This window comes from Salminus brasiliensis, chromosome 13 (genome assembly GCF_030463535.1).
Source record: "Salminus brasiliensis chromosome 13, fSalBra1.hap2, whole genome shotgun sequence".
Taxonomy (NCBI): Eukaryota; Metazoa; Chordata; class Actinopteri; order Characiformes; family Bryconidae; genus Salminus; species Salminus brasiliensis.
This window is the reverse complement of record NC_132890.1, coordinates 7,119,891-7,191,979: the sequence shown is the minus strand read 5'-3', so window position 1 is coordinate 7,191,979 and position 72,089 is coordinate 7,119,891. Positions and strand designations below refer to the sequence as shown.

The window sequence follows — 72,089 nt, the reverse complement described above, 5'->3', positions numbered from 1 at the left end:
ATTTAACTGTTTTTTAATCGCACGGTTTCTAATCAGGCAGCTAATCGCACTCGCTGAATCTGTGAAAGCTTCGGTTTGTGTGAAAATCAAACAGCTCTGAGCTTCAGCTCTGTAATTCGATTTGAGCTGTTTCTGAAACGATATTCTTGAAACTATTTAGCTATTTAACTATTTAACGTGACGAACCACACTGACAGATCTGAACCTCTGACTGACACACTTGCACAGCCCCTGTGTTTCCATGACGTAACGATCTGCGACCCGTTTTAACTATAATATTGTATATTGAACTGTTTCTGGAACAGTTTATTTACCAAAAAAAATAGATCATTTGAAGATATAGCTTAGGTCACAATATGGTATGATGATTTTCTATAGGCCCTGTACTCTACACATGGAGGAAAGGAGGCTTTCTAGCTTTCTACTCTTAATTCCTTTATTCCTCAAACCTCCTCCTGGAGTTGCTGAGATGCTGCTGATAAAGTGGAGCTCCTACTGAGAAAGGGATGAATGTTCAGTTTTCCTATTGCTTCATTTTTGAAGGATCTGTAAATTGCACATTGGGTTTTAATGTGTAATTAGACTGTGTAATTGGCACAATTGGAAGCACTTCATGTTGAGAAAATGCACTTTAGACGTCATTATGCTGGATATGGGGGAAATTGATAGAGGAGCGAATCGACAGCGTCGATTTTAAATACTCTTCTCCTCAACTCTTTTACAATGTGGTGTATTAAACACATCTCTAATTGGCTGTACAGATGAAGTGAAGTGAACGAGAGATGAAATTTGACAATTTAACGAAGCATCACTCTAATCTAGTCTTCATGTTGAGTCTTGGGACTTTATGGGATTGGAAATGGTTCGTAACGAGGCCTTCACTACAGCTAACCATGGCTCTCTCCCACGTCTGGAGTCCTTTAGTGGTATTGCAAGTACTTTTAAATGCTCCTTATGGATTCTTACATTCTCTCTCTCTCTCTCTCTCTTTCTCTCTTTCTCTCTTTCTCTGCCTCTATCTCTCCATGATCAGCATAAAGATGGTGCTCCTGTGGACTGCTGGCGACATCTTCAAGACCACGTACTTCGTGATCAACGAGAGCCCCATGCAGTTCTGGTTGTGCGGTGCCATCCAGATTTTGATCGACGTCTTCATTCTGCTGCAGGTGGGCTACTACGGCCAGGACTCCAGAGTCAAACTAGGATGACCCCTTTTGGGCAGTTGCCAAGAACCTCGCTCCAAAAACAAGGGCTCCTTTGCTATGTGTATGCATGCTTTTAACGATCTTAGGAGGTGGACTTTTATGGAACTTTTGTGTATTTTAATAGAAGTAGGTCAGTTTGAGCTGCGGTTACTGATGACGGACAGCACTGTGCAAAAGACAGAGGGCTTAACGTGAGTGTCTAACCAGGTGCTGTTACATGAATCATTTTCCTTCATACTTTTAGCCATTTAGCCATTTCACTCACTGCATTTTTAAGATGATGTATGTTCTCAAAGCCACAAACAGGGTGTCTCATTTATTCATTACACCCATTTGCCCTGTGCTTTGATAAATGACACTTTCATATTCTGATTTTAAAAATATCTCGGCACTTGGCAAGCCGTGAGAATAGCCCAGAGCGTTTTCAGTGCAATTGGAGCTGGCAGGAGGCTCCAGAGAGGAGACTGTGCCAAATTCATCTGCCACAGACTGCCTGCAATGACCAGTTTATCCACACTTTGGAGAGTTCCAGGGCCAAAACCCTCCCATTCGCTCCCCATCTTGAGAGTATTTATGATACTGCACCTGTCGAGGTGAAACAGTGATAAAGCAGGCGTTAAACAGCAGTCATATTAGTCTTTTAGACGGGAGTCTTTGAAGGGCCTATAGTTGTGAGGGGAGGGGGGTTAAAATGTAAATCGAATCTGAATTGTACAGTCATACACAGTACAACTACACCAATCAGCCATAACATTAGTACCAATGACTGGTGAAGTGAAAAACATTGACTGTCTTCATCTGCAGAGGCTCCTGTCAAGGGGTGGGATCTACATATTAGCCAGCAAGTGAACAGTCCGCTGTTGAAGGTGATGTCTTAAAAGTAGTACAAATGGGCAAGTATTAAACTGTAATGGCTAGACGACTGGAGCAGAGCTTCACCAAAAAGGGCTTGTGGGGTGTTCATGGTATGAAGCGGACAGTCCCTAACAAAGGTAATTTAAAGGTAAAGGTGCACGTATTTGTCACTGTACAGTGTCCTCTGCATTTATCCCATCTGTGGTAGTGAACACACACTCACACACACCCAGAGCGGTGGGCCAACTCCAGCGCCTGGGGAGCAGAGAGTAAAGGGCCCAACAGTGGCAGCTTGCCAAGCCCAGGAACCCACAACCCTGTTATCGATAACCCGGCGCTCTAACCGCTGAGCCACCACTGCGCTAATTTAAGGAAGAATAAGCGTTAAATCAGCGAGAGGTTCATGGACACCTAAGACCCCATGGATCTGCTGCTAACGTCCTGGTGCCAGATACCACAACACATCTTCAGAGGTCTTGTGGAGTCTGTGCCTCAAAGGGGGACCTACTCAACATTAGTCAGGTGGTGCTAATGTTATGGCTGTATAAGTGAAATGCTTTAATAACTTTCTGGTCACTTGAAACAACAATGGACAGGATGTGAAGATTATGAAATATAAAGATGAAAATATAAAAATATGATTTAAAAAAGTATAAACAGAGATATAATAGGAAGAGAAATCTGGAAGTTTGGAAGTTTAAAAGTGCCATCCACTCCCCAGTCTATGCAGTCCATAGCTGTTTCCCAATTCAGGGGCTGCATCCTTCGGAGGCTGCATTTGAAGGCCGATTGCATCAAGCGGCGCAGTCAGGCTGTCCCATTTCGAAGGCTTCTTTGTACAAATGGCGATAACCGCATCCTTCTTTTCCATGGCAACAAAGGATCCAATGAGTAGATTCACAAGATTCACTGCATGCTGATGAGTTGTCAAGGTTGCTCTGTGACATTAGCGTCATTCTGTGAGGCAACGGTAAAAGCACAAACAGCGGTGCTGCGATACAAACAGAAAACCTGCCATAGAGCAGACCGTTAAGTTTCCGCATCGGCCTTCACAGCCTACGCAGCCTTTTGAGGCAACTCCTTCGTATAAGGATGTAGCCCCTGAATTGGGACACAGCTCATATATGGAAATTAAGCTGCAACAGCAGCCCATTTTGAATTCATTGTTTTTGTTATGTTACACAGCCAACACATTTACATACATCTGCCTATTCAGTCTACAGCAGTTCAGCTCCGCCCATTCTTACTGGAGTTTTGTAAGCACAATGCTGGGCGCCCAATTAGAGATTACTTACATGTAATCAAACGTAAAGGCCAGCCCTGTTTAATTGTAAAGGAAGTTGAACATGGTGATTAAGTGGAGTTGTAACCACGCCCCAAGGACCATGCCCTAAACTCCTGATCCTGGCCCTCAAGCCCCTTATATATATATATATACCCTCGCTTCTCAGTTCAACTCCATGTCGACGTAGCTTCGCACCCACCTCCACCCGATCTCCTTCCTGTCTTCCAACACTCACTATATCATTGGAGGTGCCTGGCTTCAAACTTCAGACCATAGGAAAACCGACCCGGACTCCAAGCCAAGCATATTCTCTAAGTCCGCCCTTCCGTTCCATCTCAGGGGGTGGTCCGCACTAGCAAAAGATGAATTATGAGAAAAATGTATAGTGGACAATAGTGGAACCCATTTCAAGTCTATATAGAAGGTTTTCGGTGTGAAAAATCTTTCAAATGGATTTTTGTGAGGCCATGATCTTATACAAAAGCATTGCCTTCACTAGAGAACCCTTGAAGAACCCACTTTTAAAGAAAAAAGAAGGATATGGCCCCTTTAACTTGAGAACCCAGTAAGGAGTTTGCTTCATATTAATAACCAAATCACGTCACAGCGCCCACGCAAGCCCATGTTCCAGTTCATTACCTCCAGAAATATGTCTGTGGGTACTAGCTGTATGCTGGTTGACCCTGTGGTTCAAATCCTTTAAGAGTAATAACAACATAAACACCATCTTCTTCTCAGACCACACATATTTCCTGTCCAGCTCACTGTGTGGAAGTGGGTGGATGTTCTTTATTGATCCTCAGATTGAAACTCAGCAATGTAGAGTAATCCATTACTGCTGTTGGGCTGAGGATGTTTTTTATGATCCCATTGATGTGAGCAACAGTAAGACCACCGTTTAATGGTCAGCCTGGAAAATGTTGGCGGAGGTGTTGAAAAGCCACAATGAGTCTTCCATCAGGAAAGCGTTCCACCCCATTAAGCTTCAGTACACACTGGTGCTGTGAGTGGGACGCTATTGATCATCGGCCAGAACGGACCACTCTCTGGCTGGATTCTGCCCTAGTGCCTTTCTGCTGCAGGGCCACATCCGAGGCATTAAAGGCCCTCCAGCTTCTCACTGTTCCTCATTCCTGTTTTCGCACCGCGTGCTGTCATTTTGGGAGTGCCGTAGAAGAATGCTGGCATCAGTGGTTTTCCTGACAGTGCAACTCGATTGCTGTTTAGCAGATGTGGAGGAAGGGTTTGGGTGTTAGAGACACGCCAGTGCGAATCTCCAGCTTTTTGGACCGCCAATCTGTAGAACCATGTGAAGAACTTAGGAACACCCCATGAACACTATCTGCATCTACAACCTTCTTTCTGAAAGTCTCAGAGAGCTTATTGGATTTGGCCGTGGTGATCCTCACCACTCGCTTCAACTCAATCAAGAACAAACCGAACTAAATGTCTCCTCCTGAATCCTCTCTAACCATCATCTGCAGCTGATGGGGGGGGGGGGTGTATAAACTTTTCCCTAACTAAAATGTGCATTTCTTCAGTTATATGTGTTTAGTTATATCATCTCCATCTCTAAATATTGATCAAATGTCCATCTGTTTAAATACTACATGGACAAAAGTATTGGGACACTTGCTCTAGCATTTTTTCCATTAAAACCGATCAAGGGTATTAAAAAAGAGCTTTTTTTTTTTTTTGGTGTCTTCGTTTTCCCGGGAAGGCTTTCTACTAGATTTTGGGGCATTGCTGTGAGGATTTGATTGCATTCAGTGACAGTGAATGCAGTGTTAGTGAAGTCAAGATGTTGGAGGATCACCACCCCACCTCATTCCCAACTCCTCAACTAATCCCAAACGTTTCGGATGGAGCATCAACCATCATTCCAGAGAACACAGTTCCACTGCTTAATGCTGGGGGGCTTTATACCCCTCTAGCCCACACCTGGCATTAGGCATGGTGCCAATAGGTTCATGCTTATCTGCTCCAGAGAATCCTATTCTATTCCATTGGCACTGCTAGACAAGCTGTGGGTGTGTGGATTTGCACATCTGTGTCAGCAATGGGTGTAACTTAAAGTAGCTGAATCCATTCATTAGAAGGGGTGTCCACAAACATTTGGACAAACAGTGTATGTTAAAAACGGACAAAGGTTTTCATTGGGTGTTCTCATTTTTTTCACATGTCTTTATGTGTATGTGTGGGTGTACATGTGTGTTTGCAGTGCTGGTGTTAATCTTCTTCCTCTGTTTGTTTCAGCAGTAACTAAGTGTAGAGCTTAAGGCCAGCTGTCCACTCAATATTAGCAGTGAATACCTTGTGTGATAGGCTGCTGCTCATTAAATTATGATGGATGTGGAAAATGGTGCTATTTTAAGAGGCGTCCATTGTTTTCCGATTACCTAACCTTGCGTCCATTTACCTAGTTACTTCCAAAAAGCTCTCCATTTGCCTTTCCTACACTCTTATGCAACGCCCATATCCTTACATAACTGTAAATCACAGCGAAAGGGTTCGCAAAGCTTTTCTAACCAAAGAGGTTCCCTCCACCCAACATGTAATGTCCCATGAACACAAACGCCAGTTAATGTGCCTGCTGTAATTAGGAGTAGTTAGTTTTGCATGACTGATGAATGACTTGGCATAGCTTTACAGTATGACATGGTGTATTGTAGAAGTGTTGCTGATGACAATGGTAACGGCCTATCATGTGTTTAATGGCCATTTAATGCTGCCTTAATAGTCCACAGTCTATCAGTCTTCTGACTGTGGTTATATACAAAAGCTCAGAGACGGCGTATGCCTCAAAAAGCGCTCCAGACGTCATGAAGGCGTCTACTGCTAAGCATGCAGTTGTTTTGGTGAAGCCTGGAGTTAGGATTATGCTCAGTGAAATGTTACTAGAAGCCATTGAATGAAGCTTTAAATGAATAAATAGATTTTTTATTTCAGGTCTTTTAAGGAAGAATGTATAAGAGAAATGAAATCCACATGTCTGTGTGTGTTTGTGTGTGCTACGTATGTGGACCTCTGTGATCTGTATATAACTTTAATAAACTGAAACATCTTACCGAACCTATATGTCTGTGTGTCTTCCATATTTAAGCAAAGCTACTGTTGATAATGCATAATAACTTGTGTTGATAGTGGTTAATAAATCATGAGACATATATGGACAAAAGTATTGGGACGTCTGCTCATTTATTGTTTCTTTGAGGATGTTGGATGATCACCACCCCACCTTATCCCAAAAGTATTGGATGGACCATCAACACAATTCCACTGCTCAACCGGTTTTAATGCTGTGGTAAAGCCCTCTAGGAAAAGCTTGGCATTAGGCAGCATGGTGCCAATAGGTTCATTGTAATCTGCTCCAGAGAGTCCTATTCTATTGGCAGTACTTCTTTACAGGGACTAGACAAGCTGTGTGTGTGTGTGTGTGTGTGTGTGCATTTTCACATCTGTGTCAGCAATGGGGGCAGCTTAAAGTAGCTGAATGCATTCATTAGAAGTGGTGTCCACAAACATTTGGACATATAGAGTGTATAAAAGTTTGATATTGCAGGAAGAGTAACAATCGCAGTAGAGCCACATTTTAACAAAAGCCATCAAAAGCTATGTACACCAATTTTTTTTTATTCAGTGTCTCAAGCACTGCGCATCACTGCATCCAATTAAACGGGACCAATTACGCTTTCTTGGACCCTGAGCATCATCTGGACTCAGACTCGCTCTCTCCTGACAACAGGGTAAAACCTTAGACAGCTAGACCTCCTGGGAGCCCTGATGAAATTTCTTTTTTAATGAAACACACAGTCAGTGTTCTCTAACTGCAGAACAGCTCACTGTGTTGTGATTTATTGTGGCAGGATAAAGCAATTTCAACGTAGTGTTAAAAAAATGAAACAGTAACTTTAAGTAGTTTAGTAAAGTTTCAGAGCCTCAGCACAGACTTGTGGGACGTGTTAGTATTGATCTTTGAGGTTTTAGGGAATTAGATGCTGTGTCAGGTTTTAAAAGATACCACGCTGCAATTTTGGGTCAAAATAAAATTAGTATTTTTTTAGTCCGCAAAATTGTGCTGTGTATAATTAATATAATTAGAGCTTTTTGTAATAGAAAATATCAACAATCCAATAAAAAAGGAACCCTTAAAACATACATATCATTTCATGATATCATGGTCATATAGTCTATTGTCATTATTCATGCTTTTTTTGTACTGGTGATATGTATACTTTCAATAAGCTCTATTTCAAGAACACGCCTACTCTTTTCTGCATTTATATATTCAACCATTTCATTCATATCCAGCTTCAGGTAATGTTCAAATCAGTACATCATCAAATTGGGGGGAAAATGCCATCTTAGAGGTCAACAGAGAGTGGCTAAACTGGTGTGAGATGACATAAGAAATAATTGTGGCACGCATCTTGAGTGCACATCATATAACTAGTGTTGATAATGGTTAATATATCATGAGACATTTATAGACAAAAATATTGAGACGTCTGCTCATTTATTGTTTTTTAAAAAAAAAATTGGTATTTAAAAAGAGTTTATCAAGCTGTTGTTGGAGTAACTGTCTCTACTGTCCAGGGAAGAAGCATTACTGGAGAATTACTGCGAGGATTTGATTGCAGGATGTTGGATGATCACCTCCCCACCTCATTCCAAAAGTAAACCTTGAGGTAGACTGATGAGGCACACAGATGGTTGGGTCAGAATTTGGCACTAACAGTATGAATACATAGACCCAACCTGCCTTGTGTCAACAGTCCAGGCTGGTGGTGGTTATTACCAATCAATCATGGCTTGAATGCCACAGACTTTTTGAGTACTAAAGCTACTTCATGTGCATCCCTTCATGACCACAGTATACTTCACAATCTTCTAATCTTCTAATAGCCTCTTCCAGCCTGGTAATGCACTGGGTCTCAACTGCCAAGGTTGTCTCAAACTGGTTTCATGAACATGACAATGAGTTTAGTGGGCAGTAGAAAAGCTTCAGGGTGTGGTATAGCAGCAGGAAAGTGCTCCAGAAAAATCAGCAGGAATTGCATGACACAGTCATACTAACACGCACCCCAACATCCCAAAGGAATGTTTCCAATACCTTTTTATTATTTATTTCCAGCAGCTATTTTTATTATTATAGAAAGTATTTCAAATATATTGGCCTTGGTCTGTTTAATTCTACACTCCTGCATTATGGGACTACATCATGTCTGTGTCAGGTTCCAGTAGTGGACGGTGGCTGCATATGAAATATTTAAAGGTGTGGGAAGGCCTGGATTATGCATGAGGCACGAGGACTGTTGGATACCTGGCCCGCGCCATTATTCGAAGGCCTGTGCATTAATGATATAATACAGTGTGTCATGATGATGACTGCTGGGATTTGGGGTTTTAACCTCGACTCCAGGGTAACCGAGAAGGAAATAGAGTAGCCCCCATGCCAAAGCAGGGTCAGCGGAAGATGGATTGCACTGTTTTCACTATTCCGTACTTCAGAACCGGGACAGAGGAATGTAGTTGAGCAAAATGAGTTCAAATTAAAAGACTTAACACATGCTCAACCGGAGACAAACCTCCTCAGTGTGACGGGGTGTACCCTGTAATAGCAGCAGATTGCAGCCCAGGAGAGTAATCGCACACACGGCAGTCCTGGCTGAGCCCTTTTTTTGTGTATTATTGAAAGAAACAGTGATAAGGCCTACACTGTTAAAAGTATACAATCCTTGAGGAACCTTTGGAGGTTCTTCAATTTGAAACTGTGGAGGAACCTCTTAAGTTGCTTTGAGGAACCTTCCTCAAAAGGGTTCCTTGAAGGTTCCTCAAAGCAGTTTAAGAGGGTTCTCCACAGTTTCTGTGTTGGGATCTGCTGTTCTATGCATTCAGGCAAGAAAAGATGTGCATTGTGTTTCATCCATGATTCATGCTTGTGGCCGACTGCTACATAGATGGCCAGACATATTAAATGTAGGAAACATGATCCTGGAAGCAGTGTGTGTTTTGCGTGTAGCACCACACAATACTGAAGGTGTTATATTTCTGCGTACATCAGCAGCTACGGGTGTGACTCCACTCGGGAAGGTGAAAAGGACACGTTGAAAGAATGCGTATGTGAGAGTAAAATGGAATGGGTGCTGGGGTTGCACAGGTAGGAACTAAAAACGTTAATGGAGTCATTAAACTGAAGATGTACCATCTTTCAAAAACATATTTGCACACCTCAGGCATAAAATCCTTTAATATTATCATTTTTATTTAGACATCAAAGCCACATTCATAATAAAACGTGATGGGGTTGTCTGTGACGGGGTGGTTTGTGACAAGAAGAGTTAATTTAATACAAAAAATAGCTGCAGTTCTTCAAATAGTCAAGTTCTTGACTTAGCAAACATGCCATGAAATGATGTTGAAATGTCATTTTGTTTCCCCCTATCTATTGTGCATAACGGGGAGGCAGGGTTGTTCGTGACGGACCCTGTCTTACATGAAAAAGCAACAAAAAAACAAAATAATGTAAAAGAATGTCAGACTGGATGACCTGGAGGATATAAACAATTAATTTATGGCATGGAAGAATTTTCATCCACTTTGCAGTCCTTGCAGAACTGCTTCAGCTCAGAGACATTTGTAGGCCTTTTAGCTTGAACTGGGCATTTGAGGCCCTGCCATAGCATTTCAATAGTGTCTAGGTCGGCACTTTGACATCTACTTGTCTAATTCCAGTTCTGAGGTACAGCAGACTTGCTTGTTTGCTTCAGATCATCGTCTTGTTGCATGGCCCAGATGTGTTACAGAAACAAGCTTTCATGTTACGGATACACAATTTTTTGCATGACAGCAATAATATGGGACATATACCTGGTCCCATGTTCTGACACTGTATTAATAACATACCTGAGTGTGTATTTATGTGTGCACTGGCATGTGCATTCATTTGTGGCTCTGCAGGACAAACTGCTGCAGTCCTCAGGAAATGACTGATCACCAGCCAGTCAGCTGTGGTTCCATGCGTATAGGACGATATAGCTCATTCACCCGGATGATAGTGTTAAATGAGTGTGGTCCACTCTCCAAGCCTTGCAACGTGTGATTACTTCCATGTCAAGTCCCAAACCTTCCCCCCTCACTCTATCTCTCTCCCTTGCTCTCCCTTTGTCTGAACCAGAGAAATGGCTCAGGCACTCTCTGGCAGTGCTGCGGTCACCGGATGATAAAGCGGCCTAGGGGTCATATTTGTTTTAGAACCTCATATTCGCTACTCTCGGCCTGCTCTGCCTAAATGACTCAATATGTTAGCGTAATGAGAGGGCCAGCACGCCAGGAGCGGTCGAAATACCCACCCTGCCACGGCTGCACACTCTGCACACTCCAATATTGGGGAGAAGCTTGTTCTTAATAACCTCACACCTTCATGTGCTGGTGTGAAGGGGAAGGGGAGTCCATGCCAGTCCTACATTATTAGTTTTGCTTCCCTCGTTCTTTTCTGATGCTTTGCTTGGCATGTAAGGTCACACTGAGTTTACACGTCAGCTGAGAACATACCACAGCTCCAGAGGCCTGTTCAGTAGGAATGTCATAATATGTATATTAATATTCATTTTTGTACAAAAGCAGATTACAAGGCATTGGTCCGTATTCATCATCAAGAATTCTTATGAGGCGGTGAATCTCAAGGTGCTGTCCTCTGTTTTCAGCGACAGTATTTTTTACAATCTCTGTTTACAACCAATCAAAATCGACATGTTATTGACCTCATGTATATTAATGAGACCAGCACTCAGCAGCTGTTTGGATGGCTAAATGTATAAAAACAAATCTCACAATCAGAGCCACAGCTCCTAAACAAAGCTGCAGACACATGGTTGGTGTGGCGCAAGAGATAAAACCACAAGCTGCTAGTGAGCTATTACACCATGTGGGAGACCAGGGTTCGATTCCCAGTCTGGGTGACTGTATGCTGTGCTACACCAATAAGAGTCCCTGGGCAAGACTCCTAACATTGGCCCACCTGTGTAATACAAGTCACCTTGTAAGTCGCTCTGGATAAGCGTCAGCTAAATGCAGCAAATGTAAATATAAGTGTGACTTGGTTAAAATCCAGTACCCAATTTCCTGGACCAGCAGGGGGTGGGGTACACAGTGGCCGATTCTCAACCTGCGTTCCGTTCTTGTCTGTGCTTGAGTTCCTGTGGTTCTTGATGAAACAGTTGCAGCCCAAATACTGCTCCATTTAGGAGTTCCCATCTAGCCCAGTACAGTCATGCATCAGGACGTGACTTGTGGGGACTTGGCATTACGCACACCACGGCTGGAGTTTGTGCTCACGAGTCGAACTTGCCAAGTCAGTACTACCAAGTGCCCCAGTCTGACCTTGGTGTACTTCTTATTGAGAATCCCCCTGTTTGCATCTAACCCCATCATCTGGAGACTGTACTTTAGCCTGGCCAACTCTCACAAATTTCAGTTCACATGGAAAATGCATGGTATTGTAGTGCAAAAACCATCTGTTTATATCCACTGTGCTTCTCCATCTGCTGCCCAACATGTTTATTAAAAAACCCAGCCTCTGGGACGTCCTGTCTCTGCGTCTTGCTCAGCACTTCCTCTGAGGCGCCGCGTGATTCCATCCCCCAAGCAATTAGCCCCCAATCCGTGTGAGGTCATTCACCGCGGAACTGCTGCGCCCGCTTCTTTCTGAGCCCCAGTTTTAATCAGGTCTGATTTTTTGCAACAATTTCTTGTGCCTTGCGATTCAAATGAATCTGTCACTAATCTGGCAGTTACACATAATGACAGGACTTTGTGTTGTGGCGCAGCCTATTAATCTAACGGTGCGGCCACTTCCAGCTCGGAGGTAATTACGGGCCACATTGCGAGGCGAGCTGCAAGTTTTACGACAACGCCTCCCCTCCTGCCCACGTTTCTCCATCCCCTTAATGCAAAGCAGCAATTTGGGTTTTCGAGCGAGCGTGATGATGAGGCGTATATCTCTCTGACTGATATGGGTCATAACTGCCATTGTCCTGTCATGCATGCCACAGGCCAGGAAAACCAGAAGAGCAGGTCGGGAGATTGCAGCGAGCCATGGGAATGCACCAGCAATGGGGCGGAACCGCAGTTCCGGCACATCTGTGGACCTATGAGAGGGGACTTGTGTTTCTCGGCGTGTTGTTTTCCATCTCTTTCTTTCTCCTCGCGTTATGGCACAGATCGAGTGTGCTTTCTGTATGTTGATTCTGCTCCTCACCCCGAAGGCCTGGGCTATCCTGAAGAATGCTCTGAAGTGGCTGGGAGATATACAGGCACTGAGTGTTCTGTTTTTCCCTGCCAAGCCCTTTCCTGTGGGACTTACTACATGCACCTGTTCACCCAGCCCCATCTAATATGAGCTAGCACAAATGTGTGAATGTCTTGCCACGGTGCTACAGCCTCCTCTCTTCACTCGCAGAAGTGCGGTAGGCCTTAAGGGCCCCGAGGACATACTGTGAGTCTCCCCAGGCTCATTATTAAGACTGTTTGCAAGGCTTCAGAAAGGATGCCACTGTCAGACTGGCCCAATCTTTTTAAAAATGTTGTAATGTTGTGGATGTCCCTACTTTGGAAAGGCCCACTGCCAAATTACATCAAGCAAGAGCAGCTGCCATGGAAAATTGGTCTAATGGTATTGCTTTTGTGAAAAAAAAGTCAGCTGTGCTTAATTTGACGTAAATGTTCACTTAGAACCGTACTGTGCTTTTGTTTAGTTCACTTATTTAAACTATGAGTACTCATACTCTTATTATCATATACTTTATATTATACTCCTCAGTTTGTTAAAAGCCACCCTGATCTGTTAAGATGGGCCTGTTAACACCTGGCATTAACATGTGTTTATTATCAGGATGGTCTCTGGATATACATTGACTGGATTCTGTTGACACTTGTCGTTAAAATGCATCCCAGGTGTAATTAGATGAGATCCAATTTTATTTTCCTGCGTAAAAACACAAGCTTGTACATAAGATCCGTTTTACTTCCTGTAAACAATGGTTTCTCATCAAAACTGTTCTACTCAGGGAGGCTAGAAACAGTTTAGAGGAATGGTGGTTTTACAAAGCAGTGGAACAATAGATGGTTCGGCTCTATCACATCAGATCTATCACATCGGCTCTATCACATCGTCTCTATCACATTGGTTCTATAACACTGGCTGTTTTACATTGGCTCTATCACATTGGCTCTATCACATCGACTCTATAACACTGGCTCTATCACATTGGCTCTATCACATCGGCTCTATCACATCGGCTCTATCACATCTGCTCTATAACACTGGCTCTATCACATTGGCTCTATCACATCTGCTCTATAACACTGGCTCTATCACATTGGCTCTGTCACATCTGCTCTATAACACTGGCTCTATCACATTGGCTCTGTCACATCTGCTCTATAACACTGGCTCTATCACATCGGCTCTATCACATCGTCTCTATCACATTGGCTCTATAACACTGGCTGTTTTACACTGGCTCTATCACATTGGCTCTATCACATCAGCTCTATAACACTGGCTCTATCACATTGGCTCTATCACATCGGCTCTATCACATTGGCTCTATCACATCAGCTCTATCACATCGGCTCTATCACATTGGCATTAAAACACTGGCTCTATCACATTGGCTCTATCACATTGGCTCTATCACATCTGCTCTATAACACTGGCTCTATCACATTGGCTCTATCACATCTGCTCTATAACACTGGCTCTATCACATTGGCTCTATCACATCGGCTCTATCACATTGGCTTTAAAACACTGGCTCTATCACATTGGCTCTATCACATCAGCTCTATCACATTGGCTTTAAAACACTGGCTCTATCACATTGGCTCTATCACATCGGATCTATTACATCTGCTCTATAACACTGGCTCTATCACATCGGCTCTATAATACTGGCTGTATCACATTGGCTCTCTAAAACTGGTTCTATCACATCAGCTCTATCACATTGGCTCTATAACACTGGTTCAATTACATTGGCTCTATCACATCGGATCTATCACATCGGCTCTATAACACTGGCTCTATCACATCGGCTCTATAACACTGGCTCTATCACATCGGCTCTATAATACTAGCTGTATCACATTGGCTCTATAACACTAGCTCTATTACATTGGCTCTATCACATCGGCTCTATAACACTGCCTCTATCCCATTGGCTCTATCACATCGGTTTCATCACATCGGCTTTCTGGATTCATATTCCAGATAGCTGAGCTCTGATCTACTCATAATAGTAGTTTTTAGTTTCTAAATCCCACAACCTGTTACATGACAGTCTTGACTCTCTATTTTTGCCCCCCTAATTTGCATAACCGACCTACAGAATAAAGCCCCCAAACCTTCCACCCTCTGCGAGTGGATACCTGCAGCGACGCTTCCTCCTGACTGTCACCGTCCTGTTTTCCCTTCTATGAAAACTGGGGGGAGTCCATGTCTTGTCACATTGCTGTGGCTTAAAATAATAAAAGCTAATGCTAGGCCAACAAAGAAGGCAGAAGGGCTTACCTGAGAAGCCTGGGGAAACAAGCAGGTGCTAGGCTAAAAGCTAAAATAGCCAACCGGCAACATACTCCTCAGCATGCGAACTGAACACCTTACCAGGAGGACACTGAAAGGACAGCAACACAATAAAAAGAATTACAGTGTATAAGGTAGGCTAGGCTGGGCTTATCTGGGTTAGGCTAAGCTATGCTCCTGAGGGCCCTAGCAGTGATGTAAACCAGGTAATCTTTTTTTTCTTACAAGCCAACCATAAAAGAAAAATCTAAATGTTTCATTCTGAGGCAAAATAACAGGGTTGTAAATAGACTTGTAAAACTGCATCTAAGCATTTTTTTACCCAAACCAGGTCACAGTACAAATGCATTCTGTGACCTTTAAAGGGCATACCTGCTGTGTCAGAACTTCCATGTATCTAAGGCAGTATTTGGTGCATAAATTAATCTTCTTACCTGCTTGTCTTGGTCAGGGCTGTGATGAGTCCAGAGCCAACCCTGAAACACAGTGTGCAAGGCAGAAAATACATCCTGGGCAGAACAATAGGTATTTGGTATTGCAGGAATTTCCCACAATACTCACAATGTATTTACAAATTTAACATACCAAGTACTCACCTAGTATTACTCACCTAGTACTAGTACTATGTAACCACTAGTACACTACAAGTACTATGTAACCTATTAAATTCTAAGCAATTACTGCATTACAGTACTGGGCACTGCTATACATACACTGAAAATCCAAATGTTTGTGGACACCCGTTCTAATAAATGCATTCAGTTGCAGTCATACTAGGTCCTGTAGAGAAGTATTGCCAATAGAATAGGACTCTCTGGAGTAGAAACAAGCATGGACCCATTAACACCATGCCTAACGCTAGGAGGCTAGAGAGATATAAAGCCCCCCAGCATTGAGCTGTGGAGCAGTGGAACCGTGTTCTCTGAATTGATGGTTGGTGCTCCATCCAATACCTTTGGAAAGAGTTGTAGAGTCCTCACTAACACCTTAGTTGCTAAGTGCATCAGTGGCCCAACATCTAGTAGAAAGCCTTCTCTGGACAGTAGAGACAGATGAAACAATGAAGAAGCAGGTGTCCCAAAACTTTTGTCCATATAGTGTAATTTGTAGCTTTCACATAAGTTACCATATACTTGCATGTATGCATGATGCAGTGTCTGTGTCCTTGCAACTTTTGCATTTCCCTACATGAAACACCACCTTAACAGTATTCACACATGACTTTGAAAATGCCATTATCTCATGATGAAGGAAAGCATTATCTTTTATCCTTTCCTGCTTTACTGTATCTTTCCTAAAACTGACACTCCTGAGTCAATCCCAGCATTATTATTCCTCACTTCCCTTCTCTTTCAAGCCAATTTCTCCTTTCACCAGCGTTCTTTCACCTCCAGCTGCGCGCCCTTGCTGTTCATTGTTCCTACGTCCTTCCCCAGAGTCAGTCCCTTTCGGTGGGGGACATACCTCTCACTCTCCTGAGGCCAGGGGGTGCGTGAAGGGCACTGCATTCCACCCCACAGCCAACTCCACTAACTTTCCCTGGGAGAGATGGAAGAACGTCCACCAGACAGTAACCCCACATTGACTAATTAACCAAGGCCAAAGCTATTATGGAGCATAGTGTGAGCCCAGCCCCCCACCCTTTTCCCTCGACACTGCTGAAGGTGACCATGAGTGTCCAACTCTGTGGCGGACATTACAGATTTATAGCTTTGTTTTTATGCATGCTCACGGCATCAACTATACTAGATGTGCACCATGCTGACATCCAAGCAGAATTGCTGAGGTTTACACAATGCACTCAAGACAATACAAGATGCCACACTGATTATCAAGTGATGGAGCGAGGTGAGGAGTGAGAAAGTTCAGGTGGCCCGAAGAATCGCCAGATTGAGATTTTGGGATTCTGCTGGGAAATAGAGAAGAGATGTATGTAGAAGATAAATCCAGCTACTGTAGGTGTGTGGACAGCAGTGAAGAATGTATGGGATGCAATTTACCTATACCATCTATACTGGTCCTCAGGAACTCCTAGATGGTCCAGATTCTTTAACCCAACTCACCAATTGCAGGGATAGAGCAAAATATGGAGAGTCTGAGTTTTACAGAGGACTGATTTAGGAACTACATATGCTACATAGACCTGGTGGGATCTACATATTAGGCAGTAAGTGCACGGTCAGTTCTTGGAGTTGATATGTTGGTTAATTGTGATGACTAGACAACTGGGTCAGAGTATCTCCAAAACATCAGGCAGGTCTTGTGGCGTGTTCCTGGTATGCAGTGGTCAGTACTGCAAAAGTGGTACAAGGAGGGATAACCGGTAAACCAGCGTCAGGGTCATGGGCACCCAAGGCTCATTGATGAGATCAATGGAGACGCCACATCACAACTTACTAGCTCGGACAATGCCACCAGCTTATGATGATTTGGGAGGAGACTAAAGAGAGGGGAGAGAACTCTGAGAACTCTGGGCTGGAGTTCAGGCGCTTTCTGCTTGTGGTAGGAAGTCATTCCCCCCTATACAGTAAGGCGAGGCAGAAATAACAGATAACAGAGTAAAAAAAGGGGGGGGGGGCAGGGTGGTATAGAGTTGTGATGGCTTGTCAATGACACATGAATGGAGTAGAGATGGTATTTATAGGATACTATATTGGGAGATATGGGTTTCAGGCCATTTACTCCTCCCGAACTTTCTGTTATTTCCATGCCTTGAGGGGTTAAAGCTGTTTTGGTGGCACAAGCTGGACCTATACAATATCAGGGTGGTGGTTTTAATGTTATGGCTAATCTGTGTTCTTGCACAATTTGAAAGGTCATGGACCTTTATCTATGATCTATACCATATAGATATCACTGTACTTCATTCTTTGTATTGAATATCACTTCCTCTCCTCTCATGTTGCCGTCACAAATAGAAACGCACTTAGATTACATGCTTATTCATCCCTTCCGTCACAGCACACAGTTTTCTCTGAGTGCAGAAATCCAGAAACTTTTCGCTACCTAAGGCGTTTTTGGACTGTGCTTCAATAATAATAAAAAAAAGTTAAGCGCCTTCACACAGAAATTGATTTTTTCGCAACTATGGGAAAAAAGACAGAGAGGAAAAACAGCTCATTAAGGCCGAGGGCAAGCCTATACCTGCGCAGGGCCTGCAGGCCTTCACGCTGGCCTTCAATCAGCGCCAGCTCACTAATTATAAACCAAGGCGTTAGACATGCTAATGGAGGGAGGAATTCAATCACAGAGCGTTTCATACTCGGCTCACCCTCCCGAAGTGAGTTTCGATGAAATCCGCTGAGCCTCAGCAATGCTGACAGACACAGCTGGGGCCCAGGCTGCAAATGTCAGCCCGCACGTCGGAGGATTTGCCTGTTTCAAGAGGGTCATATGATTTTGGGGTCAAGACCTGCTTTGGGGAGAACAGTGTCAGTCATGCACTTGTTTCAGCAGAATCGCAGACAGATGGGGGCTCTGCTCTAAGTCCCATAGTTATTTCCAGTCTTACTGTCTGTCTGTCTGCGACAAAAACTTGAAAGTGGATCCTCGCTAAATATTCAGCACGTCACTTCAACCAACAGAGGCTTGGTGCTTTTCCCAGGCAGCCGAGACGCTTTGCTGTCCTCAGAAAACCTTGACTCTCCGAAGTTAAAGTCTGTGAGCAGGGAATAACTTTCTTAATTTTATACTTTTGACCCGAGCACCAGAAAACTTCAAGGCATTTATAGCCCTTGTTTAACTTCCGCGGTTGTAAATTGCCCAGAGCTGACAACGTCTGCTTTGAGAGAGATTTGAGACGTGTTTTGAATCACTCATATTGGCTACTCCTTCGTCAGCCGTGCCTCACACGGAGACCCCGTTTCACCTTTTCCCCTTGTCCTTCTCCACTCTGTAGCTCTTTTATGATGCCTGGCAGGATGGACCTACCTGTACTTTGGCTAAGGTGTGAAACTTGCAAGATTAGGAGAAAACTTTTTTGCTTCTTTTGTGCTTTACTGATCTTGAAGCACCTTCTCATAAAACATTCACCGCCTTGTCAATGCTGAGTCCGGATGACTTTGCGCAGTGGGTGTCATTCAGAGTTGATGAAGTGCTGGTATTCTGCTCTGATATGACATTGGCCTGGAAAAGTAAAGGGGATTCATGGTTAAATCCTCTTTTTTCCCTCTTTTTATCTCTCGCTTCTCTCTTCTTCTTCTTTTTTTTTTTTTGAATAATGAATGGACCGAGTGAGGGAACTCGAGACCAGGAAAGACTGAGATCAATGAAAGTGATTCTGGGTGTGTGCTGGCCAGTTGACTTTCGGTCAGCTGCTGAAGGCGGTGTTAAGTAGAGCAGAGGAAGAGCGGCTATTGACCTGGTAATGGACCAGTACCGACATGGCGTCTTTGCGCCTATACTGGTCTCTCTTAAGTGCACTGCATTTACACAGCCAGAAATCATCTGTCCATAATGGACATATTACACATACTACTAAAATGCACGGTCAGCTGTTCTCTGGGGCCAGGATAGCTGAGTGTAACAGATAATCAATACTTTACAGGACAGAGGACGTAATGAGGAGTGGGAAGATTTCCTTGAGGGTTTTATCCACTTTTGTAATTAATATATTTTGATTTTTGTAATGTACAATCAATACGACTTCATTCTTCATGTTTTAATGTATACCTGTCCACCTTAAATGCCCACTATTAGGATACGAAGAGGCCTCTAACTGTAAAACAACAGAACTGTTCTTAATGACTTAGTTTATCATGATAGAAGTTCTGTTTCAGCAAAATCCTTAGCATGAGAGTTCAATACATGGAATGGACAAATCGCAAACCTCTACCACTTTTGTTCGTCATGCAAAAGAAAATCCATCAGGACCAATCAGAGCTTGTCTTGACTTGTTATATTTACACTCCCAAAATTTGACATACACCCAGCCCATCCCTAGTCAAAGCTGGCAAAACGTTAAAATGTGACTGCGACCTCAGGAGAATCTGGTGTTGTTGATACTAGAGAGCAGCTCATCACCTCCAGACTGCTAATTTTGGGAATACGGGTTGCTGTGTAAACCAGGCCCTGTGGCCAGAGTTTTTCCTGGGCCAGTGTCCACAGAAGGGGAGCTGATACTCAGCATGTGACGAAGCAAAAAGCCAGGGGAAGCAAACAGGGAGCCACGCTAGTCTAAAAGCTACCGCTAGCTAAAGCTAGCCTTTACCATCTCTTCTCTCCATCATCCGTTCCCTCAAAAACAAACTTTTACCTCAGCTGGACCAAACTGGAGCTTAACGGGAAAGCACCAGCTTATTATTTTTTGCTTTTAAGACTCTGGAAGGCCAAACCAAGGGAAGCAAGTGGGGGCAATGCTAAAAGCTAACCCAGCTGCAATCTCTACAGCTTTCTAACATCAAGCGGACGCCACAGAACGTAAAGAGAGGACAGCAAGACTATCCAGTAACACTTAGGAATAATCACATTGTTTTTGTTACAGTGTTGAAAGGGGTCTAAGGTAAAGGGTGGATATAGGAAGATGACAGGCCTTTTCTAATGAAGCATGAGCCAGCATACAACTCCAATAGGGGTCATTTTGATTGTCTCGGGTGTGTTTGGGTGTCTTTGGGTTCACTTAAGGCCCTTTGACCGTGACCTTTTCTTCATGAAAAGAGAGTGAACACAGAAAACACATTAAATGGGTCATGCCGTGACCGGCTCAGGCCTCGCCACGCTTAGGACAAGAGTCGAAGAAGCAGCAACTGAGAATTGTACTTCCATATTGTTTTACACCCTTCGCTTCACTGCTTCGTGTTTCCCCTGCGGGGAAAGTGAGGAATCCTCAGTGATGTTTCACTCATTCTCTTATACTTTAAAAAAGGCCCATTTTTACCATTACAGTCAGGGTCTAGAAACGAGAAAGAAGGAAGTATTCATTTGTGAGGATCAGTTGTGTTACTCTGACTGTAGGAAATGAACCACTTACTCACATTTAATGATAACACTGGTTTTGCCATCATCTACGAAAGTTCTAAAAAAGGCAATCGGACCGTTTTCCTGACCCATGAGACGGCTTTGATTAGTAGATTCTTCAGCATTTGACAAACAGCTCTATTTGTCTCTATTTTCAATATAAATTAAGGGACTAAAAGCAAGCTGAAAAAAACAGAAAGGGAAGCTATTGGAAGAAAATGAGCTGGTGAAATGAGATATCTCATTAGACCCACCCCCATCCCTTACTTCTCCCTCCGTTGCTTTCTCTGACACATCTCGAAGTATGCCTTGAGCATCATCTTTCTTTACTTGAATATTTCCGTGTCTTAATTAAAACACTTGTCCCTTCCATGGCATTTCCAGTCAGTCCAAGTAAGTGCCTGTGCATATTTCCCAGTATATTTAGAGGCAGAAGAGTCAATCTACTCCTCTCTTCTGTCTCTATGTAATTGATATCCGTCCAGTTTGCACACACATTATGACCACTTATCTCCTCACTCGCTGTCAATGGGATTTTGAAAGGAGCTCGTCTGGTGATAATGGTGTTTTTGCGGATGTGAATGCAATGTAAGCATATCAGAAATGGATGGAGAGATGCTCGGCCGCCTGCCTCTCGGGTTTCCCCCTTTGAGACCGGGCGCGTTGCTTTTAGAGTCATGCCTCATTTGTTCACTTGGCTCTGTGCTTCGTTCTGAACCGCCCTCGGATAAAAGAACAAAGCACAACAAAGGAGAAATGCTTTTTCATCTTCAATGATCTGAATTAGTATGATTATACATCCCAGCAGGTCAGAGATACAAGTGCATTTATGTCATTAATTATTATGCAATATCTGGGATCTGACGCTTACTTGAGGCAGGGTTTAATCTGCTCATAAATCTGAGCCCAGCTAAAGCTGTGCTCTATAAACTGAGACTTACAGTACTGCATCAAATCTGCATTATATCAGCAGAGCAGTAGAAGTGCGGCTTTAGGTTTCGCATAGGCATTTGCATGAGAATGGAAATCAAGTGTTTTTCTAGCCTTTTATCTGCTTCCTCAAGGTGGTTCGCATCACGCTTTCTTGCTCAAGAAAAACTCGGTGCCAACTCGTTTAAGCATGCAGGTCCAGAACGCTTAAGGCTGGAACTACAGAAGTGCTTAGTACATCCATTTTTGTCTAGATCAGAATAAGTAAACTTGGGACTAGTAATTAGCAAGCCAGGGATTAGCTTAGTGAAGTGGAATTTTTTATACACCCCCAAATTTACACAAAACCAGCCCACTAGCGAAAGATCTAGTCAAAGCTGGTGAAATGGTAAAACACGATACTAGAGAGCAGCTCATCACCTCCAAACTCTGCTAGTAATGTGAATACAGGTTACTAAGCTAACCAGGCCTCATGACCGTGGCTTTTCCTGTGCCAGTGTCCACAGAAAGGGGAGCCAGGGCAAGGCCAACATCGTTAAGGTAACTGGGGATATGCGCTAGGCTAAAAGCTAATGCTAGCCTTTTACCATCTCTTCTCTCCATCGTCCACTCCCTTCAAAACAAACCGGACTTCCTCAGATGAACCAAAACTGGAGTGGAACCCAATTACGTAGGCCAATCCCAAGGAAGTGAGTGGGGGCAAGGCTAAAAGCTAACCCGCCTACATTCTCTTCAGCTTGCTAACAGCACATCGCGCTGAGGGAACACAAAGAGAGGACAGCAGCACTATCCGGTAAGGATATCGGTCCACAGTAAACGAAAAATGTGCGTGTTTTATTCTGAGGCAAAATAACAGGGTTGTAAATAGGCATGTAAAACAAACGCATCTGAGCATTTTTCACCACAACCCCAAAAGTCATAGACTTACTCTGACAGTTTTAAGTGACGGCTTGACGATGGACACAGTATAGCAAGTGATGGTGTGTGTGTACTGGATGTGTGTTTTTAAACTTGGCTATATGGTTGACTCACCTCATTGCCCTCTGTGCTACTCAGTAAGAGCCGGGGGCAGTGCTTGGGGAGGGGGGATATGAGTGTTTCATGCGTTTCTGCTGCTATTAATTCTCTGTCCACTCCGTCCGTTTCCTTTTAGATTGCTTATTATTCCGTCTGCATCTCTTTACTCCCTATTTCATGTTGTAGGATAAGAATTAATTAATGTCCTCACAGCCAGGCTAGTAAGGGAGCTGGAGTTGTGTGTGTGTGTGTGTGTGTGTGTGTGTTTGCAGAAGCTCATGTTCTTCCATTTGTATTATATCTTTGTGTGTGTGTGGTTGTGTGTGTGTGTGTGTGTGTGATTAAAGGCAGAGGAGGGGGAGAGAGCCCCATGATGAAAGGAGAACGGGGAGGCTGGCCGACTTTGACCTGTATGTGATTAAGAGGAATACTGAAGAGCTGCTGTTCAGCTGTACCCTGGAGGGGTGTGTGCCGAAGTGTGCGTGTGTATGTGTGTGTGTGTGTGTGTGTGTGTGAGGGAACTGGCTGGGTATCTCATTGGAAGTATTTTAATCTACCGGTCTGGCTCCTGTACACACCTTAAAGAGCAGCATTAATCTGTACCCTGAATGCTGAATTAGCTCAGTCTGCACCTACCGCTGCTGCACTGAGCCAGTTAGGGCCCAGAGTAACTAAATATTTACCAAAGATAACATTAACATCAATTACACTCACTAATTCCACACTAAGATTACAGATCTTTCCTTCAAATCCTCATTAGGGATTTTGTGCTGTTTTTTAATCTGCAGTTGCCAAATAATCTACTCAGACTCAACTCAGAGTTTTGTGGGTTTAAATACTCAGTGGAACAATAAAGTGCTTAGCAAATGAGACACGTGCTACACTCCTGCCTTTATACAGTTTTTTACTGAGCTGTAATTCTAAATTTATTGCTAACTAACTAACTAATATTTCCAAACTGGCAACTTATAGGTCCTTAGTGTGCCACCAAAACAGATCTAACCATTCAAGACATGGACTCCACATGACTTCTGAAGGTGACCTGTGGTATCTGGCACCAAGCTATTAGCAGCATATCCTTTAAGTCCTGTACGTTGTGAGGTGGGGCCTCCAAGTATTGATCAGTGAGCCTTTGGTGCCCATGACCCTGCTGTACCAGTTGATCTTTCTTGGAGCACTTTTGGTAGGTACTGACCACTGCATACCAGAACAACCCCACCCCAACATCTGCCTGATGTTTTGGAGATGCTCTGACCCAGTTGTCTAGCCATCACACCTTGGTTCTTGTCAGAGTGTCTCAGATTCTTATGCTTGCTTTTTCCTGCTTTTGCAAATCATTACCTTCAAGAACTGACTGTTTAGATGCGGCCTAACATATCCCACCTGTCAGTGGTGCTAATGTTATGGCTAATGTTTGGTGTACTTTTATATTTAGAATATCATTTTTGTGATGTCTCATTGATGATCTTCTCTGACTAAAGCATTTATAATAAGTGCTTACTAGTCTAAACTTCACCCAGGAAAAAAACAGTGCATCCAACAAGTTTAAAAGCCTCATACATCTTTTATACAGCAGTAAACAACATGGTAGCACACTGATTCTGTACGCTGATCTGTTTTACTCTTCAACATTGCCTGTATTTAGGAGTTGGCAGTACAACTGCAGCTGAAAAGTGAGGCCAAATTGTCTGTATGGTCCTCTGGTGGCTCCTGCAGTGCAATGTTTAACCCCGCCCATTCCCATGTAAGTGAACAGTATGGAGGCCAAAATATCATTTTTTCAATATTGTTAGTTCTACAAGGTCTCATAACACAAATCCCCCCCCCCTTTATTTTTCTTTTTGCTTTATAGAAGTTATTTGGTGATATTTAAAGAGACATGCCAAGTGGTGGCAGCTGTGGGCCAAGTTGATTGACAGCTTTGTGGACACGCAGCCAAGCACCTCAGTACAGCCTCACAGAGCACACTGCCTAATGAGTGCCAGCGTGGACTGACAGTGATGTCTTTTAAAGTTTGATCATTTAGCTTTTCATTTTTTACCATTTTGGAGGGAAGTGAGGTGCTTATTCAGAAATTCACTCCCCCTAAACTGCACTGTCACAGACCTATAACCAGAACCAATCAGAATCTCTATTTTAGCTGGGGTGGGACAACAGAAGTCAAGCAGAACAAGTAGAACCAATCAGAATAAATAACGAGATTTTTCCCTAGCAGTGAAACCACTGTTGTGTGTTTAGCTCCAGTTTGGTTCATCTAAGGTAGTCCAGTTTTTTCCCTAGGGAATGATCAATGTAGCTGGTAAAAGGCTAGAGTTAGCTTTTAGCCTAGCGTGGATCCCTGTTCGTGACTTCACCATGTGCCAGGTTTGAGCTCCCCTTCTGCAGACACTGGCACAAGAAACCTGTGATCACAGGGCCTGGTTCATGTAGCAACCCGTATTCCCGTAACTAGCATAGTCTGGTGATGAGCTGCTCTCCAGTTTCAACAACACCATATTCTCTTGAAGTTTCGTAAGGTTTGACTATGGCCTTTGCTAGTGGGCGGGGTTTATGTCAATTTTAGGGGTGTAATTAAACAGTCAAGACTGTTATTTTTAATGTTGGCTTAATTTAGAGTTTAATTAAGCTAGTTTACTTTAGCTCACTGCTATTTCTCTGCTCTCTATGAAATGCTCAATCAATGTAAAGGCCAGATGGCATTTCACAAAATTAAAGATACACTGCTTGTATATGCTGATGACAACAGGTATTCATGCCTGTTTACCTTGTCTATACACTTGTTAAGCCTGTGGCAAAGTACAATCCATTAAGACCTTTCTAGCCTCCACAGAAGCACACTGCGAGATTCAGCCGTGAAGCTTGTGTTGTCTAAACTGTGTGCTGACGTCGTTGTGGGCTCAGGTATTCAGCGTGTTTATACCAAGAACAAGAATTGGAAACCTTCACAAATTTCACATCTGTTAAACTGGCCCTCTGGCAATGCAGGGAGAGTGCAGTTCTGCACAAATCCATTTCTCTATAATTAAAAACACTGGGCCGGCCTGTCCCTTCATCAGTCAAAACAACAGCTGCGGGTCCGACTGTAGATCTGATGTAACAGTTGGGCAGCTTTGCTATATTCAGGGGCTTCGATCATATTTGCCACAGCAGTGTGTGTGTGTGTTTGTGCGTGTTCATGCATGTGTGTGTGCACAGAATCGACAGCCGTGGTATAAACAGCACGTCTGAGAGGGAGCGAAAAGAGAGTAGAAGGAGTCAGAGTTGTATTAACTCGCTCTTGGAAGCGAACACTGCCTGGCAAGAATATTGAATTCTGCTTCAGTTGAATAATTAATAGAACAAGGCAGTGTAACACCCAGCATGTGTTTATGTATCAGAAGGAATTAGTCCTTGCCCAAAATTAAAATCGATAATTGCTGACAGCTTTTAATTATTGACAAGGTGTTTCTGCCCCTAGGTACGAGGAGCGAGGATGTCTGCTGGACTCTTGGCTGCGACGAAGGTTTGAGAACAGCCTCGTGTCGGCTGTGAGAATTATTCATTTGAGAACTGGGACTCATTATAACGGTGTTGGGGAATGTGTTAATGACTATTTGCATTAGGGTGCTTTTTAATTTCAAGGTGCATGAATGTGCATGCATAGGCCTGTATCCGTTTACAGCAGAATTAGCTTATTAATCTCTCCCAGGATCGAAACACAGCGTTCCACAGCTGCCGGCTGTGTGAGAAGAGCCGTCCGGCTGGAGCGCTCTCTCTGAACTGTCATCTCTATCACTGGGCCCTTGGCCTTTTCAAGCCTGTTCCTCACTCTGGCCACAGAGCTCTGACAGGCCAGGGTATTTTGGGGAGCTGAGTGAGGCCTGTGCTGATTGGAGCTGTCCTGTCTGGCCTGCTCTTTTCTTGGGCAGAAAGTGAGGAAGAAGTGGACAGATAGATTGTGGACAGAAGAGTTGAGCATTAGGATGGCGGGCTGATGAATAGTTGCTCACACTGAAGATCACATGGTCTGCCATGGTCTGAGAGCTTTGGCCTGCTGGAAAAGTAGACCAGCTGACAAGCCGAGAACACGCATTAAGCTCGGAAACACTGTATGTCTGTACAGTAGAAGACAAAGACAGCAATTGGAATTAACTGCAAGTTTCTATTGAGCATTTCTATTGGTCAGTTCGTTGAAATTTTGACTCACTGGGCGAACAAGGCTTGAACACTCTCTGAACAGGGCACCAGTAAACACATTCACGCCTAGGGGGCATATTAGCATAGCCAATTCACCTACAGGCAGGCTTTTGGAATGGTGAGAGTACCTGGAGCAAACCCTGGAGTCCTGGAAACTACCTGCTGTGCCACCGTGTAATTTATTCATTTATTACATTATAATAAAAAGAATATTGAGAATTCTTGATATTAGATAAAAAAGGCAGATAGAAAATCGCAACCGTAACCGTAAGTAGACAGTTTCATATCAGAATATTATGACCACCTCTGGTTTGGACACCAGTCAGTGTGAAACCATCTTCACAAGCAAAGGATGCTGTATGACTGATGCCCAAAAGGGCATGATAATAGGGTGACAGCAGACTCACTCTAAGGTGTACGAAGACTGGACGTCTCACACATTGAGTGCCAAGCAACGGCATAACCGTGGTGCCCCAAGAGCCATTGATGCTAGACAGGAACGATGGCTCCGGCAAGTGGTACAAAGCGATCGATGCACCCCTGTGGACCTCTATAATGAACACCTTCTGGCCCCTCATACAGTTCATGCCACAATGCCTTGCTAGTGTCATCCAGGCCAAGGGTGGTTATTCCCACTATTAGGTAGGTGGTCGTAATATCATGACATGACTGTGTGCAATCAGTTACTAAATTACTCATATCAACACACATTCACACTGTATACAATAAAGCAACATTCCTTCATGTTCTAATCCACTTGACCTGGTCAGGGTCATGGTGGGTCAAGAGGCTACCCTGAATTATTGGGCACAAAACAGAAATACCTCCTGGACAGGGTGGCATCAATTGCAGGTTACCACACACCTAGGAGCAACGTAACACCAGTTTCAGCCAATTCACCTACCCTGTGTTTTTTGGGAGGAAACCAGAGCACTCAGCTGTGCTGTCTGAACGGCTGATTGACACTTGCCCTTGACCTATAAGAGGGTCAGAGTGCACAGTAATGTGCAGTCATTCTCCGATGCCCATACTGAATACTGAATCCAAAGCAGTGACGAAAGCAGAGCTTCAGTGGCGTAAGCTGATCTGCGAGATGAGGCGTTCAGCTCATGGGCTCTCAAGATCTTATTCAGGTGTGTCATTACCAGGTAAGGTGAGATCAGAAAGGAGAAGAGCTGCTGATGTAAACAGCCTTAATTATTAGGAAATCAAACACTGACCTCAACGAAGCAGGCCGACACTTGGCTCATTAAACTGACTGATGCCGGCAGACCGGTCAATGTCATGTGTCCATGACCATCGTCCTTACTATTGATGTCATTAGTTATGGCTCCCAGCGGTATATGAGAAATGACAGTTAATGAACATACATGCCATAAATAGCCACAGTGTTACTCTATGGCATGTGATATTCATATTCACATGGGAGAAAAGCTGACACTGAGGATACCGTGTAGGAAGCACTTAGTTATGTTTTATTCAGTGCGCATGATGAAGGAGCTTTTATTTTTGGCCATCCGGTTACGGGGATATCTGGTCTGCCCCTCAGACACACCAACACATTGAAGCGCACACACAAGTGTGCCTTTTAAGCTCAAAAGGAGGCTTGAAGTTGATGTTGAGTTGCTACCTCAGCCTCCGCGCATTAAAGTTTAAGATAGCAGCACCACACATGCAACTTTTCCCAACCTGAAAGTTCTCTCGGCCCTGCCACCGAATCCCTAAAATCCGGGATTCCCCGGATGATACAAATAATACATGATATCTACAGCTGAATAAAAAAATATTAGGACACCCCCTGAACACCGTTTTTGTGTTTTGTTTTACAAAATTATATGGACAAAAGTATTGGGACACCTGCTCATTCATTGTTTCTTCCAAAATCAACTGTCTCTACAGTCCAGGGAAGGCTTTCTAATAGATTTTGAAGCATTGCTGTAAACATTTGACTGCATTTAGCAACAAGAGTATTAGAGTGAACGATCACCACCTTACCTCATCCCCAACTCGCCAACTCATCCCAAAAGTATTGGATAGAGCATCACCCATCATTCCAGACAACACAGTTCCACTGCTCCACAGCTCAATGCTGGGGGCTTTATACCCCTCCACCCAACACTTGGAATTAGGCATGGTGCCGACCAGCTCTTGCTTATCTGCTCCAGAGAGTCCTATTCTATTGGCAGTACTTCTCTACAGGCACTTGCAGACATCTGTGTCAGCAAGTGGTGCAACTTACAAACGTAGCTGAATGCATTCATTAGAAGAGCTGTCCACAAGTATTCAGACATATAGTGTAGTTAATTTAAGGAAGAATAAGCGTTAAATCAGTGAGAGGTTCATGGACACCTAAGACCCCATGGATCTGCTGCTAACGCCCTGGTGCCAGATACCACAACACATCTTCAGAGGTCTTGTGGAGTCCATGCCTCAAAGGGGGGCCTACTCAACATTAGTCTGGTGGTGCTAATGTTAGGCTGTATAAGTGAAATGCTTACTTTCATCAAAATTAGAAGCAGGTCAAGCACATCAGCTGCAGATGATTAGAATATAGAATAGAGATTAAACCCCTCCCAGACTCATCTGCATCTACAACCATCTTTCTGAAGGCCTCAGAGAGCTTTCTGGATCTGGCCATGGTGATCTTCACCACCTACTTTAACAATCCAGAGCAGACCAGATTAAATGTCTGAGGTTTAATATAACAGGCTCCTCCAGAATCCTCTCTAACCATTAGACTTTAATAATTAGACTTTCTATTGAGTTATTTTATTATATATCACTCCCACCAAATGTCTTGATGTTTAAATATGTTAAGAAAACAACAACATGACTGTATGTAGTGCTTTTTAAGAACCCAACAACTATGCTTACAATTCTCAGTATGCAGATCATCACAGAGAACCAAGGAAACCCAATAATACAGACAGATGGACAGTACTGGACATGGGCAAGACCTAATGGAGGAGTAGTTTGGGCTTGAAGATGATTAGATGTGAGAGAGAAAGCGATGTGTTTTAAGATTTGAATAGAATATTGAGAGAGTTGCAGATAGACTGTTGGACTGATGGACGGAAAGATCTTGAAAACGATCGCCAAAGCTTTGAGGGTTGGATGGAGGAATGGTGAATAGCTGAGCTAAAGAACACCTGAGAGTGTGAGAGGTTTTGTAGGAAAGAAGAAAATCAGACAGGTAAGGAGTGAGGTTATTAAGAGCTTTATAAGTAAGTAGAAAAATTCTCAAGAATTGTATGTGATATTTTAGGGGAAGCCAGTGGAGATCAGGGGTAAAATCCCAGGAACAGGCCCCCAGACCTTAGCTGATTGACAGATGCTGAGATATTCTTCCCCTAAAGATAATTCAGCGAACCAGGTCCACTTGTCTGGCTGCATGACGTGATTAAAAAGCTGCTGTTATGTAAATCATCCTGGATTAGGATGGCTGCCCAAATCACAATAACAATACATGACGGCACAGATCCTCCCCTAATACCCCCACGCCAATCTCACGGAATCTCTCTAACACACAATCAAAAACACTCCACAGATTACATTAAATTAAAGAGTGCCAAGGGGGGTGAATTAAAGACCAATTAGCATCTGCCCGTTAAGTGCAGCGTTTAGCATAGCGCAAGGGAGTGCCGATGTGGGCTCTGTCACCTCTCATGCACTGGCTCTATTAGTGTCATAGCATGACACTCTGGCCTTAGGCCTGTGAAGTGCTGCCTCAGTCTCCAGGCCCACTATCAGTGTAAATCCGACTAGTCCGATTAATCATCTGCTCTGAGAGCAATTACAGAGATCACAACCTACAGGCTGATGACTGTAGGCATCAGTAGGTGTCCGTCGGAGGCATAAGAAGGGTTGCGGAACATTCCGTGAGCCCTGACTGTAAACCCAGACTCACCCTGCTCATCCGAACCCCACCAACTGCACTGCGATCCCATCTCTTCACCAGGGATTAAAGCTTAATCCTCCGCCTGACTCCTGTCTGCCGCTCTCTCTCTCTCTCTCTCTCTGTCTCTCTCGCTCGCTCTTGTTCTCCGAAGTACTGAAATGTAGCATCATCCTGTCGCCTACATCACCAGCCATGGTGCCTTTACTGGGGTCACCTGGTGCGATGGGTGTGTTTGGGGACTGCATTCTTGCCTCAGGCCAGGGGGAACTGGGACCAGGTGTAGGCTTGATGGCCTAGAACATATTGTTTACAGTATGCAAGCAATTCATATCATGGTCATGAGCTCAAAAGCATGAGCACGATGATTTTACAAGCCAATTTACAACCCTGTTACTTTCACAACCCTGTTACTGTGCCTCAGAATGAAACATGCTGATTTTCCTTTAGGGTGCTAAACGTGGATTTTATTGGCTTGTGTACATCACCATGCACGTATAGCATTGTCTAGCCTAGCCTAGCCTAGCCTAGCCGAGCGCTGTAACACAAATACTGTTTTTTAAACTCTCACCAGACAGCATTAATGTCCTCTCCGGGTCCTCTCAGTGAGATGTGTTGAAAAGCTATCGGAAAGGATTGTACCCAGTTGGCCCTTCAAGTCAAATCAAGTCAACACAAGTGCAACACAGTACAAGTGCAGACAGACAACACAACACAGTACACACAAATAATAATAAATATTTAGGGGTAGTGTGCAAATTATGCAGTGTGCAATAAATATTGAGTCCAGTGAGGTAGTAGTTACTAGTGCAAAATGCTTCCCATTGTCTGGGTTCAGTCTCTGGAGTTGAGAAGTCTGATGGCTTGGGGGAAGAAGCTATTGCACAGTCTGGTCTGTTGGACCGGATGCTGCGGTACCTTCTTCCTGATGGCAGGAGGGAGAACAGTCTGTGTGAAGGGTGGGTGGAGTCATCCACAATGCTGGTTGCTTTGCGGATGCAGCGGGCGGTGTAAATGTCCATGACGGAGGGGAGAGAGACTCCGATGATCCTCTCAGCTGACCTCACCCTTAACCCTTGTCTGGTCGCCTCAGCGTTAGCTTCTCGCCCTGTAACTATTCCCATGGCTGGTGCAACACTGTTCCCTCACCTCTCACCCCTCGTCTCTCAGCACCTCTAAATGGCCTAGCATTAGCTTTCAGCCTTTTCAGCCTGGATCAATGTACATTTTGGGTGGAGGTTAATTTAACAGAACAGTTTTGGGGTGTTAGAACTGGCCCATTTTACAGCCCTGTTTTGGGTATATGCTGGACAGCAGTGTTTGTTGAGGTTGAGGTTCACGGTATGTCATGTCTCGATCTCTCGAAAATGCAGCGACATTCTAGGACACCTTTAGGTCGTCCTATTAATGATCGGAGAAGCTCAGAGAAGCTTTTGCTAGCATAAATGATCACAATAGGAACACAATATCACCTCGATCTGCAGCACACACTGATTGTCAATAGGCAGCATTCATTTCGGCCTGCCTGGCGTACCCTCAGACCCTCTGCTAATGTCTGTCCACCACCGGTGCTGCTTGTTTCAACATTTCCTCAGGCATGCTCAACCTAATGAGCTTTCATAACTGCACAAAGTGCAGTTTCTGCCCCCCCCTCTCTCTCTGTGAGTAAACCCAATGCTGCACAATTGTCTTGTCTGGTAAACAAATGGTGGAGCCCATGCAAAAGGGGTCTTGCAGTGCTTTGTACTGCAGGAGAGCCTGGATCTGTGCACACAAGCGCACAGTACTCTATATTGAACGAGCCACGGGGTTGAAATGCAGCTCGCGCTTCAGTTTTAAAGGGCTTTTGGACGGAGTTTAATTCAGCCGGGCGCGCGCATCAGCGCGACGTCACCGTGGAAACGAACGTGCGTTGAAGTCATCGCACGCGCGCACTGACTCATCTCTCTCTCTCTCTCTCTTTACACCTCTCTCGCTCTCCCTCTCTCCCTATCTCTCTGTGTTTGGCGCGAAAACTTTGCAGCTCGCGCTCTCTTTTTTTAACGGACGTTATGTTGGGTTTTGTTTTTCCCACCCGTAATCTGACAAACCCCGCCCTCCTGGGATGCGATTCGTAAGTAAGACGAGTTCTTGGAACTAACAGCCAATCGTGAGGCAGGAGGCGGGCGAAGCGGGCGAAGCGGGCCAATCACAGCGCAGGAGCGCGGGGCTTGTCGGAATACGGGTGGGGGACTGGCACTTTTTTTCGTGCAGTGCTCCTGAGCGAACGGGACGTGTGTGTTGCGCGGTGCGGGTCGCCAGGACGGTTTCAGCCGGCTTTAGCTACAGCTAGCTACCCACGGAGGCTCGTTTCTCAGCGGCGAGAGGATGAGGAGGACATGAAGTGAGGAGAAATGCGAGGTTTTTACTAGAAAAGTCCTTCTGAGGAACTGACGGCCGGCTATGCTGGAAGCCCAGGCAGCGGTAGGTGGCCAACGACTTTTTCTGTTGGGCTTAACGGCTGCTTTCGGGAGCTAGTATAACCGTCAACGACCGGCAGTGTAGAGTAATAGGCTTAGTCAGTTCTCTCGTTTTTCGTCGTTTTGCTGCTGTTTTCACTTCAGATATTTGTATTGTGACACTTTGGATTTTGGTGATATTTCTTAAAAACAATAATAATCACTTCTTAGGAGTAATAATCACTTTTTGTGTTTATTAAATTACACACAGTCTAACCATTTATCGCATATTTGTAGTCTTTCTAGATTTCCTAGATGGTCATTTTCAGCCCCACAAGCCAAGAAAATGCTAGATTTCATGCTTTTTGTATCTATGTAACAGAACATAAAGTTTTAAAGGGTTTTTGAGACCCCTGCCACATCAGTTGTTTTAGCTAATTATCTTATAAACAGTTATCAAACAATATATAAATAATATAAATATAGCAATAATTTAATAAATAAGTAATGCATGCAATTTTCCGCCGCCCTGGTGGATCATCCGTGCATTGCAGGCACCAGAAAAGTACATACAGATTTCTTAGTTTGAAATGACTTAGAAAGTAACATTTTAAAGTATAACGAGTTAAATAGTTTTGCTTTCTGTGTTTTAGAGTCTTAATAAAATGCTGCAAGCAATAAATAATGGATATATCAAATGTGATTCAAAATAAAAGTCATGTTAATTGTTGAAAACATATCGATAGTGACAAATAGAAATGCTAAAAAATAATATATAATGAAATCTTTTTACATTGATGTTCATTGAAAGTTTAAAAGGGGTTCTGTGAAAAAAATGCTGAATTTTTTTAATTAATTCATTGAATTAATAATTGGACAGAAGGTCCAAGAAACACTCCAGTTTAAAAGAGTTAGAATTTTCTGGCAGTATTAGGTGGTCCAGAACCACTAAGTCAGTTAGTAGACATCTCTGAGCTTATTCAAGTTGATATCCTCCTCACTTTGTGAAACAAACCGTACATTTTTAATACAGATCTATTAAATGCGCACACTGGAGGCTTCAGTCTGGTGTTTGGGTGATAACGTTAACGCTGCAAACACTTCACTCAATTAAGTTTCCACACAGCGAAGCGAGGCTCCTCGTCTCCGACGGGAATACTCTTTCCAACCGGTCCTGTTCATAAATACTTCATCGTTCTCTCCTCCCCTTCCTCCGGCGTAATGGAGCACCTTGACAGCAGGAACTTACTGAAGCCTGCCGCACTCCTAGCATTTACATTAGGCACCGGGGCTCTGCTGGTGCTAATGTGTGAGCCTCCCAGGGGGCAGAGAGGTTAACTGACTCCTCCCTCTTTCTCGCTCTCTCTCTCTCTCTTCTTTGCAGCACATGAGTCCCTCAGGCCTCCGAGAACATTTTCATTCATACTTATTCTTAGATTAAATTGCAGACATTAGGACAGACTGTGTTCAAACATGCCTAGACAATAACACATAATCTCCAAACCTGTTCTCTACACCAGATGTTCATATGTTTGTACTGATCATTGCAAACAACCCCCCCCTCCTCCTCCTCCTCCTTTTGCTGCAGTAACAGCTTCTGCTCGTCAGCCCCCAAGAGCATTAGTGGAGTCAGGTACTGATGTTGGATGATTGGTTCTCAATCACAGACGCCCCTCCAGATCATCCCAGAGGTGTTTGATGGAGCTGCATCACTGCAGAGGACGGAGATCCACTGCTCCACAACCCAGAGCTGTGGCTTTTAAGGCCAGAGCATTCCAACCAGATGAACACAAACAATCATGGACTTTGTAATGTTTGCTGTTGTTGTCCTTTATTAAATATTTAGAAAATTAGCTAAAGTAAATGGACAGAGGATTTTTTTCAAGAAGTATGAACAACGAGTACATCAACCAAACGATCATTTTTGGTCCTATTTGTCCAGGGTTGTCCAGTCGGTGTACTGTGTCTTTAGGCTCCTCTAGATGGCGCTTGCCATTAAGTATGTTGACCTTGTTCTGCAGAGCATCCCATTGTATTGATAATTCCTTTCTATGGAGATTATTCAGGCTTTGTGTGCATATTTGATTGCCTGTGTCAGCACTGAGTGCACCTTATTTGAGTTTACTGATAAGGAGGGTAGGACAGATTACATACTGTATATGAGTGTAACAATAGACATAATTCAAAATTCATGTTGATTTAATATGAGACAGTGATTCATAAAAAAGAGAAGTGCTCAAATCCATCTTTTGTTTGTATGTTAATGTTAATATGATAATCATTGCACAGTCTACACAGCTTACCGGCAGGCACACTATGGGCATAATGATGCACATATTTTTAGGTCCATAAATAATGTCAAATAAGGTCAAGACTAAATTAGACTTGTGATATTTTATGTGGTAAAAAAGTGATTCTGCAGAGATTTAAGTATATAAGAATAAACTCTCTCAACACAATGTTTCTAAAATCCTCAACCCTTATTTAAAGCCCTGTAATTGAAGCTTATTTTAGCTTGTTATGTTATGCATGCATAGCATAAGCCCCTCCCTCCCAGGTGCCTCTTAAACAGTGGCTTCCACGAAAGATGATACTTAATAGACCCTCGGCAGACTGCCAGACCTATTGGCAATATAGTTTTGAATAGAGATGGAAAAATATTCGGCTATGTATCGGTATCAACCGGTTTTCAGTGATGGAAACTGGCGATATTTCTGTAATTGGCTGATCCTAAGAGCCAATTAGATTATATTTGCTGAGTTAAGGATTACAGCAGCTCTGCTCGAGGCTGCTCTGTCACAGGATGCTGCAGTTCCTTGTTCAGATGGAACTGTGGAGCTTTCGCATGGCACTCATTAAAGCCTGTGTTGTACAGTACTTTTTTTTCTGCATTTGACTCACATATTTGTAGTTTAACACGCCTCGTGGAGGAAGCAGAGTCAAGACTTTTAGCACCACTAACCGGATACCCCTCTTGAGACTCTATCACTCAAGCCCAGTACAGATAAACAGGCCTTTTCGGTTGTATTTCCAGTTTGAGCACCACAGTTCAGTTCTGCACAGGAATCCCAGCTCTCACAGCTCATCCTCAGACGTATGTTTAATGTTGAGAGACAACACACAGAACATTTACAAAAGCCCTGCCTGATTATGTATCACTAATTTTCCTCGCAAGGTTAATGTAGCATCCTATAACATCGCCCCCTGCGATCTGTCTCAAAAACACTGATTGGTCCATCTCTAGTTTTAAATTGTCCATACGGGTGGAGAGTGTTACACCCTTTATATACATGTTCTCCCAGTGTGTACATTTCTTATACCATATAGTCAGCATGAAATTACTATTCCATGAACCTCGGTTGTAAACCTGGATTTTGGCGATCTGGATCTGCCATAATGTTTCACTTTTATGCAAATAGAGTTTAATCAGTAATGTGCTTAATTTATGTTCCCAGTTATCTCCTGCAGAGTCTAAGTGATGGCTCCCCCATGAACTTTGCACGACGTCGTAGGGAATCTGCTGTGCTGCTGTGCTATAAATGAAGGCAGCAGTTCCCACCACTCAGGTCCCAAGCTAACCCCATCTCAGATGAAGGCTTAACGTCCTTTGACCAGCTAGCTCTTCTGATGCCACCATGCCCATCATCAGCAATGCCAACCATGACTTCAGCAACCTCTCCCTCAGTGACGACAGCAGCCTTGACCGCATCTTCACAGAGATCCCTGAGACAGAGACCATCAAGGGCGCATACTACCAACGTGCTCGCTTCCTCCGCCGGCCGGAGGACCTGCTGTCCGTGGACCACGGCCTGCAGGCGCTTATCAACGTGGGTGGCAACAGATACACCTTCCCCTGGAGCACGCTGGAGCAGTTCCCCCTGACCCGACTCGGCCGTCTTCGCATGTGCAGCAGCCCAGAGGAGATCGCTAGAGTGTGCGACGACTACGACGAGACGCGGCGCGAGTTCTTCTTCGACCGCAGCCCCAGCGCCTTCCGGGTCATTCTCAACTTCCTAGCTGCAGGCAAGCTGCGAATGCTGCGCGAGATGTGCGCACTCTCGCTGCACGACGAGCTGACCTACTGGGGTGTGGAGATGGCCTACATGGAGCGCTGCTGCAAGCGCAAGATGTACACGCGCCTGGAGGAGGTGGCCGAGCACGATCGTCGCGAGGAGGAGCGCCGCCGTCGCAGCATGCAGCTCCGTCCCCCAGTGGAGGAGACACGCTATCGCAAGTTCATGAACCACCTGAGGGACATGGTGGAGAACCCACAGTCTGGCCTGCCGGGAAAGTTGTTTGCCTGTCTGTCTGTGCTGATGGTGGCGGTGACCGTGATCAGCCTTTGCATCAGCACCATGCCAGACCTGCGAGAGGAGGAGAACAGGGTGAGTTTGTGTGCACATAAGATTACAAAGATGCTGGGTTCAGGAAGAGGATGCATTGGTGGTTTCCAAACCTAGTCCTGGAGTACTTCTGCACTGTGTACTGTATATACCACTAAGCATCTGATTATCAAGGTCTTCCTGAGTTAATGTGGGTGCAGAGAGACTAGTCCAAGGCAAGGATTGGGAACCACTGGAATGTACATACATTTCTATTTGGATTCTTTTACGCCTTTTTTGGAGTAAAAGAAAGTGCACACTCTTTTTCCATGCCCTCTGTGCTACCATTAATCATTTCTGTGTTCCTGCAACTCTGTTTACAATTCACTCCTCGGCTTGTACACACTCCTCAACACAGTGTAAGCAATTACCTTGTATACAGTCTTCAACACAGCCTTAGCAAGCACATGCATTGCCATGCATAGAAAGTGCATGTGCCCCCATTGTGATTGTGTTCATGTCTGTTTTTTTACGTACACCAGTCATAGTAGGGAATAATGAAGGCAGTACTTCCCAATGTCAGTAAAATACCCAAAGAGTAATGAACTGGCCCAGCAAGGTATCCACAGTGTCAGCAAACACACACAGCGCATAATGAAGTGGCTCCTGCAAGACCTCCAGAATGTCAGTGGGCACGCAGCAGGTCTGCTGGAGGAACTGGCGCCTTTTTCCGCTGCTAAATTACACGCAGTTTTTCAGATCGTACGCACACACGCATCTGACTCGCAGAACTTATTCACTTACCCTGAACAACACCTAGGGAGAACAGACCAACCGAGGTCACGACTCAGCCTGGCAGCTGTGGCTTTTTACCTTTTTAACTCATGGGCATGTTTTTACATCTTGAATGATTCATCTGCAGAACACTTCTTTTCTTGCGCCCTGTGGGGTTGTGTGTGTGTGTGTGTGTGTGTGTGTGTAGAAAGCAAAGTAATGTGTCATTTTCTGTATCACAAGCTGTCCATCTGAACAAGTGATGCCAATTTGCTATTGTCACTGACATGAGGCTACAGGCTCGCTTAGTGTGTCATACATCTCTGTTGACTTCTGTTTGAGTGTATGTGCGCATGTGTGTTAACGAGCCTGGGTCCACTCTGTGTGTAATAGGCCGCCTTTTTCCTGACCCGTCCTTTCATCTCTTTGTGTGCAGTGACAGTAGCTTGTGACGTGCCAGGATGGGTATTCTACTGTAGACGGCATGTTGACATGCATATCATTAAACGAACCATTCTGGCGGTGACTCTGATGCATCTCTTTGAAGAAGAGGCAGCAAATCCCCAGAGTAAAGCAAACACACGGCCATCTACAGGGTGTAAACGGGTGCCTGACTTTGTAAACCCACTATGAGCGGAAAGATAAATATGCCGAATAAAGCCAAACAGGCCACAGGCTTATTAGAGTGCCTTTCATGGCTCGGACCCAAACAATCTAGGGGACCTGCAAAGAGACCAGCATGCACTTTAGGCTGGTTCAGGAGCTCAAATGACCTGTTGTTGGAGGATTTAGTGTACATATAGTTCTGTGTACATGGTCAGATGAGACATGATGCTTTCTCCAGCATGTTTAAAGCTTGAGCATTTGACTTTAGAAGTGAATTGTTATTAGAGCATTAAGTATGTCCACAGAACGATGCCTGGGACCTAGCTGGGACCAGACCGAAACCTGGGACCTAGCCGGGACCCAGATGTCTCCTTAGTTTTATAGCTCTTTGAGTCAGTTTTGCAATATTCATCTCAAAGTCTACTATGGGAGTCATGCTGATGTGGGCAGGGCTGTTGTTTGGTTTAGCATAGCTTAGCATTTATTTCTGTACCTAACAAAGTACATTATATGTTCAAACATTTGTGAACTTCCCTTCTAATGGATGCATTCAGCTGCTTTAAGTTGCACCCATTGCTGACACAGATGTGCAAATGCACACACAGGCAGCTTGTCTAGTCCCTGTAGAGAAGTATTGCCAATAGAATAGGATCCTCTGGAGCAGATAAACATGAACCTATTGGCCCCATGCCGAATGCTAGGCATGGGCTTGAGGGGTATAAAGCCCCCAGTATTGAGCAGTGGAGCTGTGTTCTCTGGGATGATTGAATGATGGTTCTCCATTTAGTACTTTTGGGAGTTGGGGATGAGGTGGGTGATCATCTACCCTCCTGACCTCAATAATGTTCTTGTCGCTGAATGTAATTAGATCCTCACAGCAATGCTCCAAAATCTTGCAGAAAGTAGAGACAGTTGCTCCAACAAAAGCAGGATAATGTCTTTTAATTCTATTTTTAGAAGAAACAGTGAATGAGCAGGTGTCCCAGTACTTTTGTCTATACAGTATAGCTTCAGGTGCAGTGATTCATGTGTAGCGATAGAGAAAATGTGTTCTCAGCAGCAGGACAAAACGGGGCATTTCATTCTTCTTTTTCCAGTCTGACGTAGCTGTGCTTTGAATAGGATTATATTTGCTCTTTAATGACTTCCCTGGACATTAATCAAAGCCATTTGAAAGGCTTGCGTAGAACGGCCAGAGTCTGCAGAGCTGTTCAAATTTTAAACACTCAAAGACAGAAATAGGCAAGTAACACCTGTGCTGAGGCAGCCTCAGTTTGTCCTGCACGTCTCAGATAAGGTGTAGGGGTTCAAAGACACTGAGACCGAGGACTGTTTTAAAATCTGTATGCACAACATGGAGCTTAGGCGAGATAGACAGGGAGCAATCAGCACTAGTGGAATGACCTTTTACCATCTGATTGTTTGCTCGTTCCTTCTCCCTTTTCGTGTCTTCTCCTTTCATTCTTGTTTCTGTCTTGTCTAGCCCCATCACAACCTTTCCACTCTTAATTTGCCACACGGTTTTTATCCCTATAAATGTTCTGTCTTCAGTTCATTTAATGCTCTGCCCAGTATCACTGCTGCTGTCTTTGGCCTTTAGTCTTTTGTAGGGTCATCTCTTGTTGTTTCCCATCCTCATTCTCTCTCTCTCTCTCTCTCTCTCTCTTACTGGCTGAGGGTGCAAATTCTACTCTTTTTGAAGTACAGCAGAGAAGACTCCAAGTCGACATTGTTAGCATGCCAGGAGCATCCTGCATGTGCTCCCTCTTTCAATCTAGACACACACACACACACTATACTTAGTGGTGTGGCTGTAGTGAATTCTGTGTGTGTGGTTGGGGAGGTGTATGTGTGTGAGATATATGACTTGAATTAAAAATATACCCCCCCCCATGTACTGAATGCTAATTAATCTACTGAAGCTAGTGAACATGATACGAATTGCAATTAATCTGCACAATTGTATGACCTGACGCTGCAGAGTTTGATCAGAAGCTGTAATGCATCCCCCACTAATCCGACGACTCTTATACAAGGGTGTAGGAGTGTTGTATATTGTGACGGGCCAAATTAGCCATAAATGAGAACACAGATGTTACAAAAGGAAAGGTCGAAATTGGACTGTGAACGCTCAACATGACAGCTGTATTATGAAATGTCCCATCCTTTAATGAAAACAGACAGTCCGCTTGTTAGTAAATGTGAGGCTGAGTAAAAATAAGTCTTATGAGAACTGAAGACTATCTTTTGGTTAGTCTCTTCCTGCCAATGCCGTCTCTTTTAAAGCAAGACTAAAGTGATGCCTCCAAATAAAAAATAAAAAAAGACCCTTCACAATAGGGTTAGCCTCAACAGCTTGCTATACTTAAATCATTCTTTTGTCCCCATCCTTACACATGCTAGTTGGCACAAGTGGGGACAGGGGAAAGAATGCCTAAGAATCTTTTTTTTTTCCACCCAATTTTTCACCCTAATTTTAGATCAGATAGATAGCTAGCCAGTTACCCAACCCCCATCCTATGTAATGCTTTCGACACTGGGTGGGTGTCACAAGGACTGACACATGGCTTTTCCGACAATGCTGGTTGCAATGTCAACGTGTAACCTCACGCTAAGGGTACCCAGCTCTGATGCATTAGCATCACACTGAAATGATATGGGCAGAAAGAGTGAGCCCTCTACCCAGCAAGGCCAATTATAAATAATATAGCAAGTCATTGTGTCCAGCTTGTCTGTCGTTCTATTCATCGTGGAATTTGTATCCCAGTGTAAAGAACAACTGACAGGTCCATATTATGTCAAAATGTGAAATAGAGATATTGAACTCTGTTAAAGATATTAATGCAAACTTGCTAGTGGTTACATTACTGGAAAAACACAGACAGCCCTTTTGAATAATGTGGAGGACGCTGCCCCCCACAGCAGGGGTAGCTAGACAGATATATGTAATAAAGATTACTTATAGCAGTGCCATTTTGGAGCGTTTCTATTAGCTAATCAAACATCAATAAATTGACTGACACAATGTAAATGTGCACAGGACAGATGTTTTGCAGATGTTTTGCAGGACAGTAGCAGTACATAACGTAGAGTGAGTAGAAATGATTGCATTTATACAGAGCATTTGCTCTTGACATTTTAGTGACGCTTAGACTATAGTATAGTGAAAATGTCAACTTTCAGTGCTGTCTTTGTCCCGTTCAGTACTTTGACTACAAACATCAGCTTGCATTCAACCTCCTGAAGTCACAGTACTATTCTATGACATCTCCAGGTTGATTGTATGACCACACACACACACACACTCACACGTGGCCTGGGCCAGAGCAGCATTCTTTCACACTGACAGTGGCTGTTTAGGGGGGCACAGTGGCATTTGGAGCCTCATTAGCCATTGTGGAGTTTATCTAAAGGAGTACAGGCAGCTGGGGTTGAGGGACCGTAGGATACCACTAGACATATTTTACTCCCTGTCCCATACAGTAATTATTCATTCACCCAACGAAGAGACACGCAGGAAAGTAAACAGCATCATCCATCAGCAGTCCCAGGCCAGAAGTACCAATCTCACCGAATTAGAGATGCATATTTAATGTCCTCCGACGTTATCTCCCCTCTGATTTTTTCCACAGTAATTTGACATGCATAACGTATACTGGCATAAACAAGGTTCTTTAAGTTTCACCATGCGTCCGAGGGAGGTGTGTCTCCCATTCCTCTCTCCTCTAAGTCACCTCTGTCTGCTTCTCCACTTTTTTCTACTCCATTCTTTCATTGTTTGCGCTCTGTTTACTCAAACACAGCCACATGCTCAGAAACACAATGTCCCCATTTCTCTGACCCCCAACTTCCCACCCACCCTTCTAGACTGCCTACATTGTTATTTATCAAAAACACAAACAGGCACACACACACACAGGGAGGACTGTGCGGGAATCCATCCTGTAATCTCTCGGCTCTTTTTTCCACTGAGGTGTTTATGGTCAGACAGGAGGTATCCGGGTCCTGTTCAGTGTCTGTGCTTCTGTGAACTTAAGTGCTGGAGAAGTGCTGCCTGACCATCAACACTGCACTCAGGGGAAGCCTGCAGGACATAGATTAAGTAGAGGAATGAGACTTTATAGCAGGATGTGAGATCCAAATGCTGAATGGGTGATTATGAGGAGACAGGAGTATACAGTATATATGCATATACACAGTTTGGAATTACAGTGTTTTTTTATTCAAGTAAAACCAAATTGTTTGTAAATAAGTGTATAATACACTTCTGATGTCAGATAAGCTTCAGATAAGTAGCAGTAATATGTTAATAAAAATGAACTTATCTAAAAATCGAAACGTATCTAAAATATATAAAACAATAGCTTAATATCAAATTACCAATACAAAATGACCCTTTCAACCAGACATTGACTCTTAATGGCAGTTTCTGGATTCAGTTATGTAAGCACTAAACAACCCATTCGGTATAAAGTCATCCATGAAGTACATTACACCACAAATAAGATAAAGTTTAAAATGGGATTTACAGGCTCAGCAGTATACACACACTGCATCCAAAACACAGTAGATAACTATATCAACCAGTTCTGGCAAAACATCATCATCATCATCCCTTCTCATGCCTTAACCAGCCCTATCAGGCATCATTCCTCTGTCTGTTAGGAGACCTATCAACAACCAATCAGACAAAAGATAACATAAATACACAAATCATTGACAAAAAATATAATTTCCATCACTCACTTTAACCCTCCAGAGCCAAACCACATTCTCAAAATCACACAAATATGTTAATAATACAATTAAAAATAAATCAATTATAATAATACATAAATACATTATTTTATTTATTTTTACCATTTTTACTTTTTTAAGCAGCATTTGTATTTTTTGCTTCTGTGCTCCCCCTACAGGTGGGAAGTGTAATTCACTTACTCCACTGCAGTAAATACAAGTCACTTTGTGAGCTCATCCTCATAAACAGCCGTACACATGCATTTATTGACATGCTGAGAGATACAGAACTGGCATCTGAAGTGAAAGAAGCATGTGGACTGAGGCGGTAGAGTAATATTACAGGATTGTACACAATACAGCGTCCCGGAGTGGAAAGGATTGCAATACTGAATCAACCGTCTTAACACAGGTGTAAATGTAATAGTATCAGTTATATATGCATATAAAAAAAGGATTTATTTGACAGGTGGTTCCAAACTTTTGCATGGTCCTGTCCTTACACATATCTTGCTACAGCATGGTTATATACTGCAGTTGGAAAAGTTGGTCTGGCATATGGAGAAGCCATAACCATTAAGCAGCTGCTCCCGGGCTGAGGAAATAAACCTGGCTGACAGAATTTACAGTAACATGGCCTTAAGGACACATTCAGATGGACAGAGCCCAGTGTGTTCATGCAGACAGGAGAGCAGGCTGACTGACTGGACCGAGCTCAATGCTACTGATCCTGTTTTTTGGCAGGTGTTTGAGGCTGCAGGGAGTGCCCTGTGCTTTGAAGGCCGATTTGTCTCTGTTCTGTAGTGTGTAGTTGTGTGAAAGCGTGAGGAGGGTACAAAAATGTGAATGGTGTGTATGTGTATTTGAAAAGGGCAGTGAGCATGTGTGTGTATGTAAAGTGTGTGAGAGCGCAGTCAGCTGTATCAAACTCGAAGCTGAAGTCTGCTTCCCTCAGCAGACAGACCCTTGCAGCACTGCCTCCAGGCAGCACACACACATAAACACATACAAACTCTCTCACACACTCATACACACACGCACACAGCTACTTATCATAATTCAATTCTGAAGCCTAGCAGAACACAACCATGCTCCTTGCCAGACCTAACTGTATAGCAGTATTCACTAAAATTGCACTGACCAAGTGTCTTCCTCCATTGACCACTAAAGATATGTGTTACTGTGAATGTGTTGAAGAGCTGTCATACTAGAGTGCATGTGCAGAATTTATGAAATCAGTTTTTCATATCATTATTCATACTATTAAAAGCTTTCTCATGGCAGTAATAGTGTTTTGACCCATAAAACATGGGGTAACATTGGAATAAACATATACACCATAAGAACAGTAAAATGTAAGAATAATATCATATTTCCAAAGCAATACTTAATATCTTGTGAGACCATTTGAAGTACAAACGTAAAAGGTCCTTGATACCCTCAGCCATTGAGCAAGAATTTTTCTAGAGTCACTATTAGCAGCCTACCTGATTTACTTCAGTGAAGGACTGATTAGGCGTTATTGATATTAAGGATTAAGGATTGATAACTACAAATAATACTGGGCTTCCTAAAGGAGACGACCTGGTTAATCAAACACTCTGACATGCATGTATTAATATTCACTGATCAACCATAACATTAAACACTAATAACACTAATAATCTGGTTACAGTGGCACCTGTCCAGGATGGGAAAAACAGGATTAGGCAGCAAGGAAACAGTCAGTTCTTGATGGTGATGTGTTGGAAGCAGGTAAAATTGGTGACTGGGTCAGAACATCTTGAAACATTGGGAAGGTCTGTGGGGTGTTCCCAGTATGCAGTGGTCAGTACATACCAAAAGAGCTTCAGCGAAAGACAGTTGGTGTACCTGTGACAAGGTATGCAATCCATTGAGGCCCCACTTCACAACTTACAGGACCTAAAGGATCTGCTTCTAATGTCTTGGTGCCAGATACCTAGAGAAGTTTTGTGTAGTCCATGTCTTGACAGGTCAGGTCAAGCAGGTCCTACACAATATTATGCAAGTGTTGTTATTGTTATTGCATAAAACACTTACTGCGCAATTTAACCCTTAACCCAGAAAGGCTTATTACACACTAAGGCGTGATATTCAGTAACTACAGGGACTTCTGTACAAACTGGTGGAGCTATTCTTTGGTCTTCCGACAGGTCATAGGCTTTTAAAGGGTTAAACAGTTCTTCAAATATAACTTTCTTAAATTTCTAAAACCTTTGCACACTACTGGATGTTTTCGAAAAAGTATTTAAATGTGACTATGCCAGAGAAAGTGAAAGCTGGATCAGCTTAGGTTTCCTGCTGGGAAGTTGAACAGATAAGGGAGATGCATCAATTGTGAGTGTGCATGCACGCTTTCTGCATCAACTCCTTCCCATTTTCCCTTCTCTCTTGTCCCTCATCCCTTCATTCCCACATGGCAGGGTCTGTCTGTTACTCTCCATTATGGAGGAAAAGGCTGGCCTTTTAGCACGAATGAGATTCTGTCTGTTCCAATACACTCTCTGGGCAGGAGAGGCGGAGGGTTGGACATGTGTGTGTTTAAGATTCTGAGGCAGTTCGAGTGGCTCTACGTGTAATTCAGCTACCCAGAATGAGGACTCTCCACTGTCTGAAGGTTCTGTACTTTTGTGTGCGGGACAGAGAGCTGCTTCGTTCCCTTCCCAAATGTCATTCGGGGACTAAACGCAGTGCTCTGCAGTTTGTCGGATTATGCAGATTAAAGTTTTTTTTTTCAATTTGGGACCGAGCAGAATTTGTGTGACAGGGAAAGAGAGAGGTTGAGTAACCGTCATAGTATGTGCATCAGATCATCTGTCAGGTAGCAGGGTTGACGTGTGTCACCACACTGAGTGTATTAGCGAGGGGCAGATGGCTTAGAGTTTCTGGATGTGCTGTGTCTGTGTCCGTCTGTGTCTAAAGCTATACCAATGACCTCAAGGTCATTCACAAACGTGGGCTTACCAACACTACACTGCAGACACCCTGATTGATTACCTGGAACATACTTTTTCACTCACTTTATCCTTTATGTCTTTGAACCAACTCTCAGGGGAGTGCAGGTGATTAGAAGGCACAGAAAAGCAATATGCTGACCTAAACAATTCCCTGCCTGTGGTCTTTTTTAGGACTAATCTGAATGACGTAGGTCTGTTGACTCGATGCCAGAAACTGTTCGGCAGCACATATTTTTTTGGAAAGAGAGAGAGTGTAATAGACAATGGAAAAAATATGATTGAGAGATACTGATTCACTACATGGACAAAAACTATTGCTTCTTCATTGTTTATTCCAAAATCAAGGGTATTAAAAGAGTTTATCCTGCTTTTGTTGGAGTAACTGTCTCTACTGTCTAGGCAAAAAGGCTTTTTACTAGAATCTGGAGCATTTCTGTGAGAATTGCATTAATAATTGCATTCGGTGACAAGACTTAGTGGTGTGTTGGTCAGGATGTTGGATGATTACCACCCCACCTCATCCCCAACTCCACAACTTATGCCAAAAATGTTGAATGGAGCACTAACCATCATTCCAGAGAACACAGTTCCACTGCTCCACTGCTCGATGCTGAGGGACTTTATACCCATCTAGCCCTCGCCTGCCATTAGACATGGTGCAATAGGTTCATGTGTACCTGCTCCAGAGAGTCCTGTTTTATTGGTCTATGCAACTTAAATAAATGCATTCTTTAAAAGGGGTGCCCACAAACATTTGCAGTGTATGTAAGAAAAGCAGAGCGAAGTGGAGAGAGACTCTGAAGACTGATTAAGGTTTCCTGCTACAGTAGTCTGATAATAGTGCTGCAATGTTTGAGCAAGGACTACAGCGGAAACCACTGGCAGGCATATTGTGGAGTACAGAGCAATGTCATTGCTGTACCATTTTAATGCATATGCATAAGCACTCCACATATTATGCATTTCCATCTTTTGTTGTTTTGCTGCATTGTGGGGCATCTTATTTATGTTTTTTTTTTACTTTTTATTTATTTATTTGTGTGTTTCTCTGTTCAAAAGGCAGCACATCACAGCAATATTTCCAATGTATGTATGAGCATGCTGCGAGAAGCCCGTATTCCCATATTCTATTTCTCCGTTCTCTGTTATGAAGCAAAGCCACAGGCTGTAAAACATCACAGAGGGGCAAGACGATAGAGGCTTGCAGTGTCTGTGAGCTCTGTGATCTGGTCTCTGTCTCTCTTGGTCTCTCTTTCTCTCACTATCTCACTCAAACACACACATACAGGCATACACTCCCTGACACTGATTCTTTATTTTGCTTTTTGATTCTTTCCCCCTCCTCATTTCAGACTTTCTCTGCCTTTGCCTGTACTGATTTGTATTTCAGTCACACCAATTAATGACTTCTGAAAAAAAACAGAACTGTCCTTTGCATTGATGATCAGCAGTCCACTGATCCTGCTGAGTTACTTTGCATGCAGAAACACACTGTGAGCAGAAAGAACCGGTACATGGTTGAGTAGAGATAGCTCCCATCTGCAGGGTGCATTAGAAATTCCTGCAGAATCTGTATCTCTCTGGCTTTAGGACAAGGAATTTGCAGAGTTATTTGCCCTAGTCACAGATAATTTGTTTGATCTAGAGTGTATGTAAATTTTTAAGTGTTTACTCCCTGTCTTTCTCTAATTGCCAGTTAGGGCTGCACAGTGATATTTAGCTTTTTTGTTTTGCAATATACACTGTGGACATCTCTTTCAATTAATATTAATATTAATGCTACTTTGAGCAGCATTAAGCTGTGGAGCAGTGGAACGGTGTCCTCTGGAATGATGGTTGGTGCTCCAGCCAATACTTTTGGGATGAGTTGGGGTTGAGGTGGACTGTGATCATTGCATATCCTGACCTCACTAGTGCTCTTGTTGCTGAATGCAATCAAGTCCTCACAGCAATTCTCCTAAATCTAGTAGACAGCAGAGACAGTCCCTCCAACAAAAGCAGGATAAACTGTTTTGTAATACATTTTGGAAGAACCAATGAATGAGCAGGTGTCCTAATACATTTGTCCACATTGTGTACATTGTGGTAGAGTGGTAGATGTCACCAGAAGTTGAGAATGAAGTTGAAATTGAACAGTGATCCAACATGTCATGATCTTTTTTTCAGCTTGAAATTGAATGCCTTTTCCTGGAGTGAGCCCAACATTAGTTCATACTTTGGTCATACTTTCATCGAAGGTGAACACCACCAGAGTACATAGTCTTACATAGTACATAGTCACTGTCTTTGGATGATATTTGACCTTTAAGACGGGGGGGGTATAAAGAAAATTACGCAAGGATATACTTACTCTGTGTATCCAAGATTGAAGTTAAATAAATGATATTGATCAGATATAATCTTCTCCTGGTATATACACTATGTGGACAAACGTATCATTTAACTGAAAAAATGTTCATTTAGGGGGTTGTCCCTGCTGTTCGTCCATTGTTTCCTTCCTGAAATCAAGGGTATTAAAAGGAGTTAATCCTGGAGTTACCAACTCACCTCATCCCAAGCTCCCCAACCCATCTCAAAAGTATTGGATTGAGCACCATCATCATTCCAAAGAACATGGTTCCACTGCTCCACTGTTCAATGCTGTGGGGCTTTATACCGCTCTTATTCACCCCTGGCATTAAGCATTGCATCAGCCATGGTGCCAGTATGTTGATGTGTACATGCTCCAGAGTCCTATTCTAGGACAAGCTGTGTGTGTGTGTGTGCATTTTCACATTTGTGTCAGCAATAGGTTCAGCTTAAAGTAGTTAAATGCATTCATTAGAAGGGGTGTCCACAACTATTTGGACATATGTAGAAATGAGAACAATATTTTTTTCAAGCAGCAAATTTAATAAAGTTGTAGCATGATGTGTTCGATTTCATTTGCCTTACATGACATTGCATGTCCTGCGATGTGACTATTGTGCATGTGCACAGGTTAATGACGATGCTGAAACAGTGTTTGTGCTTTCTCACTGCCATCACATCTGATTCAGCCATTAATCAGTTTGTTGTGCGGTGTACAGTCAGATAAAAGAGCAGGGGGACTTGTCAGAGGGTAAAGACAGCATATGCTCCTGAATAGCAGAGCTCTTTCAATTATTCAGCCCACTGCATAACTCCACCTCACTCCACAGTCACGTTTGCAAACCAGTCTGCACATCTCATTAGCCCAAGTTCTCTTCCATTTAGAGGACTGTTCTGCAGTGGAACTCTCTCATACTGCACCCTTCACTGGTGCTCACTACACACACACACACACACACACAGTTCCCCTGGCAAATGGCTTCACTGATATTGCTGTTTTATGACACTTTTCATCTCAGTAAGGCCATGTTGTACCTCTGTTCCTTCAAATCCTCCTACCCAGCTTTCGGGTGACCCTCTGTTCTATGTTTTATAGTAATGCTTATCGTAAAATCATACAATGGTAGACATCCTAACAATAATGTCCGCAGTTTGGGATAGCAGGAAGAGACCGGGATATGTACAGTATGTTGGCACTGCAGCAGACGAGGTGGCAGCTGATTGATTCTCGTGGGTGGAATGAGATGTCATTGACATTTCTTGCAGCAGCAGTCACAGAGATAAGGTCACTCTAAGTGCATTAGTGCTGAGAAATTGACAATTAGCCTGACAAGTGGGAAGGTGTTAGCCTTTTTTCACATGCATAATGTCCTGATCACCAGTCACATTCCCTTCTGTGGCGCTGCGGGAAGAAATGTAAAGAGGGAGTGAATAAATAAATGAAGGAAAAGAATACATGAATGTTGGAAAGATAAGCTGGAAGCGTTCTTGATATTATGCATAGTTAGGACTGTGCCCATAACGGTATTACTGCACCAACGCGATTTTTTTGAGACGACTACCGCAGTGTTGAGCTCAGTACCTTAGTTCCAAATTGTCACAGCCCTATGCCTAGTAACCTGTGTATGAAGAAGTAGGTGTGTGTTTTGGTATAAATAGTAAAGATAGAGTTTCAAGTGGGCTAAACACATCTTGACAGTATGAATTACTACACTAAGAACAGAAACCTGTCATAATATGAACAATAGAGTGGCAAAGAGTAGTATAAGAGTTGGCATGGCCTGTAAAGAGACTGGACAGTAAAGCAATTAGAGACTACTGACTGTAATGGACGGATCAGAGAGTGAGAAATGACGGAGCGCGGAGGAGGAAAAGATGGGAGTCTTTTGAAGGATGGGTGCTGTGGGTGAGAGAAGCAGTTCCTGACGTATTGCAGTGGGTTAGCGTAGCAGAGTTTAATTGGCTTTTTGTGAAGAGGGCAGTTAGAGGGCACAGTAGTCTGTTTGTCTTCTGTGTTCACTCCCCCAGTAAGAAGGATGGACCTTTGACCCAGGGTAATTAATTGATTCCACCAGACTTATCTGCTAATGTGACTTGAATACCAAAAGTAAACAGAAGCTTTTTTATTAATGATGTGATGTCTATCTTATACCCTCTCTTTATCTTCCCCATCCTTCCGTTCTGTCCATCACTGAACCCTCCCTCCCCTTCCCTGACTGACCTCAATCTTTTTTTTATCTAAATGTTATCTCTCTTTCCAAATCCCCTATTACCTCTGTCTCCCTAATTTACATTTAAATGCGGTAAGGCTTTCACAGAACCTTATTGTGTTGAAGGTAACTGAGACACAATTTGCCAATGATTAATTAATTACCAATTAAACTCCTCTCTTTCTCTCTTATCCATTCACAGGGTGAATGTTCTCAGAAGTGCTACCACATGTTCATCGTGGAGACAGTGTGTGTGGCCTGGTTCTCTCTGGAGTTCATGCTGCGCTTCATACAGGCACGCAGCAAGTTGGAGTTTGTGCGTGGACCCTTAAACATCATTGATGCAATGGCCATCCTGCCCTACTACGTGTCCCTGGCTGTGGATGAGGAGGACCCAGGACTAGAACATGAACGTCCATCCGGGGGTAAGGGCTACCTGGACAAGCTAGGCCTGGTGCTGCGCATCTTGCGCGCACTGCGTATCCTGTATGTGATGCGGCTGGCACGGCACTCTCTGGGTCTGCAAACACTGGGGCTGACCGTGCGGAGAAGCACACGAGAGTTTGGCCTGCTGCTGCTCTTCTTATGTGTGGCCGTCACGCTCTTCTCACCGCTGGTGCACCTGGCCGAGAGCGAGCTGACGGGAGCGCAGGACTTCAGCAGCATCCCCGCCTCCTACTGGTGGGCCATCATCTCCATGACCACAGTAGGCTATGGCGACATGGTGCCGCGCAGCATCCCCGGCCAGGTGGTTGCGCTTAGCAGCATTCTCAGTGGCATCCTCATCATGGCCTTCCCTGCCACCTCAATCTTTCACATGTTCTCACGTTCATACCAGGAGCTGAAGCAAGAGCACGATCGACTCTTTAAGGAAGAGTGCGCCGCAGCCGCTGCCGCCGCTTCTGTGGGTGGGCCAGGAGAGGAGCAGGAGGGGGGTGTCGATTATCCGCCTCCAGGACTGGCTCTTGGTCGGGATCCTGAAATTCCTGGATCTACTGAGGCCCTCTCTCTGCTGGGGAACAGAGGAGAATCCACAGGGAATAACAGACATATTCTACCAGCAGGAGCCTTTTAGAAAGGACAATTGATATGCCAGTATGGATTGCATAGTGCTTCCAAATCTTCTTTATTTCAGACTGCTCCCTGAAGTGGACAGGGAAAGGGCCTAAAGACTAATCTGTTGGAGAGAGTGACATAAGGGGCCATGATTTTGCGAATGGGGCTACTTTGTCTTCCATCAGCCATCAGCTGACTAGCTTTAACCGATCAACTGCGTGCTCCATATTCAGCCTCTTTGGGATTGAACAGCTTATCAGGTTTATTAATCACGCTCAACCCTGTTAAACCACGCAGAGGATTTTCTTTGTCCCAGTTTGTTACAGTCATGGCTCTTCATGCAGTAATGATAGAAGCCTAGATTGCTTTCGCTTCCTTGTGTCATTTCTGAAATGTTCTTCCTTCAGTTTAAGCCAATGAAAATTCATAACAAATAATCAATTTCCAGTTTCCAGTTTGTTCATGAGTTAATATCATGAGTCTGCTTACCCAGCACCTCTACACTTCCACTGCTGAGAGCAAATATTTTACAGGGACATTTAGTCTCGCTGTTTCTTTGTAGCATTTAAGGACAGACGGCAGCGACTGACCCATGAAGAACACAAAATAAAGACAGCAGTAATCCCAGCACTTGGCCTGTGCTGTTTTGATCTTTCTTTGCTTCAGTGAAAAGCTTCTAATCTTCTCAGTCAGATGTTCGATTCATTAGACACACTCTTTATTTATATATTTATTTGCTTCTTTTTTTCAGTTTGTAGGTTTAAGCTAACACAGTCACACATACCTTGGTTACAGGAGTTATAGAGTATTTTTGTGTATCGGGGGGTGAGTGAGTTGACTCTGTGAGTTGGTTTGTTCTGTCTATCTAGTGCAAAATAGTTCGCTCATTCATTCATGTGCATTTAAGATGACCACAGGGTGGGGGTGCTCTGGGAGCTCAGTGATAGGTGATGTAACGCTCTGAAAACCGTTGGGGGAAAAAAAAGTCCCACCTGAGTTCAATTAAAAGGGAGAGTAAGCAAACCTGGATGAACCATGATATTAAATGTGCCTAAAAACAGTAAGGAATCCTGGTCTAGCTGCTAGCCATCGTCAGCCGGGCCCTGGGAGAGCACAATTGCACTTTCTCTCCACATCGCTCCAGTGCAATGCTGGCTACTGGCACTGGTGTCTGCTGGTGTCTTTGCTGCTGGCCGGTTGGAAAAAGAGACGATGGCTAGCTGCACGTGTTGGAGGAGGCATGTCAATCTTCACCCTCCCAGTGTCGGCTGCCAGAATTGCACGTGATAGGGGGAGGATATGTATGGGTTGGGTAATTGGTGATTAAAATTGGGGAGAATATTTTGTAGTTACAAAAAAAAAATTCACTCGACTTTATGCTCTCAGATATGAGGCTTTTCTTCTAAACCTATATGATTTGAGCCTCAGTTAGTTAGTCTGTGCTGTGGTGTTTGTTTGCCAGCTAACTTATCTAAGTCTTGCTTAGTGGCTACAGGTCCAAACACGGCAAATCTGGACTTGTTTCGCCTTTCTGTCACTCCCAGAACCAGACACGAGTTAGCTAAGCCAAGGCTACTTTAGCAAGTGGACTACAGAAAGCGTTTACTAAGCTAATGCTAACCTACTACTCTATCCGATTCAGAGCAGTTTAACATTTGGAGTTGCCAGACTGATGGTTTTAAAATAGTCCAGGATGAGAATGTACAGAAGCCACGCAAACGCAAAACCATCCACACTGCAGGTGCAGTTTACGCTACTCCCTGTGCTCTGTAATTCTGTATACCAAGGTAATATTTTGAGATGGTATGAAAAAAGTGGATACTGCCCATTCCTAATGGACATTTCTATAAACCAAAAGTAATTATAACAACAGTGAAATCTATGGGCCCATGACTTGTTTAAAACAGCAGATGGGCTAATTCACTTGGCTTTAAGGTATTGTGTAGGTATAACATGAGCACTTTGGTATCAGTATCCTAATGTAAATGCGTACATGAATTTATGACAACCTGAAAAAGATGATAATAATTCTTACCCTAGCTTCTTAAAAGGACCATCATTTTAATGCCTTTCTAAACCATTTAACAACCTTCCTTGTAGATACCCCTGTGCTAAGAGACGATGCCATCAGCTTAGCCATAAAGAAGCCATTTGAAGGATTGCTGAAATTGTGGATCATGTGTTATGCAGAGATCCCATGTCCTGATTAAAGTGAAAGGGAAGGTCATGTATAAGTACACATACTGGAGAGATGCTTCAGCATGCGACTGGTCTATTTATCTACACTGACTGGTCTAAAAAGCCTCTGATGCCTCACTAGCTCTCATTCTCCCAGCACTTAAGATGCTGTTCATGATCTGCTGTCCACACACAGAGCAGGTTTAAGCCACCAGATGTTACAGTTGGTTCCCATAAATCCCTTTTTATAAGGTGGTCAGTCCTGTAATAAAACCTGACATGAGTTCCCTAACAAAATCCCTGGGATATAACCCTAATCAGTGAACATCATGTCCTTGGACTCGCATGCAGAAGGCCTAAGTCTTCAGTTGTCTTTGCTTGTGTCCATTCAATTTGTATTTGTGGCATGTCTTGTTTACCACTCTTGATATTGTTGTGTTTGGCAGCCTCAGCAGTATTACACTGGGCGATATCGGCCAGTGCGGATGGTCAGTAGGTAGCCAGAGTGTGATTTCAACGCAGCGCAGGGATTTCACTGTGAGCTCTGAGCTTTTTAAGAGTCTTCTCTTGTCTTCAAAAGCACAGCGGGTGACGAGAGCTGGAGGTTGGAGGTCTGCTTTGATCAGTGCTGGCCTTCCGGAGCAGGACCTCCAGTCCTGGAGGGTTACAGTCTTGTACAGTTTAAAGATCTTCTTGCTGAAATGCATCTGCTTCACACCTCATCCATTGATTGCTACTTATACTTATTGTGCATTAGGAAATAGCAAACTATGCAGACTCTGGTTCTTAGTTTCCCACCCCCGGTTTAGAGCTTTAGAGACGTACACAGACGCACATACACAAGCATTCCGTCTATCTGTTACGGCGGTAGGAGCATCAGTGAGGCTGGTTGTTTCCCATCAATCTCAACTGACAGCTTGGGCGCGGGTGTTCTGCTGCGTGGTCGTGAAGTTTAGGAAGCAGACTTATCCAGAAACACCATTTGCATTTCACCACAGCAGAAGCAGCCATGGACACACGGCCCGAGTTGTTAAAAAATATTACTGTATAAGGACACACCAGGATCCACTAAGAGTCTATCCCTCTTAACACTGCCTGTGAAAGTGCTGGTGTGTGATTCTAGACCCTGCAGATGCTAATCACTTTGCCGATACAAGCCATAATGAAGGCTGATGCTGCTGGGTTTCATCACTGCGCCATAGATCTTCTTGAACGTTCATTCTGCTTGACAGACAGGCATAATTGGAGCTATTTGCTACGTTTCATGGACCTGAGATATCTTCAAGTTTCCTCCTCCTACTCTTTTTGAGGCAAAGTTTTAAAAATGAATCAAAGACTTGGGCTGCTTTGGTCTGGGCTGTTTTATGCAGGCTCACTTTCTCAGGAGTTCATCCCTGCGTCAACCCACCCGAAACTGGGGGGGTGTTTGGAGAGAGGGGATATAAAAAGTGCTGCCCATTTATATTCAGTGTATGCCTTCTTTGTTAAAGTGCCATATGATGGTATTCTTACTAACAAGCTGTTGTTTGTTTGTTTGTATTGGTGAGCCTATAAAGCAGTTCATCTGTTCAGCTGTAGGGTCTATCGTAGGCCGAATTACTTTCTTTCTACTTCTCTGCTTTCCATTTTGCTAGATGGGTCTTTCTCCGACTGCGGTGTCGGCCTGCGTTCTGAGGGAATGAGCCGTGATCACAGCTGCAGACTAATGGCCACACAGATAGTGCGTTTAATCATTCGAGCACTATAACCATTCTAAACTATAAAAATGAAATAGGTCATTAAAGACTGCTTAATAGAATTTGTGAAGTCTTGTATCTACTCTTTTACCCATAGGTGCATCTGGCACATAGGAGCTGCAGAGAGAACAATGCTGTGATGTTGCTGCTGGGGATTGAGAGGCTGGTATCCTTCTGCAGCTCTGCTCCTGACTTGCGCTTGATAAGCAGTTCGCTTTTACACATGGGAAATTCGCTGCCTCTAAAGGCAGAGCTACTCTTTCATTATCCATTTCTTCTAAAACACTGGCATTTGTTGTGGGTGGTTAGTGAGAGCGAGAAGGCTTGTGTTTGTGTCGTATTACTTAATGGATTCCAGTTTAGTGGGGAAAATTTCCCAGCGTTTTCCAAAAAACCTCCACTGCCTTTTTTTAAAATACAGTAGGTGTTCATTTCATTATCACCTGTGTTTATTTAATGTCACCCTGAGGGCAGTGGTGGCTCAGCGCCGGGTTACCCGGTTAGAGTGCCGGGTTATCGATAACAGGGTTGTGGGTTCAATTCCCGGGCATGGCAAGCTGCCACTGTTGGGCCCTTGAGCAAGGCCCTTTACCCTCTCTGCTCCCCGGGCGCTGGAGTTGGCTGCCCACAGCTGTGTGTGTGTGTACTTGCTGCCCCTAGCTCACGTGTGTGTGTGTGTGTGTGTGTGTGTGTGTGTGTGTGTGTGTGTGTTCACTACCACAGATGGGTTAAATGCGGAGGGCCCATTTTGCTGTACAGTGATCTCTAATAATCTCATATACCTTTAAGAGTAAAAGTGCCACAAAATCTCTTAAGCAATGCCATGGAAGAACCACCTTTCCTTCCGTAAACAAACAAGGTTCCTCACATCTCTTTATGGAATCGGAAGTGGTTCCTCTAAAGCATGACCAGTTAGAGAACATTTCCTCAAGCCAAGGTCCGTCCCCTTTAGCACCCTTATTCTTAAGAGTGTATGTTGATGAAAAGGAATGTCATTTTTATATCAAAAAGGAGGTCATTTGAACAGAGACACCTAAACTTTAGCACAAGCCTGTTTGTAGTACATTGCATCTTGTCACTAACTTGAACGGTTGTGTGTCCTTTTGCACTTTCCTGATGCACTATGAGCACCTCAGGACATTTTCAGCACTCCGCTGTAGTAATGCACAAAATTAGCCCTAGAGTGACCAGTCTGGACTCTTTTACTGTCTTTATGTGATGAAGTCATGCATGACTGTAATGAGGTTATGAGGATTGCTGTTGTTGTGATGCTGAAAGCAGTGGCCTACTTCTCTATAAATGACCATGCCTATAGTAACAGTTTCTTTGTGCTGTGTCCTAGTGACACACTCAGTAGATTTGGTACCCATACACTGTCGCTGGGTATGTTGTGTTTAGCTGTAGACATGGTTGCATGTTTTAATTTGCTACTCCGGTAGCCAGGTCCATTCATTATGTATGACACCGGCATCATATGCTTTAGCTTTATGCATATGTAATTTGTGCACGTACCTACTGTAGTGCTGTCTAAGTTAATGTGTGATAAATGACTCATGCCACTAATGTTTTTATCACCATTAATGCATTTTCCTGGGTTGGCCCCTGATGCCCGGTATCTCACAGTTCTCAAATATCAACCATATCAAACCCCTTCTAATGAAAGCATTTAGCTACTTTTACTTGCACCCATTGCTGACACACAGCTTGTCTAGTCCCTGTAAAGAAGTGCTGCCAATAGAATAGGACTCTTGAGCAGATTAACATGAACCTATTGGCACCATGCCTAATGCCAGGTGTGGGCTAGAGGGGTATAAAGCCCCCCATTTGCATTGAGCTCATATATATATATATGTGTATGTATGTATGTATAGTTCAAATTCCAAAGTGAAATCACCTAATTTAACGATTTACCAAGTAACACTGTGCCAGTATTATACTAATGGTATTTAATGTATGATATTAGTGTCCAGATAAGTTTACTTACTGCCCAGATAAGGACCTTTTTCATTCAAATTTTCACAGCTGCCTAAAACATTTGCACAGTACTGTACTACACATTGGCCAAAATGTGGACTGTAACTTAAAAGTAATGTGTAAGAAGTAATGGCAGTCGATTGGGACATCTATGTAGTAGATGAGTAAATCAGGAGAGGGAGAGAACCAGAGACATAAAGCGATGTGAAAGAGAAGAGTAATGATCAGTGAATTCCGCCAGTAAGGCCAGACTGAAGCGTTACCTTAATGATCTCATCCCTACAGACAGGTAATTAGCTTTTACTGAGAAATCCTGGCCAAGAACCAATCAATCAAAGCCCTCACTAAAAGCGACCGCTGGAAAGGATAAGCTATTCCAGCACCTATGAACACTGCAAGCCAATCACATACAGGCATGTCCCTACAACACCCGTGAGTGCCACTGTTCTGTTCTGTACTGTTCCTGTGGATTTCTTGGACCCAGAACCAGTTCAATTAAATGATTTAACTGATGACAAAAAAGAAGAAAAAAAAAACCCAACAGCCACTTAGGAAGTCACAGTCCAGGGTCTATTGAGAGAAGTTTTAATTTGTGAGATTTGTGGAGAAGAAGAGTCATTAACTGCAATTAATTGCTATCAGAAGCAATATTCTTAAACTGCTACAAAGAAAAAAGTATCTCCAGCACTTTCATAGGATTTTCTCCTCTACTGCTCATCTCCTGGGACCAATTCTTTATAATTGCAATTATAAATACAATTATAAATTATGAAGGCACCAATACAATAAACAACACTTATTCCCCTGAATTCTCCTGTATCTTACTGTGAACAGCTAAGCAAGTAAAATGACCTAATTTCCAAAAGGCATGAAGTTAAAGATGAAACATTTCTTTAATATTTTAAGTAAAATGTGTGTTTTGGGGAGGACTGTGTCCTCATAGGCCTTCCCAAAACATAATTCTGCTTAAAATATTAAAGAAATATTTCATCTTTAACCTCATGCATTTATGCCAATGACATCTTGCACCTTTTATAGTAGCTCACTTTGATTTCTGAGGCGTGTTTAGGATCTTTTTTTATTTATTTTTTTTTTTTTTTGCTGTAGAAGCCTCTTTTTATCTTTAGCTGTGTGATTTTAGTGTCCAGAATTGGCTGATATTTCATTGAATCCATTTAAGTGTTTCCTGTGTCACTGGTTGCAACACAAGCCTAAAGCATATCTGATCCACCCTCGTGGTGGGAGAGGTGTTCTTATTTATATATATATATATATATATATATATATATATATAATCATCTACAGCGGCATCTGTCAAGGGGTGGATATGCAGACCCCACCTTACAACTTACAGGCCTTATAGGATCTGCTGCTGGAACATCTTGATGCCAGATACCACAGGACACTTTCAGAGGTCTTGTGGCGTCCATGTCTCAGGCGGTCAGATCTGTTGTAGCGACACAAGGAGAACCTACTTAATATTAAGCAGGTGCTGCCAAAGTTATGACTGATTGGTGTATTTGTGCAGGTGTACAAATGTGCTGCACAGTAGAATAGTGCACCACTACTCTACAGTCTTGCTAAATCATCCACCTTTCCTGCTTTCCTGCCGTCTTCTAATTGCATTACGAACTTAATGAGCAAATAAGTGAAGTCATATATGTACATTTAGTTAATCAAGTATGTATATAAACACCTTACATAATGCATTACTTTGTAAATGCAAAATATTGTAGCTTGCAGTTTGTCCAGGGGGACCAAGCTGATGAAGTGCTTTTACCACATTGACTCATCACAGACAGGTTTAGAATTGTGGGAATCATGCTGATAAAATAAGCATTTAAGAGGATTAAGGAGATTTAGGCATTATTGTTTTGGTGGATTTCCCCCATTAATACTGGGAATGTGAGTTCCTTTGCCAGACGTTTGTGAAATACGGCTATTGCTTGTGAAATAAGGCTGTTTAGAGCACTGTTTAGATGAGAAATGAGTCCTGCAGTGTCCTAGATTCAGGTTTATGATATTATCAATCAAATATGTTACTTTAAACAATCTTATTATTGCAGATAGACACAAAACTCTACAGTCACGTGCTGCTGAGTGACTTACTACAAGTCACTTCTGTTGTAGACTATTATAAAGAGCTTTTTTCTGGATAAACAAGTTGAAAAGACTGTGGAAAGTTACTGTCTGTATTGATTTTTCCCCCCTATTTTATTCATCTGCTTATCCCCTTTGCACTGGTCAGGGTTGCGGTGGGCCTGGAGCCCACCCGGAAACACGGGCTGTATTGATTTCCAACAAAACTCTGAAATAGTCAATGGAGAAGTCTTATTCAGGATACACCAGTCAGCCATAACATTAGCACCACAAAGTAAAACCATTGATTACCTTAATCTACAGTGGCATCTGTCAAGGGGTGGATCCATTAGACAGAGAGTGAACAGTCAGTTCTTGAAGATGATGTGTTAAAAGCAGGAAGAATGGGCAAGTGTGACACTTTGGCAAGGACTGAATTGGGCCTGGAATTGGGCCTTGTCTTGTTTTTCTGGTATGCAGTGGTCAGTACCCACCAAAAGTGGTCCAAGAAAAAAAAAATGGCGAACTGTCGACAGGGTCATGGGCACCCAAGCTTATTGATGTGATGCATGAAAGCCCAGCCTCAAAATTTTAGGACTTAAAGGATCTGCTGCTAAAAAAACCTTCAGAGTTTGTGGAGTCCATGTTTCAACGGATCTGATCTGTTGTGGCAGTACAAGGGGGCCCTATTTAGTATTTGTGGTGCTAATATTATGGCTGTTCGGAGTATAATCCAGCGGAAACTGAAAAATCTAATCAGAGAAGTGAATTCTTTTAGCTGGGAAAATGACAGGTGTCCATTCAGTGAGATGTCAACACTTAGCATTCACAATTAGAGCTAGAATGCACTTCTGAAAAATTGCTTTCCCAACTTGATTAGTATGTGCAGACTGTTTTAAATGCATCTAAACGAATACAGAGGCCGTCATGTAGGCCAGTCAATGGCAGCGTTAAATCCAATTAGGGCTAGGCGCCGTACGTAAAACTAGCATCTTAGGAAGTCTGACATTTGGTTCTGTATTCCCAATAAAGGGCACTTAATCTCATTTTACACAATATAATGTCTATAATAAGCTCTGTCATTCCCTCTGCTCTTTATCGTCTGCTGGAGATATTGTGAGTGATTCTGGGAGTGACCCATTACTACCCTTTGCCTGAGCTGAAAAAAACTAAATTGGAAACCACAAAAAAACCATTCAAGTCAATCCGTCCACAGAGATATCTGCTTACAGCCAAAATCAATCGGCCCAATTTCCCCCATCCCATTATTTTTTCCTCAAATATAACTGAAAAAGAGGGTAAAATAGACAGATCGGATGGATATTGCATGCTCTGCTTTCTCCCCTTACCCTCCACATTAGATATACAGTGTAATTTGTGATTACTCCAGAGACAGAGTGGGGGGAAAAGAGGCATCTCTGTCCCCTCAGCTGTGGCAAGGCCGGATTGCTTCTTAATCAGCTGAACTATCGGCACAGACTGTGAATAAGCCCCTGATGGGCTCTTCATCTCGCTCGGGTGGAATTGCAGAGCAAACCTATCATCTCGCATTAGTCCCCCACTGCATGCGCATATTCACATATACACACATACACACACACACACACACAGATAAACCCACATACACACCCCACCCACATTCACACACACACTCACTTTTAGAGCACCGTTAGATAAGAAGCACTGTAATATTTGCTTTATTTGGGTTTAAATTGGGCATTGGAGTGGATGTTATGTCAAATAGCAGGCTTGAATCAATGACTGAATTAACGCTCGCACTGCAGTGTCCTTGAGGGCAGCCAAGCAGCCATGGTTAAATTCGTTGTACTGTAGAGATGAATGCAATATTATCAAAATGGGAAAGGCTGTGGCACCTGCTCTACGCAAGCTAACAGAAGGCAAGCATGACAAGCATGGCCTACACTCTCTCATCCACCAGCCCATTACATTCCCACTAACAGACAAATGAAAGGGTGCACTAATGTAGCAGAACCTGTGTACCAACCTGGAGTAGTAACCAGGAATGCAGAGCTAGTTACATTAGTTGATGCAGTGGAAAGCGTGTGACTGACGTGTGAAACGATCAGCCATAACATTAAATATCTGCTTACAATGGCACCTGTCAAGGAATGGGGTCTGCAGTATTACTCAGCAAGTTCTTGAAGTCAGTTTTTTAAAGGTAATGTGTTGGAGGCAGGAAAAACTGTGTATCTTGCTCTTATGCTCCACCTAGAGTCAGAATGTGTCATTTGTGGTTTGTGCAACCCTTAAGAAACATACTTTACATGCTTTACATGCATTTCTGGACAAGCTGAGAGATACAGGACCGTCACTGAAAGAGACAGCAGAGTAATATTACAGGTCTTTACGCAGATGACTCAGGTTACGCAGCATCACTGCAGTCTTGTCTGCATTCCATTTGTACTGGGATGTGAGATTCTTCCTGTTCCAAGCAGAAAATCTCAAGTGGAACGCCCCCCCGCAAGCCCTGAGTTTACAACCATACAACAATATATCATCTCTGTCCAATGAAAAACATGTATCTCCAAAATGGTGACTTGTATTTAAAGTCAATGTAAAATAAGAGTAAATTCCAAGTCATTTAGAGCATTTCTATTGGTCCATTCCATCTAGAATTATTTACACAGTGGACAGAGCAGCTACAGGGTTCAAACCTTGGAGAAAAATAAAAATGGACAATAATGGAGATACAGGGTTTTCATTGGACAGCAGTAATATACAATAAATACAACAATATAACTTATATCTGTGCATGTGTTTCCATGGTGTTTGGAAGCCCAATATTGTAATGTGTTGTTATCAAAGGGTATTGCTAACATTACCTGAGACAACCTGAGACAATGCTAATAATGCTAACCTGAGACAATGCTAATAATGCTAACCTGAGACATTGCTAATAATACTTACCTGAGGCAATGCTAATAATACTTACCTGAGACAATGCTAATAATACTTACCTGAGACAATGCTAATAATACTAACCTGAGACATAACAAAATAGGACATATTTTGGTTAGATTTGCCAGAAAATCACAGGTCAGGAACACAGGTCAAACCAGTTCTGGTAATCAAGTAGAACGTGGTCAACTGGGGTATGATGCCATTCCCAGCTCCGACATTCGACTTCCAAGGTAAATGGATGGATAGCACTGATTAGAGATGCTGTTTTCCTGTTTTTTAAAGCTGATATTTTAAGGCAAAATGCTACACAGTGTTGCTTTAAGATGTGTATGTCCATCAGATCAGTAGATTCAACAGCAGTGGTTTAGCTCCTCATCCTACACAGAAAACAGCAATTCTTTCCTTTGCTGGAAAAATCACAGGTTTAGAATATTCCTCTCTGCATCTCTGTGCAACCCTTCTCAGCCTTTCTCAAGGCAGTTCTCATGAGACCATCCTGCTTCTAAACACTCCCACCATCCCCCTCCCCTCTGCTTGGTTACCTTAGTGAGCAGAGTGTACCGTCTGCCCGTAATAACACACCTGGAGGATGCTGAGCTGGATCTGCAGGTAAGAGTAATGATTATACCCTGGCCTTGCTTGTAGGCTTCTCTTTATACGTTCCACACCTAACTCCATTACAGACTGCGGTTGTTTCACAAATCTGCCATGGTGGGGGTTTTTATGTGCTGTAACAGTGCATGACAGCGTTCTCCACCACAGGCTTGTTTTCCACCACTCTCTTTTCCATTAAAAACTAGTCTGCAACAGCGTGATGCAGTGAGAAGTCTATAGAGTTGGAACACTGTCTACATGCACAGCAAAACAAGGGCAAGATGACCAAAGATTGAGTCATACATGGACTATTAGACAGAAAACAGTGAGTAATGAATAGTGAGTAATGGCTCATTTTCAGCTCTTCCTCCACTGAAACAAATGCCCTTCATTTCTCATTAGAATGAAAGTAGACTGGCGTTTTTGCACAGATCATAGCAGCTCTACAGCATTTTATATCAGTCATGCAGAAATTAGCCGATGGGGTTGGGTGGGGGGAGGGTGCGAGGTCTGATATGCGATGAACAGAGGTCTTGTGGTTTGGTAAACATTCATTAAGAACTGGTTGAAGATTAAGAGATCATGTGGAGAGCTAGGTCCAGACAAGCTCCCCTCCAAGCACCGTTCCTCCAAGAGGAATTAGGCATAGGATTACTGCATCAATGAAAAGAACATCAATACTTTCACTAGGAGGTGGGAACAGGCACTTGCACTGGATGAAAGTGGAAGGTGACACACTTGCTTGCCGCTTTATTAGACACGTCTATCCTTTTAAAGTTAGAGACAGCAGTTCGTCATTTTACATGCACGTAAGGTAAAGGTGCACGTATTTGTCACTGTACTATATACAGTGAAATGTGTACTCTGTATTTGACCCAAATATGGTAGTGAACACAAACACACACACTAGTGGACTAGGGGCAGTGAGCACACACACACCCAGAGCAGTGGGCAGACAACTCCAGAGCTGGTTGAAAGGCTTTGCTCAAGGGCCCAACAGTGGCAGCTTGTCAAGCCCAGGTATCGAACCCACAACCCTGCCATCAATAGTGCGGAGCTCTAACCACTGAGCCACCACGGCACCACCGTTAAAGCAAAAAGTACACTGTGGAAATAGCATAGGATCTTGGTTTTACACCAGTTGCATGAGAAACGTCATCAACGCGAACGCTGTAAATCCTCCAGAAATGTACCAGCTCTATTTACACACAGGCTCACTCAGACATTACCCAGACTTTGTACAAGGGAGCTGGCAGGATAAAGTTTGGGTAGTAACAGTCCTGTACAACTGATTTGGACCGATCTCTTGTCCTCCTTAAATCAGTGGTCTAGAGTCTTCTTCCAGTGAACTCTGCCTATGGCTAAAACCCTTCTCCTACGACAACGGCTCCTTGTTTGTAGGTAAAAAAAAGCACTGTTCTTCGCTGTCTGAGTGTTTGTAGCTGCTGAAAATAATGAAAAGCAATTAACGTATGAACCTAGGTCCAACTATTTGGCAAAATTGCGCACAAAAAAGTGATTGCGCTATTGAGCTGCTGGGCGTATGGAATTCTTCTATGTGAAAGCAAACCAGGGATAATGACCCCCTCCCCCAAAATGAGCCCAGAATCAGCTCTGGATGTGGATGTAAAAATAGCCCTAAATGTGCTGTTACCACTGCGAGATAATGACTCAAGCAGAAGTGCCTGTTCAAAACAACTTGAGAAGTACCTGTAATGTTTGTACCTAGAGCAGAACATCTTAATACATCCAGCATCTCTCAGCATAGAAACTGAAGTGTGTAATCTTCTGTTCTTTTTGTGTTGATGAACTATTAGCCATAAACTAAATGCTAAAGCTCATACATCTGTGGTGTGACCAATGATCAATGGAGAAGTGACCAATGTAGCATTAAACAGAATGTGAAATTAACCACAAGTAGTAATGTATTTCTTCACAATACCTGTAATATCTTGTCCCACAAACTGTTTTTCAATTTTTTGACATAATTCGAGTCTGGCAGTCGTATTAAATACATTGTAATAATACATTGTATTAAAATTTCATGATGGACCAATAGAAATGCTTCAATATGACTTAAAATTCATCCATTGACTTCCATTCAAAGTTAAGAATTTCTGTGTGCCAAAATGTAACTCATCACTACCAGCAGTGATACAGCGGTGTGTGAAAACCCCTGCAATTCTAAAGTGCCTGATACTCGTGTACCAGCATAACACACACTACTACTATGTTAGTGTCAATAATGGTCCACCATCCAAATGATATCTAGTCAATGGCCCTGTGGTGGTACCTGTTCTTTGATGGAGACAGGAAATGCTTTAATACTGGTATGCTTTTGATTTTAGAAGACAATAGCATATGTTCACTTCTAAGTTAACCCCTTAAACAGCATGCTGGCAGGCTGAAAGAACCAGAGAACAGCCCCACCAGTTTGTCCTGTAGTTACTGAATAACAATAAATAAGTGTGCAATAAGCCTTTCTGCGTTAAGGGTTAAGTACTTGTATTGTCATTTTTCTTAGAAAGCCAGAGTAAGCCATGCTATAGGGTCCCTGGAGCCAAGAGGGTTAGATGCCTAATGTGCCAGCAGTGGCATCTTAGCATATCTGGGTATTGAACCCACAACCTTGTGAAAAAAATAATCCAGAGCATTAAACACTGAGTCTCTAAAACCACCGCCCCTACTAAAACAGGTAAATACCGTAGCAAGCAATAGCATTTAACCCAAAGACGATTCTTTGCAGGTAATAATGGCCCATGTTGGCCCAACAGTTGATCATTTAGTTGGATCATTCGCTGCTATTATTCGCAGTGCACATAATAATGGGGCAGTGGTGGCTCAGCGGTTAGAGCGCCGGGACATTGATAACAGGGTTGTGGGTTCGATTCCCGGGCTCTGCAAGCTGCCACTGTTTGGCCCTTGAGCAAGGCCCTTTACCCTCTCTGCTCCCCGGGTGCTGGAGTTGGCTGCTCACTGTTTTGTGTGTGTGTGTGTGTACTCACTGCCCCTAACACATGTGAGTGTGTGTTCACTACCACAGATGGGTTAAATGCGGAGGACCCATTTCGCTGTACAGTGCACACTGTACAGTGACAAATATGTGCACCTTTACCTTTATCATTTTGTACTTTGCATCGCCTTTAAGTCTCCTCTGAGTAACGCTCTACGTGATTCACTTCTTATCCAACACTTTTTACCCACCTGGAAATATTGCACAGCCCTTTCTTTGCGAACATTTGGGTCCAATGTAAACGTACACAGTTAATAAAATACCAACAAACTTTAATCTGAGCTATTATATAATACAAGCGTGACCCACGCCTAACCTGCCGCTTCTCTGATATCAGAGCTTTATACTCAGCAGCAGGACCATCTGGGTAAGCACAGAGACACCTGTGCTTTTTGGATGGAAGCCACTGGGAGGGAAGGACTGCCAGAGGAGGATGCCCTTCTCACCAGCACCAAACTCATGCACCCAAATTTACGAAAAACAGCTAAGCTAAAGCAGGGATGTTAGGGAGTGAGATATGAGAGGAAGAGCTTGCTTAACCACACCAAGGATCAGAAAGAGAATAGCAGCAGAATAACCCATAACCATCATGTTATATGATCCTGCAGAATCCAGGTCCTCTTGTAAGAAATCCAAACACATTGATCTCTTTAAACCTTAAAGAACCTCAGCCTCATAATAATGTTGTTTTCTAGAACTGTATATGCAAGTCAAGAACCCTTCAGGAACCTTTTTTGAAGACTGTGAGATGTTAGGTCTGATAAAAACCTTGTGTAGAGTCACCCTGTCTAATGAATGCATTCATTTACTTTAAGTTGCAGCCATTGCTGACACAGATGTGCAAATGCACATACACACAGCTTGTCAGGTCCCTGTAGAGAAGTATTGCCAATAGAATTGAACTCTCTGAAGCAGATGAACCTACTGGCACCATGCCAGGCATGGGCTAGAGATGTTTAACCCCCCCCCCCCTCCCCAGCATTGAGTTGTGAAGCTGTGGAACTGTGTTCTCTGGAATAATGGATGGTACTCCAGTCAATACATTTGGGATGAGTTAGGGAGTTGGGGATGATGAGGTGGGGTGGTCATAATCCAACATCCTGACCTCACTAATGATCTTGTCGCTGAATCCAATCAGATCCTCACCAGCAGTGCACCTCCAAAATCGAACAAAAAGCCTTCCCCAGGCAGTAGAGAAAGTTCCTCCAACAAAAGCGGGATTTTTTTAAAACCCTTGACTTCAGAAGGTGTCCAAATACTTTTGTCTAAATAGCACATATCTGCAGTAATGAGGACATAGTGTCAATCTCAACAAAACACGAGAGTTAAGATCTCTGTGAGTGAGTTACAGGGCAGAGAGGCTTCATTTTGCTGAAGTACCCTCTCTCGGCACTGTGGAAAGAGAGAGAGAGAGAGAGAGACAGCAGTCTGGCCGCCGCTAAAGCTGTTTTTGGGTCTCAGGCCTAAGTTGTCCTCTGCCACTCAGCCTGACGCTGATTGATTTGGTCCTTTTGGCTCTTTTTTGTAGAGAAGCTTGCCAAGGCTGAAAACTTTGTAATGCCCTTTAGTCAGAGGCCAGCAAGGACAATCTCATCACAAACAGATTAACAGGCTATTGTACACAACGGGGCGAGAGTGAGGGAAATGCCAAATTCTCTGGGCTTTGGCGCTATGCAGAGTGGAGAAATAACCATCATCTCAGCCATGCTGTTTTGTCTTAGCCTGATTGCTCTCATGTGGACAGATTTGGCTGTAGCTTGCCTGGTGCGTGTACACGATTCAGTTCAAGGAAAGAACTGATCAAACGTGTGCAGGACATAATTGGCAGTTATCTCTCACAGATCAGAGTGGAAGAGAGGAAGCAGTACAGAGTGGAGAGGCAGAATAAATGAAGACATCAATAAAATAAAAAAAATCAAAGAAAATCCATGTGGCCGGAAGAATTTCTCAAAACGAAAGTTATTTCACTCAACTACACTCAACTACACAGAGCCCTTTTAAAGAAGACAACAATATTAGGTAGGGCCTCGCTTTGCTCTCAAAAGCCTAGATTCTTAATGGCATGAATTCCACAAGATGTTGGAGACAATTCTTTGATATTCTGTTCTCATTCTCGCTGACATGATTGCATCAAGCAGTTACTGCAGATTGTGTAGGAGCACTTTCATGTTGTGAATCTCCCATTCTACCACATCCTGTTCTATTCTTCTATTGGATTCAGATCCAGGGACTAGAAAGAACCACCACTGATGACTCATGACAACTCATGATACCAGTTTTCGAGACGTTTGCTTTGAGACTAGGGGCAACATTCTGGAAGTAGTTGGTGGTCTGTGGTTGTTGTGGCGCAGCAGATAACACCACTTTCTGCCAGTGAGCTACCACACCATGTGGGAGACTGGGGTTCGATTCCTGGTCTGGAGGATTATGCTGCGCTACACCAATAAGAGTCCTTGGGCAAGACTCCTAACACTACATTGGCCCTCCTCTGTAAAATGAGTAACCCTGGAAGTCGCTCTGGATAAGAGCGTCAGCTAATGCCGTAAATGTAAATGTAAGTAGCCGTTAGAGGATTGTGGTCATGATGGGATGCGCACTGTCAGCAACAATACTCAAATCGGTTATGGTTAACAGGCCCAAAATGTGCCAAGAAAATATCCCCCAGACCACCTCCTCCAGCCTGAACTGACACAAAGCAAGCTGGGTCTATGGATTCATGACGTTGGCACCACATTCTGACCTGAGCCATAGCAGAAATCGAGATTCATCAGACCAGTCCAGGGTTTTGCAGTTCTGTCCAGTAACTGTCCAGCCTGTGATGGACAGCCGACATGGTCTTCTACTGTTGTAGCCCATCTGCCTCCAGATTCTGAGATCCTTTCCTGCTCACCACAGTAGTACACAGTGTTTATGTTATGTTACCGAGGTCTTTCTGTCAGCTCCAACCACTCTGGCCATTCTCCATTGACCTCTATTGTGCATAAAACATCCCAAGAAACCATCTAATGCAAAGATTTCCCGGAAGAGTAGAGACAAGCTCTCTATCATTACTCCTAATTTCAGAGGAAATGTTAAATCAGCAGGTGTCTACAAACTTTTGGATGTACAATGTACACCCTACCTCAGCAATTTAAATCTACAGTACAATCTACAGTACAGGCACGCCATGCACTGACCACCATCAATGTATTATTCAACACAGATATCACCACAGTAGATCTATTATTCAGCAAGGCTCACCAGACTAAATTTTTAATTCAAGGATGGAACCACCGTTTGAAAGGTATTGTTTCATATTTTATCACTATCAATGCTTTCATCCCTCCTTTGTGATATTTCACCAGCCTTTCTTTGATTTTACTGACCATATAAATGCCCTGTCTACTAACTATCTCTTTTGGCACCATGTTTCACACATTACGTAACAAAATTAAGACCAGTCACGCTAATACACTGCACAAAATCCATCTGCTTGGCAATGCTGGCCTATAAGGGACTGTAGATTGAGATACAGTATCTACATTTATATGCTAAGCTGTAAATACCCTCAGAGTAGGAATCCCAAAATGAGTCCAGTGAGGAAGGATATTAAGATCTAAACAGATATTGCAGTAGCAATATGAAAGTTGATAAAGGCAAGCATTTCTCTTATTTTCTTGTAAAAGAGGAAGGCCATACCTAGATTAGCAACACTGGTTATAAGTATTTGAGAGATAAAGGCCCCAAAAAAACAGATTTATTGGCTTTTTGAATGAAACTGTGATGTCTCTGAGACACCGGACACAGATAATCTGCTATTGTTATAGTGTCAGCATCATCCAAAGAGCTTGACTATATACAGTACAGGTCAAAAGGTTGGACACACCTGGCTGAAAGTGTGCTAATGATCCATTTTTATCAAATGCTAGGATGATTATATTTGTGACACTGGGTACACATGGGCATCCACCGTAGTTGTGGCTGGTGGGGGCTTTCAGGTAGTAAGTTGTATGACCGTAGCAGTGTGCATGTGTGAGGGTGGTGACACTTCTTAAACCATGCAGCTTCATTATGTTAGACATTTACTCATTTAGCAAGACCAATACATACCCTTAACAGCCTATATGACCCAATCATCTCTTGCAGTGGACACCCATGTGCTCCAAAAGGCTAGTAGAAAGCCTTCCTCCCTGGACAGCAAAGACAGTTACTGTAACAAAAGCAGAATAAAGTCTTTTTTAATATCCCTGATTCCGGAAGAAACAATGAAGTGAGCAGGTGTCCCAATACTTTTGTCCATATAGTGTATAAATCAACATGAATGTGTGTAAAAATGCACATGCAAATGACCCCATTCAATAAATAACATCATTCTAGCTATTGCGTCTATAAAACACCTACAGAAAAACCCATTATCTGCCTAAGTTTCAACATTATAACAGCCCACACTGTAATATTGCATGATTTATTGGTGTTCACATGAATGCCGTTAAATTATCAGTTTGCAAACCCTATTATCTTCTCTATCTAACCCTATTATGTCCTTCAACATGAATACCTCCAACAGCAATAAACTGAATACTGTCCACGACAGAATGTAATTATATTATAAAAGTGCTAACATATGACCTCTCCAGAAGACCTTGAACCTGGAGTTGAGCACAGAAACTCTATCAGTTTGTGCAGTCTTAAACATCTGTGAGGTCCGTAGCCTCCAGCACTGTCCCTACAGTCTGCTGCTCCACACAGTTCTCTAATGCACCTGAGTGCAAGAAAGAGCCAGTGTCATATGATGTTCATGACTTTATGGGCATTCCCTTAGGAGCTAAAAATGAGGCTCTATATCTGTATGTTCCGTTTTTCCATTTTGCTCAGTACACAACCTGCGCTGGAAGGTAATGGCTCGTTTCATCTCTGGGTTCTGTATCTGACTGCATATATCTTTTTTTTATTTATTCAGAATTTCAGCGTTTTAAAACGCCTGTCTTTACCTGAGCACAGTGAGATACTGAGGGCGTGCTCTGCTTCTACTGCACCATTTACCTTCAAGCCCAGTTTCACGGTGTACTCACTTAATGCTGCATTTTCCAACTCATAATGTGTCGACCTGTCTCGTAGCCGCGGTGGGAGTTTACTCTGGAGTTTGCTTTGTGGGGTAGAAAATCTTTAGTGTTCAAATCTCAGAAAATAAACCTTAAAGGAGAAGGGGAAAAAATCTCAACTTTTAATGCAAGTCCAAGTT

At 43.3% G+C, this 72,089-nt stretch overlaps 2 protein-coding genes across 2 annotated transcripts in view; both read left to right on the top strand.

The window, feature by feature from the left end:
• LOC140575264 (solute carrier family 66 member 2) overlaps positions 1-1,208 on the top strand; it is a 52,616-nt gene extending 51,408 nt beyond the window's left edge. The window contains exon 4 of the mRNA XM_072695496.1: positions 1,034-1,208. Coding sequence (XP_072551597.1) covers positions 1,034-1,208 — 175 coding nt within the window. The remainder of the gene's footprint in view (positions 1-1,033) is intronic.
• A 31,967-nt stretch (positions 1,209-33,175) lies between these two features.
• Positions 33,176-52,780, top strand: kcng4a (potassium voltage-gated channel, subfamily G, member 4a). The gene is made up of 3 exons (XM_072695398.1): positions 33,176-33,365; positions 36,796-37,725; positions 51,519-52,780. The coding sequence occupies exons 2-3, from the start codon at positions 36,976-36,978 to the stop codon at positions 52,389-52,391; spliced, it is 1,623 nt and encodes a 540-aa protein (XP_072551499.1). The 5' UTR covers positions 33,176-33,365; positions 36,796-36,975; the 3' UTR covers positions 52,392-52,780.
• Positions 52,781-72,089: the final 19,309 nt, after the last annotated feature.

Coding starts and splice junctions, on each gene's coding strand:
- kcng4a (XM_072695398.1), top strand. CDS start 36,976: ATGCCCATCATCAGCAATGCCAACCATGACTTCAGCAACCTCTCCCTC. Junction 37,726..51,518: donor TGCGAGAGGAGGAGAACAGG/GTGAGTTTGTGT, acceptor ATCCATTCACAG/GGTGAATGTTCTCAGAAGTG.